The sequence below is a fragment of the Eptatretus burgeri genome, chromosome 1 (genome assembly GCF_056783735.1).
Source record: "Eptatretus burgeri isolate ZD-2024b chromosome 1, Ebu_testis_v1, whole genome shotgun sequence".
In the NCBI taxonomy this organism is placed as follows: Eukaryota; Metazoa; Chordata; class Myxini; order Myxiniformes; family Myxinidae; genus Eptatretus; species Eptatretus burgeri.
The window spans coordinates 153,751,708-153,806,960 of record NC_140961.1 but is presented as its reverse complement, the minus strand read 5'-3'; the positions used below and the strand labels follow the sequence as shown (position 1 = coordinate 153,806,960).

Genomic DNA, 55,253 nt, shown 5'->3' with positions numbered 1-55,253 from the left:
AGAAGAAATCATTTACGAGTGTAGATTTTGTGTTATTCCCAGCCTTAATGAATGTAAATTTACACAACAAGAAACTTTCGGATATACTCAAATAGGTTTGTTGATTATTTATTTCAAAACTTTTTGTACCATTTGCATTCCAGTCTGTTCCAGTTATTGCATTTGCCTTGAAGTAATCTTCTTTTTTAGAGGATTTTGAGATGATAATAGTATCATCCAAATCATAGATACTATCAAATGCTTCCTGACTTGTATTTATTTAGGAAAAAAGATGTTAAAACTTTTGAAACCCTGATCCAAGTATTCGAATTATTTTCTGTCGTTCTTGGGGAGACAACTGAGTTTTGCCTTTCTAAAATTATTTTATTACTTGTAATTTATTAGATTCCTTTTGGGCATCTTTTATACTCTTTATAGCACCTGTTACATTTCCAACAGCAGAAGCAGTTGAACCAATTAGGTCTTTATGTTTAAGAATAGTTGAACTGATACCCCTAAGAGTATCTATTATCCCATCTCCTCTAAATTGATGTCTGACACCCCTTTGTCTCGTAGGTTTATAGTATCCTCGACCAAGATACATACCTTCGCCCTTGCAGTATGGGGAAAGGAACATCCCATCCCCTGTAATTATTTTATATTTTCCCAACTCGTGTTTCCTCACAATAACCATCGTATTTATTTATTGGAAAACTTCACGTCGGTGAATTCTGATGGATATAACTTCTCCATTAAAATAAATCAAACGATTATCTTGGTCGGTTATCCTAAAATTTACTCTGTGTATGGTTTTTCCCGACACTGGGAGATAAACCAAATTTTTGAGTTACATATTGAATTTATAACCAATTGTGGTTGAGTATGCGCTGAATGAAAATATTGTATTTGTTTTTATTCCATCATTATAAGCACCATCAATCAAGTCACAGTGAATTAACACCGAATTTATTCCTGCGGATATTTGAATGACATTTTCACTGTAAAACGTCCCATTAGTTTCAAACTTTTTTTCAGGAGAAACTCAATCATTCTCGAAATGAATTATCAATTGTGAAATCATCCTTGAAGTTAGTTTTAAGTTTACCCATTCATTTTGAAGTATGTTTTTGAATGTCGAGAACAATATTTTTTTGTTCATCACCCTGGTCTTTCATAAGACGAGCAATTTCGGAAGATATTTGAGAAATCTCATATGCTCCGGATGAGACTGTTATCGTTTTGTATCCACTTCCCGGATTATAACTAAACTTGTCATTTTTCTCGGTTATATTAAATATGGTATTGTAAGTTTCCATGGACAATAAAGGTGCCTCATATTCTTTTGTTGTGTCAAGTTGTAGAGGGTATGGGAATAAAGATGTGTGGTCGCTTGTTGTGAAATTGAAACTAAGGATTGTGCTTCTCATCTTATTTAATGAGAGATAAAATGTCTTTATATTGATATTTATTAATTATTTTCATGTTCATCAACTGGTCGAAAATGACTGATGCTTCATTGAAACAATTGCTTTTCCAGCCTTCTTGCTGCCCAACAAGAATAACAGTCTAATAACTAATTGTGATGGGTCATTTTGAAGAAACCTAACACCTGAACCAAGGATACTTAAAGCCTGAATTATGTGATTCTCCTTCTCATTCTTCCTACTTTTACCAGAAAGAATAACCCTATAATCAACAGAGTTCAGCAGATCAATATATACTTTATCATCATTATTTTTCATATCCAATGGTTTGTCAATATACTTTGCCAATGCCAATGCCAATATCAATACTTTGCCAATATACAATGCCACCAATTGCCAATTCCTCTCATGACTTACTGCATTTCTCCACAGTCATGATCAACTCCTGGCTCTCAGTGGGATCCTCTCATCTCTTCTTGTTTTAGCTGGAGTGACACAAGGCAATTGATGAAGCCGAATCCTGTTCCTCCTCTTTGTCAACGATATTTCAAATTTTCTCGAAGGTCCTGATTACATCTTTGCTTGTGACTCCCCTCTCTGTCGGAGAATCTTTCATCATCCACATAATCCGGCAGCAGACTTTTCCCCCTCTCGTCAGAACTTGATAGAATCAGGAGGTGGTTGAACAAATTGAATGTATTTCCACTCTGTAAAGTTTCACTCTCACTTTGTCTCTATGAAAGAATAGTCGTTTGAACCATCCAATCTACTTAATTCAAAAACTTCTTAAAGAAGTTCAATCACTCAAACATTTGTGTCTCACCATGAGCTTTGATCTTTCGTGGGCAAGCCATATATCCAAGTTGGCCTCAAAAGCAAGGTGCCGATTGGGCAACTTCTGTCAGTCAAAGTCTTTCCTTGGTAAATATCAGCTTTTACACCCCTTACAGCTTTGTGCCATGGAAACCAAGGGGGTCAAGATCATTGGAATATCCTGGGATGAAGGTGATAAATCTCTTCAACTGCTACTCTCACATCGCTGACAGGTTGTTGCCTCTATCTTCTACCCAATCCTTTCTGATCTTGTGTCCTCTGACCTTTCCTTGCCCTGTTTCCTCCGAACCCCTCTACCACCTATATTTATACATGCTCTACCCAGTCTGTGATTAACTCATTTTAGTGACCCTCAAAACATTCAGACTCATTGCTCACCTCCACTCATTTGTATATCTTTCCCCTCATCCGTATAACCCAGTTATCAGTTTGTTCAATTCAATCCTTCTCTTCAGGGCTTTAATATGGCTGTTGCCACAACCTCAAATTATCCCACATCCCCACTCCTTCGATTTTTTAACCTCATTAACCCCCAAGCCCATCCCGAGTTTTCCAGTTTGTTGTATTTTCTCCACTCTCCCTCAAACTCATTATCATTTTTGTACCATTTCTGTTTCATTCCTGGTGTTTCCGTTCCTCTACTTGCTGTATTTGTTGGTCTATCAAGTTTGTTTACCCCATGTGTCCTCTTCCCCTTTGATCTCAATTTTCCCCAAATGTACCTCTGCTATTTCACTCTACATTTTAATGTTTGTGTGTTTTCCCTCTTTCCATTATATTCTTTTTATGTCATGTTCTCATCCATTCTCTGGTCCTGTTATGTTATGTTTGAATTGAGTTGTTGTACTTCAGCTTTTCCTCATGAATTTTTATTACCTCTGGTCGATCCCTGAGAGATGTTTCTATAATGCTCAACATGAACTATTCATAATTTGATTGCACAAAAGAGAAAATCCATTTTGTTGATCTATTTTGGTAATTATCATCAAATTAAGAAACATTCAATTTCAAAACACCTTTTAGTATTCCTAAAATAATCCCACATTTGGAGGTCCCATGAGGTTCATGGATTCATGAAAAAGCAAGAGTATTTATTCTCCTCTACAGAGAAATATTCTCTTATTTCATAAACACTCAGAGTGGTGCTTAATATTTATGTTTTTTTGTGACTTCTAATGGATTGGATTATGATATTTGAGAGATGTGAAAGTGTTCCTCTTCGGGCATTCCGTCATTTAAACATTGTTTCCTGGATTCCAACTTCGTTGTTGTTTCTGTGTTTCGTATTTCTGTTCCCTACACATTCCAGGACATATTTTTGCAGTGCATGTGAAATCAGCATTGATCACATGTCCAGAGGAATATTTCTACCTGGTCAGTTAATGCTCGGTGGTTTGTTTCCTTTACACAGGAGAGCAAACATTGCTCAATTGAATCCACAGGTTGGCCCAGAACGTGCCATCTGTGCCGAGTGAGTACTCTCTCTCTCTCTCTCTCTCTCTCTCTCTCTCTCTCTCTCTCTCTCTCTCTCTCTCTCTCTCTCTCTCTCTCTCTCTCTCTCTCTCTCTCTCTCTCTCTCCCTCTCCCTCTCCCTCTCCCTCTCCCTCTCCCTCTCCCTCTCCCTCTCCCTCTCCCTCTCCCTCTCCCTCTCCCTCTCCCTCTCCCTCTCCCTCTCTCTCTCCCTCTCTCTCCCATAAAAAGGAATAAATTCATGGTGGGACCTAGTTTGAAAAAATTCTGCTAGTTTTTTTCAACAATCAACATTGTCTGTTTTGCTCTGAAGCAAACTTGCTTGATTACTGTCGCTTTTGTTGTGAATTGGGAATCCTGATATTTGTTTTGCTTGAAAAAATAATTTAATAAGTAAAACACATATTATGATGACTCGAACTTGCAATGTATTAAAATATATTGTAAATAAGTCCTCATATTTTCTGAGTATATATTTCACTTGTGATATTTAATTAACTGCATTTCATGTCATGCATGTAATTTTAAATTTATCTCAAAGGTAGTAAATGGGTGAAATGCTGTGAGAAGATTAATATTATTAAATACTGAGAGTATTGTGAAGAACACATGGACAATAATGGTAAAATGAACTTTGTGAGAAGATAAGTACCTATAATTTAAAAACATAAAATTAATTTTTATCTCTTAGTTTCCTCAAAAATAGGGTTTCCAAACAATATAAGAACAATGAACAATTTTTGGTGGGAGAAAATGCCAAAACTTTTGCGAAACAAATCTAGGCTCTAAAAAGGCAAAAACAATGCATTAACAAATCAAACTACATTGAATTCACCAGAAAAAATTCAGAATGTATGGATAAAATTATTGACAAAAGATAAGCCAAAGGTAAAATAGAATTATTTGATTAACGTGGTGAATGGGTTTGACTTCTGTGCCATTTCCTTGGATCTCTTTATGGAATAAAGGCAGAAGAAAAGATGACAAAAAATATTTTTCTTAGGTGCTGCAAATAAACAGGAATAATTGCATTACATATTTATTCTGTTGTTTGAGATAAACATAAATACTGTTGTTTGTCTGTGCGCTGTGCCGTTATTTTATATCATTTATATGTTCATAAATTATAAGTTCATAAATGGCATCCAATGCCAACATCCAAGTTGGCCTTCAATGCCATCCTAACTTATAGCATCCGAAGCCAACTATACAATTACTTTTGTCATCTTTTCTTATGCCTTTATTCCAAAAAGCGATCCAAGGAAATGGCACATAAGTACAACCCATTCAAAAAGTACATCGAAATATTCTATTATATTTTTGTCTTTTCTTTTATCAATAATTTCAGCATTAATTTCAGAATTTTTCTGGTGATTTCAATGTAGTTTGATTTGTCAATGCACTGGTTTTGCTGTTATATAGTTTATATTTGTTTCCTCAAGAGTATTGCCATTTTCTGCCACTACAAATTGTTAATTGTGCTTTTTCTGTTTGGAAACCCTTTGCTTGAGGAAATGAAGGGATAAAAATGTACTTTATGTTTTGAAAGTATAAGTTCCTATCTTCTCACAAAGTTGACTTTATCATGACTGTGTCCATGTGATCCTCACAATACTCTCAATATTTAATAATATTAATCTTCTCACAGCACTTCACCCTTTTATTAACTTTGAGATAAATTTAAAATTACTTGCATGACATGAAATGCAGTTAGTTAAAGATCACAAATGAAATTTACACTCAAATAATATGAGTACATATTTTCCAATATGTTTTGACACATTACAAGTTCTAGTGATATGTGTATATATATATATATCACATACACACATACACAAACACATGGACCAACTTTTTACCACAGATCCCAAATCACTTCCTCTTATGTTGTGATTTATTTTGGCTGCATGCAAATTTCCTGGGTGTTGCTGCCTCTCTCTCTCCAATCATGACTCTTCAGCATAAGACTTCTGTGACTCCATGGGACTGACTCAATCTGTAAACTTTATGAACCACATTTCTCCCAAAGGCAAATGGCCCTCATGTCAGAAATGAGATCAAGTCAAGCTCTGGACATATATCATGTTTTTGATAATCTGGCATCCCACATTTCTCTCCAAACTCTCTGACTATGGCATCAAAGGCCAATTCCACACAAGGCAAACTGACTTCCTCTATTATCCTATCCAACCTGTGTCTCTCAATGGAATCCTTTGATCTCCTCTCCAAGTTGAGGCTTGAGTGCTCCAACACTGTTCTGAGTCCGATTATATTCCAAATCTCCATCAACGATCTCTCTGACTCTTAAAAAATCACCCTTATCAATTTGTTGATGACCCCAAGTTTTTCTGTTTGCTATGACATCCCTAATCCTTCAGATAGGTAGGCAGAATCCTCTTCCATCTCTTCAGATATTGATAAAATAAAAGGCTGGTCAAACACATGGAATATGTCTTTCAATTCTCAAAAATCTCACACTCTCAATATCTCTCTCTAAAAGGAATGTCTGAATTTCTCAACAATCCTCTTGAGGAAGTTCAATCATTCAAAGTCTGGGGTCTGACTATCAGCCATGATCTTTTTGGGGAAAACAGCATTTCAAAGTTGGTCTCCAGAGTCAGCTGCCGACTGGGTATCCTCCTTCATACAAAGTCCGTCCTTGGCATACCTGAACTCTGATCAACCCACAAAGCTTTCATCCAAAGCTTGATGGAGTACATCTCTCTCCTCTGGACTGGCACCTCTGCCTCACACCTTGTTCAGCTTGAGGAATTTGAAACCAAGGCCTTCAAGTTTAGCTTTCACACGAGCCTCAACAAAGTATACCAAAAAAAAAAAATGGATTCTCACACAACAAAGCTAAGCCTATGGACCTATCACCTCTTCCCATCACAGAGAGGTCAGTGGTATATTCATCTTCTACTGCCTTATCTTGGTCTTGCACCCTCTGCTCTTTCCTGCTTTGTCTCAGAAGTTTCTGCAGGATGCACGAGTTGCCCCTTCTGGTGAAACTCCCCCCCAAAAAAAAACTCCATTCACTGCTCGTCTCCTCTCATTTGTCACTCTTTTTCCAGCCTTTTTAATCAACTGACATTCTCTTCAATCGCATTCTTCTCTCCAGTTCTTCAAGACAGCTGATCACCACCATCTCAGATTATTTCCCATCCAAAACCATATTTCTACACAAATTAACACCCTACACCAAAACCCACCTCCTTCCAAATTTCCAGTTTTTCCTTTTTGTGTACAGTCAAGGCTCGTTGAAGATCTTGAACACTGGCTGGATAAGGATAAAATAAAACAAAAGTAACAGTGGAGAGAGTGGAAGACTTGGGCAAAAAATGGGTGTGGGGAGGAATGAGGAGTAGGAGGCTGATTCATTAGATCACAACACTCAAACACACTTCACTGACTTCCAGAACATTAATGGAAAGTTTTTTAAATACAATTCTGTCAATAACCCTGAAAGTTAGACATAAATTAGTTACTGCAGTTGTGTAGTACCTTGGCATTGAATTTGCAAATTGTACAGAATCTCTTCCCTATCAGGCATGCACAGAGAGAAGTAAGGTAATATTATTTTTTCTCTACCTGTCTGGCGGTCAAACAATTTTGAAAGTAATTCCAAATAAGAAACTTTCTGTTTTTAGCGACATCATAAAGGGCACAAATAAAAGGTATGATTAACTAATTTAATGTGTTTGACAAGGTGGTGTAAACGATGGTGCATCGATGGCAGTAAACTTACAAATGTTTTTTTTTTCTTCTACAGCCTTTATAATCTTTATTTCATTTCAATTGAATTATACACTTGAACACAAGAACCCAAGAACACATGAACACCAATCACCTTCGTGGCATATTCAAAAACATATCGTTTTGCAGTACTTGGTCAAAATAGTGTATTACACAATTTTGTGTCATATTGACAAATCAAATTTGCCACTCATGCTCTCATAATTGCGAAATATTGAGATTCAAACAAAATAATTGCTCCGAGGAAATACAGATCGTGATCAGAAACGCAAAGCAAGAGTTTAAAAGACTCTCTCATGTCCTTTTCTTACGGCTGCAGGGAGTAAGGTGTTCTATGAACTCTCGAGTTTGTGATATATTAAATTTTCTACTTACTTTGGTCCTTCTTCTTCTTTGTTCATCACTTTTACAGTTCATTGAAAATGTGAAACATGACATGTGAATTAAATTGATTAATTCATTGATTTGTTTTATTAAATCACCGTTAACTCTTCCTTGTGAAAGTGAAGAACATTATTTTTTTCTCACAGATTCAACACCTATGGTTTTCAAAGTGTTATGACAATGATTTATGCCGTTGATGAAATCAACAGGAACTCCTCTATTCTTCCGAATATATCACTTGGATACATGATTTATGATTCTTGCTTTAACATGCATAAGACTCTCACTGTTGCACTCAGCTACCTTGGTCAGAAGTTCAGTGGATATCTTAAAGAAGATTGTCCTATTCATGCTGTGGTTGGAGAGTCTGGATCACAACATTCATTGACAATGGCTCGTTTCTTTGCTCTCTTTTTAATTCCACAAGTAACACTATTTTTTGAAAGAACTTTTTTTTTTTTACATTATGTTGATAGTGATTTATACTTTATTTTCCAGTATTATAGAGTTTTAGGCATTCAAGATTCTTACCATACATTGTTTTGATTCAGATAAGCTACTTTGCCTCATGTCGGTGCTTGAGTGATAAAAAACAATTTCCTTCATTTTTGCGAACCATGCCAAGTGATACATTCCAGTCAATTGCCATAGCGAGGATGGTTCGACATTTTGGCTGGGTTTACATCGGTACAATGCAGAATAATGATGACTATGGGAGAGAAGGTATTGCACAATTTATTGCTGAATCTGAGGATTATGGATTATGTTTTGCCTTTCAAGAAGTTCTGCCCAAAAAAGAGGATGTAAATGAAATAAAACATCTTGGTAAATCCCTTTTCGATCCCAGAGATTTTGAAAGAGATATTGTATCAGGAAGATTCCTCTCATTTTAAAAAGACAAAAGTAAATTGACAGCAGCAATAAATATAATTGCATTTTCAAGGAAAATTTTCTCAGCATATTCGCAAATTGTTGCAAATCGTATGCTGCATGCTTTTTCATAAATTGATGGAGCAGAGGAGTATCAAACATGTAAATCAACAAAATAAAAATTCTATTTGTTGTTCCATTCATCATTGAATAATATTGATGAACAATACATAACGACTACTGGATTACTCTTATTGAATGTAATGCTATTGAATATAATTTTATATTGATCAATTTTTTTTTGATCAAACAGGAGAGGAGATTGCAAACACTAAAGCAAAAGTTATGTTGGCTTTTACTTCTGCATCCGATTTTACACCAATCATAGGAGAAATGTTACGGAGAAATATCACAAAGAAGCAATGGATTGCAAGTGAAAGTTGGATCGATTCCTCTGTCATTTCAGCCCAGAATACAATCAATATGTTTGAAGGCACAATTGGTTTTGCTTTAAGTCGGGGATACATTCCAGGTCTACATGACTTCCTCATTAATCTACGACCAAGGCTTCTGAATGTGAATAAAGTTGCAAGTATTGAAGTAAAATTACCTAAACTTTATTTTCTAAATTATGATATCAGAACTAAAAATTGTTTTGTTCATGTGGAAGTGAAGGATCATTCAATTATATGCAAGAAATCAACAACATTTAAAAGACATGTTTATGGAGTTTCCAAGGAAATGACAAACAATGCAACAATTAGGGTTGTTGGCTTGTTCAACGTGAGTTTGTTATTAATCTATTGCTTACTCTCTGTATCAATCAAGCAGATAAATCAAGAAAATTTAAATGAAAAACAAATAATCAAAACGCTCACTCTTAATGAAACTGTTTTCATCATAACAAATCGCAAATCAACTGCTTCAGACATGCCACATTCCAAAACAAAGCTTGTATATGGGAAAGAAAAGGCATCAGTGAACATATTCTTGTTGGAATTTTGGGAGCAGACGTTTGGTTGCATGTGGAGTCCAAATGATGAGACTTCACAACTGTGCACAGGAAGTGAAAATTTGGAATTGGCTGACACGTTGCTAACTGATGTATCTCGTCTCCGAGTCACTTACAACACATACATGGCTGTGTATGCAATTGCCAAGGCTTTGCATAACCTTCTGTTCTGTGTAAAAATGAAAGGCATTTTATTCAATATTACTTGTGCAGATATTCCGAACTTTGAGCTATGGCAGGTGAGCATGCAGTTAGCTCAAACTGTTTTGTTTTGCTGTATTAATATGAAATTCCAGTTTGGGGATTGTTGCATGTGCTGGTGAAATCTGAGCTGCCAGTTTTCCCCTCACAAAAACTGAGTTTTCCAAAACGGATTGTAAAGTTTAATGTTGTTGTGCCTTCGTCTAGTTGTTGCTGTTATTTCTCATGCAATGCTTCATGTAAATTTGTGCATTGTTTGTGCTATATCTTGAGTTTATTTCATATTGTTGAAGGCCTGGCATGGCCTCCCATTGGATAGAAAGATTATTTGTCTCCACTTTCCTCATTTTACTTCCTTATTCCTGGGTATCTTACTTCTACCTCTTCAACAATATCCTATTTCCTCCTCGCATAATTTTATTTTAAAACATACCTTATTTTTCACTCCTTAATAATTCTCATTTCTATTTGAATGTTCTTCCCCTGACATCTAGTTCTACATTCCCCCTCCCACCCCCTCTTTTCATAATACAGTACTCCTGGGGCAGGGACAGAGTTGTATGCATTTATATGTATAGGAGAAAACCCATTTTTTATGGTTGTATGGGTCCTAGGCTTAAAAAAAATAAATTGGGTTCTCGCTCGAAATCCCTGTAGATTTTGCCCAGCTTGCCACAAAAGTTTCCCGTTGGGCAAGAAACCATACCGGTCATATCTCGGCCATTTCTTGAGCGATTTTGACCAAAAAATGTTTGGATATAATTTTTTGGGGCTGGGGAACACGAAAAAAGCAATATTTAGTCGATTTGAGAACTGGTTTACATGAAAGCGGCTCTGAAGCTCTTCCCAAGAAACCAAATCAGGTCCGAAATTTGTAATCCTCAATATCTCTTAGGTCATTTTATTATTTTAGATGATACGTTTTTGCTAAAAAATGAATACAGGTTTTACTGTTACACAACTGCCATATCACACAAATTTATTAAGTTTAACAACCACATCACAATGAATTTGTGTAAACTTCCACCATATCAGATCTAAAATGTATGGATTGTTGCAGGCATCATCTTGCAACTTCATGCACTTGCAGAAAGGGGTGCAGCCCACCTCCTCCATGCGGCATGGACATGTGGCTCGAGCACACTTGCCACAGTTACAGGTAACTGTCCACCACTTATTCAGTCTTGCAACCTGTGACTGGAACAAGGCAGTTGTTCTCTAGCTGATACCCAAAATGTAGTGGATCTATGATGCTGGGTTGGAAGAGGTGGATAATCGAGTATGTACCGAACAAGGCCTGCATTATGTGTGGAAGCAAACCCTCTGAGGTTGGAGGGAAATTTTGATGTGATGAGGCCTTGGTCTGATGATATATTTGGGCACGAAGGTGTGAGAAGAGCGAAAATTGGCTCATCTCACTTAACACCAGCACGAGGAATTTTTCAGCATCAGCCTTGGTCTCGGGTGTATTGTCATTTCTCTACCGAAATTTATAAGCAATTGGGTGGGCTGGGCTTTGAGAGCAGCTTTCTTGGTGCCTACTTTGCTCGTTGCATCACATCCAGTCAAGCAGTTCAAGGCAGGAAGGACATTGCAAACGTCTTGACCTTGACGTTCATGCAGAACGTGCAGTGGAATATGTCGCACAGTTTTGCCACCTCCACCTCGCATCCAGAGCTCGCTTAGTCCTGCTTCTTTCAAGGTAGGATAGTGGTAGAGTAGGGCCACAGAAACGTCAGTGTCGTTGGACAAAACTACATAGGTTTTGTAGCTTGCCATAGCACAGTCGATGCCGTGAAGAACCAGCCGCAAGTCTGCCTCGTCTAGCTGTGAGTACAATTCAGGAAGTACTGTTCTATTGTCTTTATACAAGGAAGTACATGGACAGTCGTCGCCCTGCATTGATAGCTGACCCACAACAGTAGGGTGCAGTAAGTAAGTCCTTGGCAAGAACAGAAACATGTTTGTAAATAAGCTGTTCCAGCATCATCTTGCTCTGTTGTGATGGCCAGAAGTTAGCCATCTGTGAGAGTGGAGACTCAGGGGTGATGTCAGTTAACACAATCGAAGGTGCAGTACTCCTTCTCTCATGTTATTGGTCTTTTATGGATGGCTCTCCAGTATAGATGTCAAAGAGGTAGTCACAGCGGCCATGTTTGTGGTAGATCACTAAAGACTTTTGCATGAGTGTGAGCAGGTCACCGAATGTCTTCAGCCCCTGAAGTGGTATGCAGCGGACCAGGGCCATGACGTCGATAATAAATGCAGAATTATCACGATGCCTATAATGCATATCAGCATCAGTCAGGACAAGCTAAAGCTCACGTATGAGCAGACTTTTCTCTGGGTGGGTCAAGTAGCCGTCGGTGTCAAATATCATGGGACTAGGTACAACATCATACTTGAGGAGCTCACTCGTGGTAATGAGTCTGTGTCGAGAATTATCAATAGACTTGTCTGTGATGTTGACTTGTCTCAGAGTTTGCTTTACAGTCGGCTTCGGATTGCTGTTCCTTATGCTGATCATTGTCTGGATGTTGCGACGACGGATCAGACTGTCTGGTCATACATTTCTCGTGATGAAGCGCTCTTGGTGAAAATGCTCATAAGCCTCTTTCCCAATGTCTGACGCATTCAGCAAATGACTTCTTACATGTTCAGGCATGCCTTGTTTGGTGACAAAGTTGTGAATCTTCTTTGGGCAATCAGGTGAGAAAGGAGACCCTCTTTCCTCATTAAAGCAGACACAGTTCTGGATTTTTTCTTCACTCTTGTTCGTGTAGGATTGGGATGATTCCTTGATGTACATAGCTTCTGATGTGTGTTCATGAATACCTGTAATTTCACGAAGCAAGTTGTTCACACCCATCATCTCGTGAAAGATCAGGTCCCATTGAGCAACAAATTGTTTCCGCTTGCAATGCCCAATGATGCTGTCACTCCATTTTGAGGAAAGATTTATTGTCTGCTCGAGCTTTTGGTCACCCCCCCAATTCTGTAATGACACCAGGCTTGTCTTTCACAGAGAAGGAGTGAGGTTCTGCAAAGTTCTCATACACCTCCTGAGGCAAGTTTCTGCAGTCTTCAAGGTAGACTGTCCCCCGGCGAAGGTAGTTTGTGCAGTCGCAGGTGGAAAATTCGTACAGTGCTCACTGCATGGCATCAAATGGAGGTCCCAAGAACCCTCTCTGTCGGCACGAAGAAGATCTAGGACCACCTGGAACCGAGACAAGTACTGGCACCAGAATTTGAAATTCCCGTGTTCCTTGACTCTTGACTCTATGAACTCATCAAGGTCACTCATCGGCTGAGTAGAAGAGGCTTTGAACTGATCAAGCAACTTCTTTCTGCACTCTCGAGCTCCAGATTTAATTGCACTGTGAAGGCTGGACAAAAGCTTAAATTCCCTGACCTACTTGTCAACTCCAGTGCTCTTGAAGAATTCCTTCAACAGTTGGCGTTGCATCGCTTCGGCCAGGATCTTTTGAGCATCAAGCCACCGAGCGTAATGGCCCGCATTAAAAATTGAGGTCTGGATTACAGATGGCCCGTAGATACCTGTCTCAAGCCATACATGCTCTGCACCACTTCCTGCGATGCTCCTGCCACAGCACTTCAGCAAGTTTTTTCGCAGTGTGGAACATCCCTAAACACAAGACGATGCACTTGAACTCCTCTGGTCTCCGAAGCTGTATCATTTTTGCTATACTGTACACCTTCTCATCGGCATGGAGTGGAATACACGATTCTACCAGTTGAGAACACGGGGACTTGATGTTATTCATCTCCATGTATACAACTTCCCCGTTGTTGATGTCTTGTGGCACCATGGGCGTAAATGCAACTTGCTTGAGTGGGACATTATCATCCATCAAAACCCCATTGCTTGTGCTCCACGATCGCATAGTTTGAGTTGTCGGATATACCAAGTCCGCCATGTGGCTATCACTGACTTCCAAGTTAAGTCTGCTTCTGGCCCAAGCCATATCGGATAGTCGCTTGTCCCGCCTAGTGTCATCGTAGACTGCTGGTTGATCGTGGCCTCTGTAGGATGTGGGTCGGTCATACTTTTTCAGATTTTCTCCAAATTATTGTAGCTGCTGACATGGCAATACTTCCTTTAGGACTTTCGGACCATGAACTACAGATGTGTCAGAGTGCTTGGGTTTGGATAAGACGGCCTTTGGCTTATGCTGGTAGAGGACACACACCGTATCATGTTCAGATGAATTTGCTCCTTCGTGGTCCCAGTTGTCCATTGCTGCTGATGTGAAGTTCCCTGGGTCAAAATGGGCTGGCATCTTCATGTCCGCTTCATTTTGGTTGACAGTGAATGCGGCCATGTCATGCTGGTACCGGCTGAGTTCAGTGTAGCTCATGGCCAGCACCTGTCGATTCAGAGAGGTGACAACGATTTTGCTACCACGTCCTAGACTGTGGGCAAACTCGGCATTCAATACAGACATTGGTGTTCTTTTCTGCCAGAATTGTGAATGTAGAACATGTGCTGGAATATGGTCTGTATTTTCCGATATTGCTGGACTGAAAGAGAACCAACTTTGCGTGGCACCTCTTCCTCCTCCTGGTCAACATCATCGACATCTTCATGCATGTCACTTGTTATTACTTGGTCAGCTGTGGCCCTGTATGTGGCTGGATTGAAATTAAACAAATGGTCATAAAACTGCAGGATGGGCTCTGGGATATTCATCTTTGACCAGGCTTGCTTCAAATCTTTGGCATCACAGAAGTGATCATCTAAGTCGAAGTCGTAGTTGTGCAAGCATGCTCTGAAATGAGCTGCTACAAATTGCATGGGATTCACTGATTGGCTACGCTCAGCAAGTACATTTGCCTCATTACCCAGCACATAGAATACCATGAGACATTTTCTTGCAGAATTTAAGTAAGCAAAGTCTATCAGGTCGTTGAATTTCTTGTGGAGGAGGACCTCCACATCCCTATTCTGGACATTACCTTTACCTCCTAGGCGAGTGTTCATCTGGTCTCGAATAGTAGAAAGTTTATAACCCTTACCAGCACTCAGACCCGTCTCAATCTCGTCAACGATCTCATTCCACACCCGCTGCTTGGCATTGAGTTGTACAGGGGCACTAAGAGTTCTGGAGCATTCATACTGCTAAATATATTTGCACATGCACTGATTGTGATAATAAATATCAGCCCCATACAGAGCATGTTCGTCTTGAAGGTCACAAGTTTGACGGGAAACATCATCCTGGAAGTAGATGGTCGCATCTAGGAATATCTTTGCTCGGTTGCTCTCGCAGATTCGATATTTGGTGGTCACGGTTGACTCACTTGTTGCCACATATGACGCATGTATACAGATAGTACACAGTGGCACGACCAGGTGCTACGCAAGCCGGTGTTCGCATGCTGTTTGACTGTGAATGAGTTGTAGTAGGTGTTGGTGACTGGGTTGACGCATCATCACCAGAGGGCACAGATTGCTTAAATACTTCTTTCTGCTTCTCCTTAAGCTTGGCAATTTTGGTGCTATTTGTTCAGCCCTTGTAGCATGCATTTGTGACATGATAATTAAATAGAGCACCAGGCGTCAACTTCTTCAACCTTGTGAGCACCGCATCTTGTCGTGTCTCACGTGCGGATATAATCTGATTGCACCCATGTTGTGTACACACCAGCTTGTCTTGAGTGTACTCTTGGCAAATAATACAAAGCTCCTCATGAAACTCCAATACAACATCAGTCGCAGTGCTAACATTGACCGCTTCCATCATGATGTTAGTCAGTTCCAATCTGAAATGGAAAGAGAGATAAAAACGGGTTAAAAAATATCTTAAAAAACATTGACAAGTGACAATTACGAATATATCAAAGCTAGTGATGGTAGTAGGTACCTATAGTCCTATAAACATGGTTTGATTCCTTTGATTGACATTGGTATCACTTGATAGAGACTCCATATCGAATTTTTATTGCTGTAAACGTGTTCCTCAGCCCAAAAAACTTGTACTTTTTTTTTTGGTCAAAATCGCTCAAGAAATGGCCGAGATATGAACGGTATGGTTTCTCGCCCAAAGGGCAACTTTTGGGGCAAGCTGGGCAAAATCTATAGGGATTTCGAGCGAGAACCCAATTATATTTTTCAGCCGAGAACCGAAACTACCATATAAAAATGGGTTTTCCCCTATACATATAAATGCATGTAAATCAGGCCCAGCCCCTAGAGTAATATATAACAATGACACATTATCCTTATACATTGATTTAAAATTATTATAGTAATAGTCATACATTAACGACTTTGACAAGACCAGAATTGATGTTCCTATTTAAATAAGTTATCCATTTCAATACTCTCTTTTTTCAAATGAATAGCAGAAAAGTTCTCTGAAAACACCTCCGCTTGCTCAAAACTTGGTCTATTGATTAACTTTGAAGCCTGTTTCCAAGATGAAGCAAGTCTTATGTTTTGTCAATTCATAACATTTTCCAGTCTTTCCAAATACAGCATTATTCATTGATTTATAAAAGACCTTCTCCAAGTCTGTTTTTGCTTCTGGTATCCTTTTTGTAATAAAATAATTGTAATAATGATTTCATTTTTGTAATAATACTTTTTGTATTAAAACTTCTTTAACCAATGACTGATTAAATTTCAAAATCCTATGAATTTTCCTCATGCTCAACCCAGCAGATTAATATTGCTTCAAGTTCCTTTGATGCAAAACATAACTTTCTTTATCATTTAATGTAGTAAGGACTTTTTCTGTAGATTTACCTTTTATATTAAATGACTGTTGGTAATCACTGAACAATTCTTTTCTTGGACTTTATTTATCAGGGGCATAAGTTAGGTCTTCAGGTTTGTTAAGGCCTGGTCACACCTTGACGTTTTACCCAACGTATGCCGATTTTTGAATTGTTTTTTTTCTAAAACGCTGGCACACGTTGAATACGTTATGGGTAAGTTTTGATAACATTGAGAGCACGCTGAAAAACACTGCCATACGTCGTTGTACGTTGGCTTTAAACGTTGTACTTTTCGGTTGTCCTCAAATTTTTTCATGCTTGAAATTTCACGACGTATGCCGGCGTATGACTCACACGTTCCGCTACGCTGGCCACAGGTTGTATGCACGGTCTGCGATCGTTGACAGACGTCAACACATGCTACTTGTAAGTTAATCATAAGTTGAGACACGCCGAGGTAATGTTTAGCGCACCCGAAACTTATTTCTAACCTATGATTAACGTGTTGTTGGCACGTTACGCGATCGTTGCCACACATCGACAGACGTTACTTTTAAGTTACTCATAGGCTGAAAGACGTCGGTATAATGGATCGTCCTTGCGTCAGCGTCCACGGCCACGGCCAGGACACTTATTTGCAGCATTCTTCAAACTTTTCTTCGGCATGACGAGGATGTTCACACTTCGATGTCTAGCTTGGCTATGATTCCAATTGTCCATCGGCAGCGTCTATTTAAAATGTCGAGTTTGAGCGTTTTAACACGTTCAGACGAAACGCTTCAAATTTGCAAACCCCAGTGTCAAAAAACAAAGGCGAGTGACAGCAATTTAAATCGTTCATTGTAAACAATGAAAATAGCTGAGTGGTACCGTTTAAAAGTCGTTGAGTGTAAAAAAAATCCAATTGTTGAGCGCAAGCGTCTACTTTCAACAGTGGAGATGCAGCCATTTAAATCGTTGAGTTTATCATTTAAATCGTTAAATCGTTAAATGCAAGGACGATCCATCATAACGCACACCCTCCCCCTCACACTCACCTACTACTGCCAACATAAACAAACTACTACTAATACTAATACAGATACTGATACTGTTACTGCTGTCATGGACATCGACTCAAAAAGGACTCGAAAACACTGTTGGGTTCCCCTTTTATGAGCAGCATTTTTATATACCAATTCCCAAAACCGCTGGGAACACGTCTTTATATGGCAGTTGTAAGCTAGAAACACGTTAATTTATTTTTTTTGTCGACCGGAAGACGTCATTGGAATACGTCTACATACGTCGATGTGTGTTGGGACTACGTAAAGAATTGGTTCAAAGCACGTCAAACATAAGTTAGAAATAAGTTTCGCGTAAAAAGACATTACCGCGACGTGTTTCGACTTATGAGTAGCTTATAAGTAGCCTTTGTGGACGTGTGTAAGCGTCCACATATCGTGTGTACAACCTATCCCCATCGCATGCGGAATGTGTGTCATACGCCGAGTACGTCGTAAAATTTTGAACATGTTCAAAATTTATTGACGTACTCTACTTACTACGACGTATGATAGCGTACTTTAGCATTCTACTCACGTATACCAAACTTACTCATACCGTATTTGACGTGCCCCAACGTTTTCGACACATTTTTCTTAGGTCGGCATACGCTGGCAAGATCGCCAAGGTGTGACCGCGATGTTGACACTTCCATTTCTACGGCAGTTATGATTCGAATCGTTGTGCGTCAGCCTTTTAATAAGCTACGTCACGACTTCGTCGGCGATGCTGCAACATGCTATGCCTAAGTTACACTATCGTTGGGCATCAGTTGTGTAGGCCGACGACAGGTTCAGCATTCGTTGGTATAAGTTATCTATAACACAACGAAACGTTCTGTGTCCGTTACCAATGCGTTATACATAAGACCAAGTCACTATGAATACGTCCGAATCTTAAAAAAAAACCATCAAAAGTTCAATGTAAGCCAGCGTTTTAGATACATTTTAATACGTTGCCATCGCTGGCTAAAACGTCAAGGTGTGACCGGGCCTTTATGAAGTTCTTCTGGATATTTTAAATCAACCTCAAAATAATATCCAACTTCAGCTTCATCCAATTATTTTTGAGAGGAGACAACAATGTCTTGTAAAACTTTTTCATAATGTTTTTCTTTAACCCATTTAAGTTTTCCATAAGGTAAAGATTGAGACATAGCCCACCCATACAAATTTCTAGCATCATAATACATCAGGTAAGAGTTGTCCTCATTCTTATTATAATCAGGAAGATATTTGTTATTTGCTTTAGCATATCTCATGGAACATACTTGAGATATTCATCCTCATTTAGCCTTCTCTATCATTAAAAGCATATCTCTATCACAAATTAATTCCAAATTCTATTTTGTCATTTATTAACATCGCACTCCAAGCCAAACCCGGGGTTGTGCAATCGTGAGCGGGGTCCAATCCATTTTATTACGACAGACTGTTCTAAAAGTAAGAAACACATCAGCCAAAAACAATACCACAGTTTTAAGAAACAAATCATGATATTCTCCGAGATTCTTTTGATTAAACTTCTCCCAAACCTTTTTAGCTTGTGCATAATCTCTATCAGAAATATGAGATTTATTCAATTTGCAAAATAAACTTTCCCTTGAAGGAAGTTGTGTTTCTTTAAACCTCTCAAATGAATCCATATTGTCATTTGGATATATTCCCTTTTGTGATAAGAGATCAATCTCTTCTTGATATGAGAAATGTGATTTTACATTCGGTAAGTTTTTAATATTTGATGTTAAGTTAGATAATGGACTTGCCATAATCTTGTATGTGTAAAGAAATCTGATATGGGTTATGGGGATGTATGAATTGTTTTTGTGAATGAGATGTATTTTTGATCTGTGTGAGGAATGGCAGAAATATCTCCAGATGTCTTTGAAAGTTCATTTATAAATAGATATGTGTCATAGTGAGCGTTGTGAAGAAAGACAGGAATAAAGTTTGGGGGCTTGTATTTAAGATTACAATGGGAATGAGCTGGACCTCTATATTTTCCAGTAAGATGACAATGATCCCAAACTTTGACCTCTCCCTCAATTTTCTCCAAACAAATATGACAGATACTGTTCTTTCTAAATTCATTTTTCTCTCCCTTTGTAAATGACATAATTTATAGGTTTTAACCATTTTTTCTCTTCATCTTATACAGTCTTTTTCCAATCGTCTTACAAACTCTTCTGAGACATCTTCTTCTCTATGAAGTTCTCACTTGTTGAATTCATCACCAACAGATGATTTGATATTATAACAGAAACCACAAGGAGTTTGTTTTTGATATTTATTTGTGTATGATATATTTGGATTTGGATAAACAGAATCTATCTTTTCCAGGATACTTTCAAAATCAGCATATATATCACAATCGGATGTTTTATAGATTTGAGAAAATCTTTGAATGATATGTTTGAACCTGCTTTTGGTAAATTGATTACGGTTGAACTAAGATTACTGCAATATTTCGAATGTTGATTTAATCGTTCTTTTGTAGGAAAGGAGTTAAGACATCTCTTCCAAGGATACGTGTTACATTTTCTCTTGTATAGTTGTGATTTGGTTAATCTTGATAAATTTTTGATGAAAGCATAATGTGATTTTTTCTTTTGAAGTAAAGTAGAGAAGCTCAATGTGTTTTCATCATTTTTATAGTTGTTTTTAATTTTTAATATCTGAACTTTATTTGTATCTGCCAATCCGTATGCATGAACAGATAGATTATTCATTTTCCCAAATTTAGGAATATCTCTTAATGACATTGGAAACTTTAAATCTTTAACATTTAATGTATTTTCGTATTTCTTATAATGTCAACCCTTTCAAGTTTCCATTGTGGAGGATGTAAGTGAGCAAGAACAGACAATAGAGAACATTTATTATCTTTGTTTTGAATATTAACAACCGCTTTCATAAGTTTTATCTCTTTTGTTAAATCAATATAAGAAGAAGCTTGAAGAGCATCTGATTTTAAAATTTGTATATCTAAAAAGAATATTTTTGGAACAGCAAATCCACTACCAACTTCAGTGTTATCAACATCTTGTTATTGTCTCTGTAGTTCATCGTAAACATCACATCTTACAAAACCTTGAAATGATGAGATAAATTGAGGGTTTGTCCTCATATAGGGAGTTTTTTCATCACCTTCTCTTTCCATATTAAATTTTACTCCATTATAAAACTTAAAAGTTTTCATTTCACTTAATCTGTTTTTAATTATAGTTTCAATACTTTGTTTAACCATATCAACAGCTTCAATGATTGAAGATGGTCCAGGTTCCAGAAGGAGAAACAATCATATTTTTATATGTCCTTTAAATGCCCCATCAATGTTTTCAATGGAGAATTTTGTGGCACCTTCCCTTTCTTCATTGTTATTGTGTTTGCTTGATTGAAGGTGTTTTTCATTAAAAAAAATTAAGAATATCATTATCACATCTATCACAATGTTTTGTTTCTTGGTCAAGTGGAGATATTTGCCTGAAAAGATTGAATGTGTTTGTTAGTTTGAAGGAGTTTTTTTATAATATTTATATTCATGATTACAAATGTCACAGTCCGTTGTATTCACCATATTTATATAAAAAAATATTTGCTTAAAATAAATTTTTCTTGATGAAATTTCCATTTATTTTATCGTATCGGTGAATCTGTGCTTAAAACCATTTTATCCTCCAACTTTTTTCACTTCATAAATACAATGTATGTAGACACAAAACACAGGTTTCAATCAATCTCTTCAGTTGTAAAAGATACTGAGAAATATGTCTTGGATGTAAAATGGAATAATGATAAATGTAACAACGATTGGATAAAAACAATTATGGTGAATAATATGAGTTCTTAAATTTCCTTCAGTAGAAGGGATTTAATACATCTGGAAGAATATCAATCAATGTATCTCGGACAAAAGTTTCTCCTCTCCTTCTCGCAATATATTCAAAACTATAAAAAGCAATGAAACAAGAAAAAGTATCAAAAAAGAAAAACATTATGGATGAAGCATTGGAAAGAAAATATAAGACTATATGCACAGAAAAGATAAGACTATCTGCACAGCAAAACTTATTTTTTTCAACAACCCGAAAGATGTAAATCCTGATAAAATAAAGGATGTTAGTATATCAGGTGAAATGACATTTCGTTCAATAGTCGTCAAGAACCATTTTAAAATTATCATCAATATAAAAATGCCGAGGTTGAATCTCTTAATGAAAAAAAGTATTTAGATATGGATGGTAATGTTTTTTTCCACTAATTAAATATGAGTCATTATTCAAGTGAAGATTTTGAAGATTATGAGAGTGATGATGGTATCTCTGTTGGAACAGAATACAGTTATGATACCAAGAGTTTCTGTTCAAATGATAGTTATGAAAGTAGTTTTATAGATGATTGTGAAAGCACCATTGAAAGTACCAAAGATGAATTGTATTTGAAGTAAAGTTTTCCTTTATAAATATGAAAAGATTGCTTTTGCTGCTCAGAATAAATTTCTAATAGATGAAATTAGTTGGTATATTAGTGAATATATTCTTAATATTAAAACAGAAGAGATTTTGAATAGAAGACTGAACTCAAAAAAACCATTCAATGTAACATACCTTAAAAGAAGGTGCCAACACGTTAAACTGAACAAAACCACTTACACTTACAATTACACGTGGAAATTGGGTGTGTTGGAAGGAAAGCCACGATACCTGTTGCTCATTTAAAAAAAACAGATGGTGATACTGCTACTGATAAGAATAATGCATTGAGTAATAATGCTAAGGTGAAACGACTTCACGTTTCTCTCGATGGAACATTTTATCCACGAGACAGATTGGAAATTAATTTGGATAAAAAGGATTATGCTGAAGCATACAAGTCTTTCGAAATGGTGTGTGAAAGCAATGGAAATAAAAAACACATTTTGGATATGACAGCATTTAAAAGTCTGAATACAATCTATGTGATTGACCTGAGTGCTCAAAACGAAATTATAAAGTCCAATCGAGTGGATACTTCCCCATACATTGAAAGAGGAGAGAGTGAAGAAGTTGATACATATTGTTTCCTTTTGGAAGAAACAGAATTACAGCTTAATACAGATAATGGTGTTATGATTTGTCTCACATAATTTTTAGATGAATAAATGAGTTGTAAAGTGCCAACTGGGGTATATTTTAATCAAATCAATCTTCATAAACTATCATCTTGTCTTCAAAATCAAAAGCCTTGTATGATTCATGTTAATACAATTCAGAGAAAAGGTGCAGTAAGAATTGATGTTTTGCTCACAAGAGAACAGGTGAAAATCTTGAACAATACTGGCTCACTTAAAATTAAAATATCAAAACCAATGTTGAAGAAATATTTAATAAGAGAGACGAGTGGAGGATTTGTCCCACTTCTAATTCCTTTATTTGCTCTTTTAAGTGTGGCTGGAGCATTGGCGGGTTTCAGCAGCAGTTGAAAACTGCCAACAAAGGGAAGGCTTAACTCCGGGCTCAAAAAGTGTTGGAAAGACATATCAAAAGAGTTGGAGAAACTAATTAGTGGAAGTGGTGTCAATGTAGATTTCCTGAAAAACTTGAGTCTTCCCGATAAAGCGAGATTGTTTGTTGGAGATATGCTTTCTTCCATCGCACAAGCGAGTGTAAAATTAACAAAAAGTGGGAATTGATTATATCTTCTAATAAATAAATGAGCATTGATGAGTGGTTCAAATAATTTGGAAGGAATACAACATCAAATTTAGAACTTATCAAATATTGCAAGAAATTCAAAATTCATCATGTGCTTATTTGTATGAGAGATTATTTACCCAGCTTGTCTAAACATACAAAGAATACTATTATGAACTTACAATATAATCATTGGAACGGTTAATATTGGGTTTGTCATTTTAATGGAAAAGACAAATATTATTTTGATAGTTATGGTCTTCCAATATCTTTTGAAGTAAAACAATTCTTACAGAATGGTGTTTATCAAACATTTCAAGTCAAATAATTAAATTCCAAGTGTTGTGGTCAATTATGTCTGTATGTGTTATTTCAACTCAACAAAAATAATAAGATGATTAAAAATAAGAATCAGGATATTTTTATGACATTATTTTTTAATCTAACATAAATGACTTATGTTGGAAAAGATGGTTCTATATTTGGTGTATCCCAAGAACTGGATATTGATTTATCAAATTATTACACAAAGGCACCGGCGAAACGACAGAAATATAGTATCGCAAAAAATATTAATAGAAAAATGCTTATAAATTAATAAATTATCCAAGCCCGATTGACGCAAATGACTTTGTGAGATTAAGTGATTTATCACAATATTTATCCTTAAATAAAATGACAGATTTTGTTAAACAAGTAGAATTTACAACCACAACAATTGGTTCAACAAACCATACACCTTTTCTTATTAAATTCAATTATCAGCTTGGTATTTAATTTTATAAAGAAGGAAGTATAGTTAATATTAGAATAGAGAAATGGAGGTATAATGTGTGTGATTTAGGATATAATTGGTCTTTCTCATAAAACATAGAAGACCTACATGATTTTTATCAGTCTCCTAAAGAAGAATATTATCATCTTGGTAAGAATCAGGAGATATGTTGAAGCACAATTAGCAAACAACAAATACACGATTTCAGGAATAGGAAATTATATGATGGTGAAGCAAAAGTTTATATGACAAAAAAGGAAGGAAATTGGATAATGATACAAAGTCGAGGAATGCAAACTGATTTAATAACAGGAAGATGGTGTGGTATTACATGTCATCATATTAGTCTGTCATATATTTCTGACACCTAAATGACAGCAAAACGGCTTCACGAAAATCATAATTTTTGCATTCAAAGATACCTACAAGAAAAGGGTTTTATATTTTACTTTCTTTATGAATTGCAACATAGACCCGGGCATTTTTCAATTAAGAACTGGCCTTACACTGATATAAAAAACCCACAATAGAGATTTGATTAAAATATTCAATAAAAATGAACTTCTAAAGGTGATGAAATATATAACTCTTTTAGAAATCATCAACAAATCTTATTGGTTTCCTGTTATGACAAAAGATAATTGTGGATTCAAGAGTATCACAGAATCAAGATGAATATGTATATATATATATATATATATATATATATATATATATATATATATATATATATATATATATATATATATATATATATATATATATATATATATATATATAATATGGAAACCAGTGAGATTATAAAAAGATCAAAGGTATGACAGAAAATAATCAATCTCAATGCACTAAGGAGGAAAACAAAGAATTGGCAAGTCTATTGGAAATATGTGCATCAAAAATATTCACATCGATTTCAGGGAGAAGATTTAAATGAGAAAGTGTAGATAAAGAAGAGACAGAAGGAAAAGATTATATTATTGAAGACGTTGGTGGAATTAACTTTGAATAAAGTTTTACATTTTTTTTCTTAAATAAATGGAGGAGAGAGAGAAGTCAGAAGTCACTGCTCTTTCTGTCTTCTACCTTCTCCTCTCCAGCCTCGCCCTCCCTGCTCTCTCTGTGATTTGTCCCCACCACATTTCCGCAGGGCGCTAAACGTCAGCCAAAAACACCCTTCTGGTAAAACAACCAAAATCACGAATCACTGCTCACCTTCGCTCTTTCATGCCTCTTTTTCCCTGCCTTTGGAATAAACTCCCTCACTCTATTCAATCATATTCTTCCCTCCAGGCCTTCAAAACCGCTGTTCAACAACATCTCTTGTCATCTCCCATCCAAATCCTCAATCTTTTCTACTCCCGATAATCCACCCAAGACCATGACCTTCAATTCCCTGCTTTATTTCCTGAAAGTCCCTTTAATGTCCCCATGTTCCCCACCCCATCGCTCTCCCTTCCACAGAACTCCTAATGTCTCTGTTCCCCACTTATTTGTCCTTCCCACTCATACCCCTCTTGTCTCCTGCCCCCCCCCCCGCCCCTTGCTGTGCATTGTGTGTTCACTCTCATATGAGCCGCGACAAGGTATACCATAAAAAAAACCCTTATTCATTTGATGAGTAGATATGCATGGGTTGTTCCTTTGAAAAACAGAACAGGTAATACTCTTATGTTGGCTTTCCAACAGATATTCAATAAAAGCAAGAGAAAACCTAAAAAATTGTGGACTTCTGAGGGTACAGAGTTAGACAACAAAAAATTTATCAATTTTCTTAAAAATAACAACATTAGAGAGACTAGATAAAAAAAAATTAACTCAACTCGGTTCTCAACAATGGTTATCTTTAATTCAGGACATTGTAGATAAGTACAATGATATGATTCATATCTCAATGAAAATTAAACCATCAGATTTATTTACAAAATTTAAATATGGAAATAGATTAACGTCAGTTAACCTTAGTTCAAAGTTATTGATATAGTAAGAATATCCAGGTGGAAATCTCATTTTGAAAAAGGTTATACCAAGCGATGGACAAATGAACTTTTTAAAATTGATGATGTCATCATTTCAGTTCCTTGGACTTATAAATTTTGTGATTTAATGGGGGAAGAGATTTTAGGTTCATTTTATTCACAGGAATTACAAGAGACAAAGATGAATTGAAAAAAACCCTTGGACTTACAAATTATGTGATTTAAAGAGGGAAGAGATTTTAGGTTAATTTCATTCACAGGAATTACAAAACAGAAAGATAAAATGAAAAAATATTTTTCGACTCCACCCCTTTTTAACTCCGCTCCTTTTTGACTCCACCCATGCAAGCCGCACCCACCACGCAAACCTCACCCTCAAAAGCCACATACATGCAAACCCCACCCACCCACACAAGCCTGACCCACACAAGCTCCACCCATGCAAACCCCACTCATAAAAGCCACATCCCCACAAGCCACACCCACGCAAACCCCACCCACCCACACAAGCCCCATCCGCACAAGCTCCACTCATGCAAACCCCACTAACAAAAGTCACATCCACACAAGCCCCATCCACACAAACCCCACCCTCACACAAGCCCCACCCACATAAACCCCTCCCACCCACACAAGCCCCACCCACACAACCTCCACCAACACAAGCCCCACCCAAATAACCTCCACCCACACAAGCCCCACCCCTGTGTGCCCCCAACTTTGACCCACACCCAACTCATCCCATCCCCCACCCTTCCCCACACACACACTGGGTGGGGAGGAGAGAGGGATGAGGGGGTGGTGGATCATTGGGGGAGCACACCTTCCCCCCAACCCTCACCCTAACCCTCCCCCAAACCCTCTACCCCCCCCCCTTTTCACATCTTCTTTCTTCTTTTTTTGTAATTAAGAATTAAATAATTGTAATCAAAGCATATATAATGAAACAAGATTAAAAACATTGAACAAAATCTTCTTTCACAGCAGTTTGATGGTTTTTGATTTTGAAACTCGGTCAACATATTCTGTTCAAAACAAAGAGGGAAGAACAATTAGGGTATATAAAGATGATTATATCATGATATTAATAAAATAATAAATATAACATTTACCTCCAGAAGATTGAGTTTTGTGCCAGGTTCATCCAGACAGGTGTTTAAAGTGAAAAATAAAATATAAAAATAATAATGAGTCAACTCAAGAGAGATAGAGACAGGGACATAGAGACAGAGGGAGAGAGAGACAGAGGGATAGACAAAGACATAGACAAAGACAAAGTCAAAAAGAGAGAGAGAGGGGGGGAGAGAGAGAGAGAGAGACAAAAAGAGACAGACACATACAGACACAGAGAGACACACAGAAACACACAGATGCACAGAGACACAAAGAAAGAGACAGAGGGATAATTTCTCACCTTTGACTCGACTCATTCATGGTCAGAGGACGTGAGAGGACTTCTTTCCAACCAACAATAATGTCATTGAATTCTCTTCTAAACGATTGAATATCTTTAAGGAAGTCATTCATTTTTTGCCATTCCTCATGCCAAATAATAAATAATTCAAAGTTGTTTTTGTTTGCTTTGAGCGAAACTTTGTTCTATTAGTGTTCTGATTATTTCAAATATAACCATGAGAGACATCGGCACAAAATACTTCCTCATTTCCATGGCACGACTGTACTCTTAAAGGCACTTCCCAATTTTACAGAACCGAAGGAGGGATAGTGAACTTTCCTTTGTTTCGGGCTTGAAGAGATAAAGTGATTATTAAAAGAAAATTAAGTTATTCCCTAAAGTTGAACATGGACAAATATGCGTTCGTTCTCTCTTTGAGTGGAATTAAAATATGAAAGGGAAGAAGTACTTTAATCAGTAAGTCTCAATCTTACATTGTCTCAATTTTACATTTGCTTGTATGGGAGGGAATAGCAGGGGAGGAAATGAGTCTGCCATGTTGAGCTTTTGGGGCTTGGGTCAGAACGTTTTTCCCTTTTCCCCCATTCTTTTGAATGAGCGTCCCAGAAACCCCATTTATCATCTACGATGGAGACACATGTTTATTACTGCAGCAGGTGTATGACTGGGACAGGTAGTTAAAAATTGGAGTGTCCAGTGTGGCAAACGCTGCTCGCTCAGGCTGTCCTCACACAGCCGACACACCAAAAAGGGTTGCAGGAGTTGAGCGTGTGCTAACGAAAAACTGTCACATTATGCTGGTTGATGTGGTCTCCAATTGAACATTAGCGATGGTTCAGCACACCATATCATTCACAACGTGCTGGGATTCCGTAAAATATCTGCAAGGTGGGTGCCTCGACAACTCACAACCGAAATGAAAGAACTCCACTTTTAAACTTCCTGTCCCAGTCGCACACCTGCTGCAGCGATGAAGATGTGTCACCATATTGCATTTTCATTCTGCAATGAATTTCACTCGGATTTACACCCTAACTTCCCAAGAAACAGATGACAGAACGTTTCTTCTCCTTGGTGCATGCTTCTCGGGGGAGCCACCATCTAGGAACTGCCCAACTGACATCACACGCTCAATGTTGCCAGATCAAAACAGGCCAAAAATGACTCTTACCCATTGATATAACATATGTTGTCTACAACTACACACATTACATTCTCAAATTTATATTTCCATTTAAGGTTACTTATTGACTGCCCCTCGTAAATAGTATTGCTTTCATCGTATTTCATAATGCATAAGTAGTACATAAATAATACTTAATGATGGGATTCTCTGGGAAACCCCATAATTGTATGACTCACTTTTAATGAGTCGACATAGTGTATTGAAATTTTAATATGATTGGTTGTTGAAAAGATAGAACGTGGTACGTACTGTATATGTCACATTTCATCCACTGAAATTACTGAGGAAGTTATTCATCTCTATTTAGTCATTAATTGTCCAATGCCCTTTTCATATTTGGAAGCAATTTTTGGAAGTATGGAGGAAAGTGAAAATAATTGACCATGATCAGATTTTTTCATACATTTTGAATGTAAATGTTAAAAGGAAACAGCACCAATCATGTGTTGAGAAGATTTTTGAGAATATTCTGGATGCTTGTGCATTTTTGATGCTATAGAGATCAGGATGTTGTATTTCACAAGATTGAGATGTTATACCAGCAAATATTCAGCAGTTATCTTGAGTGAAAAATCCTCCTGCACCAATCCCATAAAACAATTTGCTTGAAATTTTAAACAATGTTCTCAAAAATCTGCAATGTGTTATATTTTGATATTTAAAGGAAAGATTTGGAGAAACTGTCACATCAATTATTATGTGTATGTTCTTGCTTTATTGTAAGCAACCAAAGAATTTCTTGTCAAAATTGTCATATTGTTCAATACTTTTCAATAAACATCAGAGAATAGTAATCTCATTGTTTTAATAAGAATATTATTAATCCATGTTAATGTACTCATATTTGGATATATCAATTCTGGCTTTGAATAAACTATTTGGTACTATTCAATTGGTGATTTCCAGGCAGGAGATTGCAACAAAACAAACACATGATCACTGTCAGATTAAAGGTTTAGCCAGAGTGTGCTCTCTACTACTTTGGATCGTTGATAAATGTGAAAAATCCTGCAGTGTTTTCAAAGAAAAGTAGATGACTTATCGCCAACACACGATCAAAATGTTTGCCCTTTCATGCATAACATTCAGGTGTGAGAGAGAGAGAGATAGATAGAGATAGAGATAGAGATAGAGATAGAGATAGAGATAGAGATAGAGATAGAGATAGAGATAGAGATAGAGATAGAGAGAGAGAGAAAGAAAAAAGAAAGAATAGGTGGATTGGAGGGGAACACTTAAACCACCAAATGAGAGAGTTGGGTTTGGCATTGTTAATGTAGGAAATAAAGATCATGGTTCAGGATTCAGGATTGAGGATGACATGAGGGGACATTGCACTGCCTGCATGAAGCTCTGGAGGGAAGAGAGGGAACAACGGCTTCTGAAAGGCGATTCCTTTCAAAGGAAAAGAGTTTGCTTTATATTTCCGTTCATATGAAATTAACAAACAAAACATGGAATTGATTTTCACACTTATTGTTTATACATCTTTGTATCTTCACAAAGATGGAGGTACAAAGGTTTTTTTCCTTTTTTCTTGGTTTATATTGTTTTTTTTTTCTCCCGAAAAGATGTCAATGGTACTGTTTTTGTGATTCCTGAACATTTTAGTAATATAACCGTTAATCGTATTATATTTATACTTATGTTGATTGAAACTTTATCTCAGAAGATGTCACATATGCCTTATGTTTTATGCATGTTGATGTGTGCATCTTCACCAATGATTTCATTCACACAAGTTTTAGCTTTTGTTTTATCTCAGGAATGTTGAATTTATCAACAACCTCGGTGATTTGGTGAAGTTTGATGAAAATGGAGATCCATCTGGAAACTCGTATGAATTGATTAACTGGCAATTAGATGAGAATGGTCAAGTGCAGTTGAAAGTTGTTGGTGATTTTAAGTCATCGGGTCCTCCAGAGAAGCAACTCCACATTACCAACAACATGATATTGTGGAATGATGGAACACACAAGGAAAGTACTTCTTTAGCAGTCTGTGATATGCATTTATATTGTTACAGGGAAGGGCAACGGTGGTGTGTGTGCCATCCAAAACTAGAATGTGTTGAGAATAGTATGGACAATGTGCTCGAGTAAGTTAAATTTACAACTGTAATAGGGAAACATCAGAGTTAAATTGTAGCCTATGTAATGTATTGATCCAGTTGCCATTTACATGACCAACCATGCACTTCGGTCTGAATAACGTTTTTCAACGGTTTCTGTCTCTTTTCAGCCCACATTTTCAAAATCCAGTTGATGCCACCCTGGTACCATTGGGCAATTTGAGATAGTCAAGATGGCCACAAAAATGACTTCTATTTGGTGGAAATATATAGAAATTGTGATGGTTTTGCTGTTACGCCAATCTGAAATCTGTTTTAAATTTTGTGAATTAGTATATAATGTTGCGTTTATGTTTACACGTGATTTTGGTAGCAGATAGATATGGCCAGCTGCATTATCAAGTGTCGGAAGATGGACGAAGTGCTCTGAATCTCTGGGCCAAAAAAGAATCCAAATGATCATTGCTGCCAGCAAGCAACAGGATGACCGTTTGCACTCGGAGTTAGAAGAACAACTGTGAGAGAATCCAGAGTTGACAGTCAACTGTCACAGGTCTTGTGTTTCATCATACACATTGGCTCAACATATTGCTCAATATCGGAAGAAGCAAGGACTAAGTGAATTTTCTGAAACTCTTCAAACTTGAGGATTTTGAATTCAAGCAATACTGCATCTTCTCTGGCCAATTAAGTTTTCCTCAATTGCCAAAATATCCTCAACGATGGTGGGTGGTTTACCATTGTAGCACTGCTAATCGACCGGGTCAGCTCTCCATCTAGGACCGTATTCTCCAGCAATGTGATGCATGGAGCGACAAGTGGGCTAAAGATGTTCTTATCAGGGTATCAGCTGCTCCCTCAGATCTACATGTGGTGGATGCACAATATCATAAAGAGTGCCACAAAGCTTTCTTCATTGAGTGCAGTGACAAAGCAGCTCATTCAGCTGCTGCCTCACAATCTGTACCAAATGAAAATCCATCTCTCACCAAAGTTATTGAGCCAAGATATAAACAGCACACCAGTGTATGGAACTCCATTGAACTTAACCAAATTTTCCTTGGAGGATCAGAGGACATGAACGTCATGCCGACCCTTTCACCTCGACAGTTGGAAATGAAATTGAGCTTGCAATTTGGCATTGATCTGCTTGCCATGCAAATCAATGGTTGTGCAAGTTAGCTTTGCTTTTGGCACTCTGATCCTTTCCACATAAATACCGATGTCCTGGACGAGGATGAAGACAATGATGCTGAACATTTGGGTGAGCAGATCAGGTCAGAAGTGAAGTCAATTCCAATTCAAATAATTATGACAGCAGCTTCACATAAGCATTTACCATTGAGAGGACCAGCAAGCCATTGTTGTCTTTCAGAGCTAAGATTGTGTCTGGTGGTGTAATTACAAAGCTATCACTTAGTTTGGATCAGTCAACCAGTACCATATTGTCAAATGGTTTAGTGAGACATCCCTTGGACTAGCAGTGAAATGACACCATCGCTTTTGATTGAAAGACGTCGTTGAAATGTTGCATGAGCATGGATATACTGTAACCTATAACGTGGTATTGTGCTTCAGAAAAATCTGTTTCCAAGCATCTGGGTACTCAGACTTTCACAACTGAGGACTGTTAGAGTAGGAGTAGGACTGCAAGGCTCCCGAAAGGATAGAAGTTGTTGCCTGGAGCTGCAGCTCTGATGCACCATGTTGACAAAAAAGAACTGTCACTGTTCTTCAGCTAAATTATCATGCACAACATCGTGCAAGTGTGAAGCAGAGAAAATGTGCCAAAATCTTGTGCCAAAATGACCATATGATCAAGCCTGAAAATGGAACAGAAGATGAAGATGAAGACGAAGACTGTAACGTGTGGAGGATGATACCTAACCTGTTTGGAGCATATATTTAGACTTTAAAAAGCACATTTCTGTGTGGGTTAATAGTGAAACAATTGCAATTTCTGTATAGTTCCATCAAATAGCAGCCATCTTGCTGGCCATCTTGAATATCTCAAATTGCCCAACGGTGCCAGAGTGGAATAAACTGGACTTCAAAAATATAGGGTGAAATGAGACAGAAATTGTTGAAAAACGCCAGTCGGACCGAAGTGCATGGTTGTCACCCAGGCAGTGGAATATATGGATTGAGGAGGCAATGAACATCCACAATAAAGCAGTCTAGGGTAAGGATGTCTTGTGTACAACCTCATGTCTTCAGGCATGACCAAGTAGAAGGCCTCAAGAGAGTCACAAGAGACACATAAAAGCACTACTTGTGTTTGCCCATATTGGGGAAAATTCCACTGTTGCTTCATGGTGGACCAGGCACCCGCTAGTGTCGTGAGCTGCAAAGGATCCTGGATGAGGTCTGACAAATTACAGGATCAGCCGTGTGCTGGAAGGCGAGCCCAAAGGAATAAAAGCTGCATCTGCATGGACACAGAAGATATATCTTTCTTCTCCCAGCTTGACTCAGGAGCCCTGGACACTCTTCTCAGCACTCTGCTATTCTGTGTGAAAGAGACCACCCACAATCATGCTGACCATTCGCCCAGTGGACCCAATTGAACCATCCCTGCAGGGTCAGAGTGGCATGGAGATGCCAGTTAATTGCGCATTAATTTGTCTCAGTCCATGCCTGATAGGCACCATCGCGGTTTTGGTTTCTTTGTAGATTAAGCTTGTGTCAATCCATTTGAATTATTCATTGTCTTGTGTGCCAGACCTGTTCTGAGTTTTGTTGTGTTGACTTCTCATATCTCTTTCAATAAACCATTTTAAATGCAAGAAGCATCTTCCCTCCTTTCGATTCCCCATGCAGGGAAGAACGTCGGTACGGCCATATTGACCAACCTTAAGGAGATATTTAATTTCAACAGGCTACTGCTATAATAGCGTGGATAGGAAGACAAGTGATGTCCACTCACAGTGATCTTGAAAACATTTCTCGGCCATTTTATGGAGGTCTTAGACCTTCTGCACAGAGTGTTTGTATTAATGGGACCATCTGATATGACATTGTGATTGTTGGAATGTCTGGACAGCCATTGTTTATGAGTTTGATGGCAAATTCAATTTGTAAACTAATGTTTGCAAATTATTTTGACCATGTTGAAAAGTTGAAATTAAGTTATCTTGTTAATGAAATCATAAAATTTTATTCAACAGGTTCCAAAATCTGTATGCAGTGATCCTTGCAGACCAAGTACACGAAAAGTCAGACGTAAAGGAGAAACTTTATGTTGCTTTGACTGCATTTCTTGTGGTGATGGAACATACTCTAATACAACTGGTATTTTTTCTTCTTTTTAATTAATTGTTGTGGTTTTAGCAGTGATGACAAAATAATGGAGAAGTGATAAACTATATGATAAACAATGTGAATCGCATGCTCTTTTTGTTTGATTGATTAATCCCAGCTTGTCTGTAGATCGAAGTGTGTTATTGAAGATGAATACACAAGAAGGTGGAAGGAGGAATGCCATTGTGGAAGCCACCAAGACAGACTTGTTAGGGACAAAATCAGCATGGCTCTCCACAGAGTTAAAGGAACAGGCTCAAGTAGAGACAAGGACCAAGCCAGGGGTGCCACGTCATGTAGCCTGCCTGCAAGCAGGCTGTGACAGTGAAGTTTGGAGCAACAGGTTGTGCTCCCTCTGGGTCTTTTGGAAGACCCAGAGATCGAAAAGAAGATGGCGCAGAGTGTGCGTGCATGCCCCCATAAGTCTCACAGAAAAGGAGCGGGCCACCAAGCAAATTGGGGTGACAGAGGTGCTCTATAGAATTGGAGTGAAAGTGGTGCCCCCAAGCACCTACAGAAAGGGAGGTGACAATTTGAGGTAAATTCCTATGGTGTCACCCACATCCATTGGAAAAAATTTGGTGAAAAAAAAAAAAAAACTTCCCATTTGGTGAGCGAGAGGTCCTGGATGGTCCCCGTGGAAGGCCCAAGTCAGCAGTGTGTGTGGTTTCTGAGGCTTCCAGGCACCATGGGGATCCCACGGGGGGGGGTGGGGGAAGGAGGGGGAAGGTGGTAAACAGCCATCACAATATGTAGACTGTGTCTAGAAAAGTTGGTTACATTTGCGGATTGACTTTGCAGGGGAGATTAGCAATGGTGTCAGTGTGGAGAATGCAGGTAGAGATGAGGGTGTAGTGAGTGCAGGCAGAGATGAGGCTGTCGCGATTGTGTATGCCTTGGTGTGAGTGCAAGGACTGCATATAATGGTGAGGATGCAAAGAATTTAGGCAGTGGTGAGGATGCAGTGGGTGAAGGTGGTCGTGAGAGTGTAGAGACTAGATATTGGTGAGGTGTAGAAAGTAGAGGAAGTGATGAGGGTGGAAGGAGTCTAGGCAGTGGTGAGGGTGTAGCAAGTGCTTGTAGTGGTGATGTAATGAATGTCAGCAGAGCTGATGGTGCAGTGATTGCAGGCAGTGCTGAGGCTGCATTGAGTGCAGGCAGGGTGAGAATGTAATGAGAGCAGGCAGTGGTGAGGGTGTGGTGAGTACAATCAGAAGTGAGGGTGTAGTGTGTGGAAGCAGTGGTGAGGATGTAGAGAATGCAAGCAGAGATGAGGGTGTAGTAATCGTGCAGGCATTGGTGGGCTTGCAAGGTGTGCAGGTAGTGCTCATGGTTTCATGATGGTGTATTTAGTGCAAGCAGTGATGAGGGTTTTACGAGCGCAGACAGTGTGGAGGGTGTAGTGAGTGCATTCAGGGGTAGGGTAGGCCTTCCTATTAATTCAAGGAGTGCAGGCAGTGGTGAGGGTGTAGTGAGTGCATGCAATGGTGAGGATGGAGAGAGTGTAGGCAGTGGTCAGGTTGTAGTAACCGCTGGCAATGCTGGGCCAACAAAAGAGGAGGAAAGGGAATAACGAAGTGGATAGTAGGTAGTGTGATGAAACTTATGGGGAGAGGTGCAGAGGTGACTGCATGTGGCTTTGAGGAAAAACAGCATGAGGTGGAGTTGGTGAGCTATGAAAATAGCCATTGGCATGGTTGATGCTCAGTGCATCCAAAGTGAACAAAGTAGATTTAAGGAAAGCAAGAAAAAGATAGCATGTTGGTGGCCAATGTGTCTGGGAATTATCATCCGACTGGGCCTGTTCTCTGTGTGGAACCTCAATTGTTTGCACTTTCCAACAGTTCTTCACTGAGCTCCGGTCACCAGCTGGCACTGCGCTAACGTCCGTTGTTTAGGTTTTGGACTTTGCCTTCCCATTGGTCTGCACTGTCTCTCGGCAACATTCATTTCTGAAGCACTGCCGGGCTTTGCAATGTGGTGTTTGGCTGTTGGTTTTGTAATGTTGTGTGGAACATGTTGGAAAGTGTGTATGGATGGCTGAAGAGGTGTGTGGAGGGAGCTTGAGAGATAGAGATAGAGATAGAGATAGAGATAGAGATAGAGATAGAGATAGAGATAGAGATAGAGATAGAGATAGAGATAGAGATAGAGATAGAGAAAGAGATAGAGAAAGAGATAGAGAAAGAGAGAGAGAGAGAGAGAGAGAGAGAGAGAGAGAGAGAGAGAGAGAGAGAGAGAGAGAGAGAGAAGCCGGTAGGCGATGAGGGATTCGCTAGGATCGAAGTGCTGGATACGATGCTGTTCATTCTGACCGATCCACCGACGAAGATTCATTGCCAAGACGTATTGGTTCACATACAATTGTTCCTCTGCCTGGCAAGATGTTTCTTATTTTGTATTTTGCCAACTGGCACTCATAAAAAATGACGGTAAATAGGCACCCTTTTTTTGAAGGACTACCATTAGAAAAATAATCCGTTTGCTGGTTTGTGCTGTGGAGCCTCGTTTTGCGCGCGCATGCACGCACACGCACACACACGCACGCACGCACACACACACACACACACACACACACACACACACACACACACACACACACACACACACACACACACACACACACACACACACACGCACGCACATGCACACACGCACACACTCGGAAAACACGATGAACTTCTCTCAATGCTCTTGTTTGACCACACCTCCTGAGCCACACAATATGTTTCATAAGCTACGCCCACTTTACTAAGCCACTCCTACTTTAAATAATAAATAATTGGAGGTGGTGTGTGGGTCGTGGAATCGTTTTCAGTAAATAAATAAATAATTGGAGTTGGTGTGTGGGTCGTGGAATCATTTTCGGTAAATAAATAAATAATTAAAAGTGGTGTGTGGGTCGTGGAATCGTTTTCTGTCAATAAATAAATAATTAAAGGTGGTGTGTGGATCTTGGAATTGCTTTCGGTAAATAAATAAATAATTGAAGGTGGTGTGTGGATCGTGGACTTCGTTTTCGGTAAATAAATAAACATATTATATTATTAGAAATCCACAAAGACAGAAATGGCGGTGATTCCATTTATTTTGGATCCTTTTCACTTTGGCCAACAACGTTTGTATCGAGGAGAGCTCGAAGATGGAACGATGGTTTAGTTTCTTACAAACACTGTATACACACCTTAAATGACGGTAAATAGACACCCGATTTTTGAAGGACTACCATTTGAAAAATAAAACCTCAATCAAAAATCGGCTCGAGTAAAATTTTCTAAATTTCTCGAAGTGTTTAATTCCGAAGTCTTGTTTCTCTACATTCAAAACTGAAGGACAAGTATTGAAAATACTGTATGCGGTTTTTCGGCCGCGACACATCAACGGTTGGTTGCTAGGCAACGAAATTCAAATGCGCACATTCCCAGTATATATTCCACATCTTGGCAAAGTTTCATCGATATCGGTTCGCTGGTTCGTGCTGTGGAGCCTCGCGTTGCAGACACACATACACACACAGAGACAGCTGGAAAACCCGATAATGAGGGATATCTCATATATAGCGAATCCAATAATTGGAGGTGCTGTGTGGGTCGTGGAATCGTTTTCAGTAAATAAATAAATAATTGAAGGTGGTGTGTGGGTGTTGAATTGTTTTCTGTAAATAAATAAATAATTAAATGTGGTGTGTGGATCGTGGAATCGTTTTCGGAAAATAAATAAACATATTATATTCTCATAAATCCACAAAGACAGAAATGCCGGTGATTCCATTTATTTTGGATCCTTTTCACTTTGGTTAATAACGTTTGTATCGAGGAGAGCTCGAAGGTGGAACGACGGTGTCGTTTCTTACAAACACTGTATACACACCTTAAATGACGGTAAATAGACACAGGATTTTTGAAGGACTACCATTTGAAAAATAAAACCTCAATCAAAAATAGGCTCGAGTAGAATTTTCTAAATATCTCGAAGTGTTTAATTCCGAAGTCTCGTTTCTCTACATTCAAAACTGAAGGACAAGTATTGAAAATACTGTACGCGGTTTTTCGGCCGCGACACAGCAACGGTTGGTTGCTTGGCAACGAAATTCAAACGGGCACATTCCCAGTATATATTCCACCTATTGGCAAAGTTTCATCGAAATCAGTTCGCTGGTTCGTGCTGTGGAGCCTCGCGTTGCAGACACACATACACACACACACACAGACAACCGGAAAACCCGACAATAAGGGATATCTCATATATAGCGAATGAGAGATATAGGGAGATATAGGGAGATATAGGGAGATATAGGGAGATATAGAGAGATATAAAGAGATAAAGATAGAGAGATAGAGAGATAGAGAGATAGAGAGATAGAGAGGTAGAGAGGTAGAGAGGTAGAGAGGTAGAGAGGTAGAGAGGTAGAGAGGTAGAGAGGTAGAGAGGTAGAGAGGTAGAGAGGTAGAGAGGTAGAGAGGTAGAGAGGTAGAGAGGTAGAGAGGTAGAGAGGTAGAGAGAGAGAGAGAGAGAGGGAGAGAGAGAGAGAGAGAGAGAGAGAGAGAGAGAGAGAGAGAGAGAGAGAGAGAGAGAGAGAGAGAGAGAGAGAGAGAGAGAGAGAATTGCACTGTATTTGGAGGTGGTACAGGAAGGACGGGATGAAGAGAGAGATAGAATGGGGTTTGATTATTCCACAATCAAAATGCATTCCTTTTCCACTGATATGGGGGAGCGGCAATTTAGCAACACAATATACCACAGAGATATTTTATTTGGTTTTATTTTCTTAAATTGTGTGCAGATTCTCCCAACTGCTATTTCTGTCCAGAGATGTTCTGGTCCACAAACGAAAGGAATGGTTGTGTACAAATGCCTATCGAGTTTTTGGACTTTTCAGATCCCCTCAGTGTTATACTGCTGGCATGTGCTGCAGTTGGACTTGTTTTCATAATGCTCATCGGTGTGATGATGTATCTACTTCATGAGATGCAAATGACAATTGCACTTTTACTTTTGGCACTGACAGGTTGCTTTGTTTGTACGATTAATTTTATAGGTGAGCCAACAGATGCAACCTGCCAAACTCGGCAAACACTTGCCTCCACTTCCCTTGTGTTTGTCATTTCTTGTGTTATAAGTAGGACATATGAAACACTTTTGCAAACAAGAGGTAAGTTTTCACTCTGCAACTTTAATTGAAGCATTTTATTGAACAAATCACTTTGATATCAACAAGGGATGAAATGATTCACAGTGGTAACTTCAATGTGAAACACATAATTTAATTTTTTTTATGACAGTGTTCAACCTGAAATACATTTAGTGCAAACAACACGTAGTCGTGGTATTTTATTGTCTTGTTTCAACCGGACATCTGGGTTAGCATGTCTGAGAAAACAAAGAAAAAAAAAGCCACGAAATATCAAGCTCCCATTGTTTTAGTAAATTTGCTGTATGGAGTTGAAAGAACGGCCCATATTATTTACAACTAACATGCCTGCAAGTCTACCAGTCGACCATCTTTAATCAGATCGCAAAATAAAGTGAGGTGTCCATGTATGCCATCATGTACTGTGTTCTACCAAGTTTGAACAAAATCGGAATAAGCATGTCTGAGAAATGGTGGACACATTTAATTAAGGAAATGGCTTTCAGTCGGCCATCTTGGATTTGATCTCAGGGGAAAAAAAAGATGTGCATATGTAAGTAATCACTCATTGTCTTTGTGCCAAATTTCAAGACATCGGTAAATGCATGTCCGAGAAATGGTTGAGGACATGTTCGATACGGTTAATTTTTTTACAACTGAAATGGTCGCCAGTCTACCAGTCGGCCATGTTTGATCAGATCGCAAAATAAAGTGAGGAGTTTTTTATTTGAAGCTCGTACATGAGCTAACACAGAACATATCACAAGGCAGGAAACAAGAGGGGTGGGAGAGGGAAGCACAAATAGTGGGGAACAGAGACAATGGGAGATCTGTAAAAGGGAGAGGGATGGGGGCAGTGAACATGGGATAAATAAGATGGACACAACAGGAACTTTCTGTTACGGAAACAGAGAATTTGAAGGTGGGTTTGGGTGGATTTACGGGGGTGGAAAAGATCAAGACTTTGGATGGAGGAAGATGTGAAATGGTGGTGAACAGCTGTTTTGAAGACCTGGAGGGAGAGTTGTTATTGAAGAGAGTGTGTGAGTTTGTTCCAGAGGAAAAAAGATGAATGAAAGAGTGAAGGTGAGCCTTAGTTCTTGATTTTGTCAGTTTCACCAGAAGATGGTTTTTGATGGACCTTGTGCACCCTGCAGGAATATAGGCAGAACAGATCACAGAAAGGAAGGGCAAGGGCAGAGAAGAGACAGCAGAAGGCAGAAAGACCAGCGACCTGCCTCCTGTGAGAGAGTGAAAGACCCAAAGACTCAGCTTCATCGCTGGAGATGCCAATGATCATATGAGCCTTGGTTTCCACAGTGTGAAGTCGAGCTCGGTATGAGGCAGGAACACCGCCCCAGAGGTTTTGAAGATTTGTAAGCATTTGAAGCTCGGGTGTGCAATGGAAGGACTGCACGACGAGTGATGCCCATCTAGAAACTGGCTTTGGAGGCCAACTTGGAGATGTGGCTTTCCCAGGAAAGAGTGTGGCAGATAGTGGTTCCCAAATGCTTGAATGAAAGGTCTTCTTCAAGGGGATTGTAGAGAAAGTAAATAGGGGTTTTTCTCGATGGTCCTTTCAGAAAGACAGAGAGGGTGTGAGATTTGTCAGCATTAAAAAGCATGTTTCAAGTGCTTGACCAGCTTGTGATTTCTATCTCGGTCTGCAGAGAGTGAAGAATCTGCTGCCTGCCAATCAGAGGGGTGAGAGATGGTACAGCAGAAGGTGGAGTCATCAGCAAAGAGAAAAATAGGTTTTTCCAGAGAGTGAGAGAAATCATTGATGAAAACCAGAAAAAGCACAGGACCAACTTGAGGGGGAGCACTTGGTAGAGTGCAAAACCTCCGCCGCCAATACTGCTGGGTCACTTAAGTGAACCTGATATCCTATTCATTGCCGGTCAAAACGGATATCAGACTCTACTGAACCACGATTGAATATACAAAACGAGATCGACGTGCATGTAGAAATGCCCAAAAAATAAAATCGAGATGTTTTTGAAAAAAAAGTTGCAAAATTTATGGGGTGTTTTTCTCTCACAAAATTTTTTTTTTGGGGGGGGGGTTGGAAATCACTTAAAACATGTAGAAATGCAAAACAAAAAAATTCAAATATTTTTTCAAAATGGCCACCATAGCGGCCATATTGGACTTTGAACCAAGTCCAAAATCTAATGGCATGATCCTTGGACCATACCGAATCCCTCCCACCAAGTTTCGTTGAAATCCGTCCAGGAGTTTTTTTTTCCATAATACTGTTCACAAACAAACAAACAAACAAACAGACAGGGGTGAAAACAGTAACCTCGGTCCATCTTCGATGGCGGAGATTAATGACACTGCATTGAGGAACTCCAGCCTGGACAGGAAGAGGAGATGAGAGAATTCCTTGAAGAACCACGTGTTGACTGTGACAGGAGAGGAAGTCCTCAAGCCATGAGTGGAGATTGCCTTGTATACCATAAGAAGAGAGTTTGCTGAACAGTGCGGGATGCCAGACCATATCCAAAAATCGCAATATGCCTTGGGAGATGGCTGTGATCTCATGTATGAAATTTAGGACCCCATCCTTTGATGGAAAAGCAGAAACAACATATCCAGTGTCGAGTGACCATGTCTAAATCCCAATTGATGGTTGGTAATCAAGCCATGGGGAAGAGGAAGGATTTGATTTTGGAAGCGATGATGGATTCCATTAATTTGCTGATTGTGAGCAGGCCGATTGGGCTGTAGTTGCATGGATCAGTTTTTGCACCTTTTTTAGGGAGAGAGGTAATGTTTGCTGATTTCCAAGCAGACGTCAGATGACCATGAGTAAATGAGAGGTTGAATAGAAAAGAGAGAGGGTGAGCAAGAGCAGCAAAGTAGGTTTTATAGCACAAGGGCTGATTCCCTCTGGACCGTTTGCAGAATCTGAGTTGAGGTGAGACAGCAAGCTCTCTACCTTGTCAGGAGAAAAGGTCAGAGAGTCGATTAACAGGTGTGTGCAACTCGGTAAAGTATGTATAGAAAGCTATGGCTTTGGGATACATGATTTAGAAGCAACCACCGAGTTCAGCCATTCAGCCTTTTCCATTGCAGTGCCAGCTATGCAGCCATTTGAGGTAATCGAAGGGATGAGGGGTAACTTTCACCTGAAGCAGACTTAACCAGACACCACCAAAATTTGAACGCGGGACATACATTTGAGAATGTCGACATGAGATAAGAAAGATGTTGTTTCATGGCTCTCCGGAGGGTGGAAACACACATGTTCAGAGCTTTGTTGAACAAACTGATATTACATTCATGGAGATTTGCCTTCCATGAGGCAAAGGTATTGTTTTGAAACATTACTGTTTCATAATGCACAACTCTTCTGCTATTTTAACAGGCGGCTCTCATTTCGAGCTCTCCTACATTCCTTTCATAAAAAATTCAACTGTTACAGCGTTTCTTCTCTCCATTCTCTGAATTCGCCTTTATTGCATCCAACAAGAATTGTGTTAAATCGCATCTCTGACCTAAAACTTTAAAAAACCCCAGTTTGCTATGAATGTTCGCTTTCCATCAACCATTCTTTTTTCCAACTACAGTGCCAACTCACCCACCTCACCCCTCACTCTCAATCTCAAAGCAACCATCCCACTCTTCTCCCTCCAAGCCTCCCTCTCACCTCTCAAAAATTCCCCCCTCAATTTTTTCCCACCTTTCATTCCCCTCACTCATCCTTCTCAAATTTGCACCCCCTCTCATCCACTAAGCTGCCTCCTTCCACTGACCTCTCACCTCCATCTCTTCACTCCACCACCTCAAATCCTCAACTGCCTTCTCCCCACTCTCTTGTCCTCCTTCTCCCCCAGCATCACAGAGCCTTTCTCCTCCTCATTCGGCCCCCTCCCGGAGCTATTCTGCAATCCCTCACACTCTTTCAACAACCCTCCTTACCTCCCCCCCTCGTCCCTTGTCCTATCCTCCCCCTCCCCCCACTCCTGCACCCAAAGCCTCCTCCCCTATATCTTCATTAAAAGTGTGGACCTCAAATATCCGGGGCCTTCGCTCAAACCTTTCAGATCTTTCCATACAGGCTGCCACTGACAAACCAGACATAATTTGCCAAACAGAAACTTTCCTCTCCCAAGACGTGTCTGACTCCCAAGTATCTCTCCCCGGTTACTCGCTCCTCCGGTATGACAGACCTGAGCCTCGTCCTGGTGGAGGTGTTGCTCTCTTCATCAAAGACTCTATTCCTCACTCTCCATGCACTGCTCTCACTCCCCCACATCCCCAGGAATACCTCTGGCTTCGGCTTCCCTCCACTCCCACCTCATGTTTATATGTGTACTGTACCGTCCACCTAACAGTGATGACTCCATCTGCACCTCACCATCCGAAAACATGGACCATCTTCTATCTTCTCATCCAAACTCTCTCTTCCTCTTATGTGGTGATTTCAGTTGTCACCATGCCAGTTGGCTAGGTGTGGCACCTGTCATGGCACCTCAGCAAAAGCTTTCTGCAACTCATTGGGACTGACTCAATCGGTCAACTTCCCGACCCGGATCTCAACCAATGGTACTCCATCTCTTCTGGATCTGATATTGACAAATTTCCCTGACAATATCTGCTGCTCTTCTTTCGCTCAAATCGGTTCTTCTGACCACGTCCTTGTCAAAGTGGACATCTTTCTGGCTGTTATCAGAGAACCATCTCACCGCCGTCGAGTGTGGCATTTCACTCAAGCCGAATGGCAGGGTCTCCACGCAGTCATCAAACTTATAGACTGGTCTCCTATCACTACTTTCTCAAACATCAACTCATCCTGGGAATTATTTCAAAAAACTTGCTCTCCCTCATGCACAGATTTATCCCCTCTCATGTTCAGTTGTCCTACCCTTCCTCCCGCCCTTGGATTACTGAAGCTTGTGGCGAGGCAGTTGTCCTGAAACAACTTGCCTTTGCCTCATGGAAAGGAAACCCAACTGAGGGCAATCTCAGTTCCTTCCACAAAGCTCGGAACAAGTGTGTATCTCCCCTCAGGAGAGACAGAAAACAACATCTTTCTCATCTCAAGTCTGAACTCTCAAACCTCTCTCCCTCCTCAAAATCCTGGTGGCGTTTAATCAAATCTGTTTCTGGTGTATGTTCCCCCTCCATCCCCTCCCTTACCTCAAATGGCTGCACTGCTGATACCGCATGTGAAAAAGATAAATGACTAAACTCGGTGGTTGCTTCTAAATCATGTATCCCAAACCCATCGCTTTCTACACTTACTTTACCAAGTTGGACACACCTGTTAATCGACTCTCTGACCTTTTCTCCTGACAAGGTAGAGAGCTTGCTGTCTCACCTCAACTCAGATTCTGCAAACGGTCCAGAGGGAATCCGCCCACGTGTCCTCAAAGCCTGCTCTTCTACTCTTGCTCACCCTCTCTCTGTTCTATTCACCCTCTCATTTGCTCAAGGTCACCTGCATCTGCTTGGAAATCTGCAAACATCACTGCCCTGCAAAAAAATGTGCAAAAACAGATCCCTGCAACTACAGATCAATCAGCCTTCTCCCAATCATCAGCAAGGTTATGGAATCCATCTTCGCTTCAGACATGAAATCCTTCCTCTTCTCCAATGGCTTGATTTCCGATCATCAATTTGGTTTCAGATCAGGTCACTCTACCCTAGATATGCTGCTTCTGCTCTCCCATCAAGTGATGGAGGTCCTGAATGCCAGACAGAAAATCCTAGCCATATCCCTGGACATATCACGTGCTTTTGACACAGTCGAGAACCCTGCCCTACTCACCAAACTATCTTCCCATGGTATCGACGGCCACCTCCACTCATGGCTCGCAGTCTTCCTCTCCTGTCGCAGTCAACATGTGGCCCTAAATGGAATTCTTTCATCCCCTCTTTCTGTCCAGGCTGAAGTTCCTCAAGGTAGCGTTCAGGGCCCTGTTCCTTTTCTGGTTTTCATCAATGATCTCTCCGACTCTCTGGAAAAACCTCTATATCTCTTTGCTGATGACTCCACCCTCTGCCGTACCATCTGTCATCCCTCAGACCGGCAAGCAGCAGCTTCTTTGCTCACTGCAGATCTGTATATAATCACAAACTGGTCCAACACGTGGAGCATGTCTTTCATTCCAGACAGATCTCACACTCTCACTATGTCTCTTCGAAAGGACCCTTTAGAACCCCCCCCCCCATCCACTTTCTCAACAATCCTCTGAAAGAAGTCTTTTCTTTCAAGCTTCTGGGTCTCACTATCTGCCATGACTTTTCCTGGGAAAGTCACATTTCCAACCTCGCCTCCAAAGCCAGTCGCCGACTTGGAATCCTCCATCGTGCAAAGTCCTTCCTCAGTCCTCTTGAGCTCCTGACCACTTACAAAGCTTTTGTCTGCAGCCTGATTGGGTTAATGCTCTCCCCTCTGGGCTGGTGCTCCTGCCTCCCACCTTTCTCGGATTCACGCTGTCAAAACCAGGGCATTTAGGATCATCGGCATATCCCGCAATGAAGCTGAGTCTTTTGGCCTCTCACGCATTCACTGCAGGTTGGTCGGTGGTCTTTCTGCCTTATACCGTCTCCTCTCCAGCCTTGCCCCCCTGCTCTCTCTGCGATTTGTCCCCACCACATTTCCACAGGGCGCTCAAGGTCCACCAACAACCCCCTTCTGTTAAACCTACCAAAATCACGAATCACTGCTCACCTTCACTCTTTCGTTCCTCTTTTTTCCCACCTTTGGAATAAACTCCCTCACTCTATTCTTTCCCATTCTTCCCTCCAGGCTTTCAAAACAGCTGTTCAACACCATCTCTTATCATCCCCCATCCAAATCCTCGATCTTTTCTACCCCCGATAATCCACCCAAGCCCGCTTCATTCAATTCCCCTGCTTTCCTTCCTGAAAGTCCCTGTAATGTCCATCTTCTCTTCCCCATGTTCCCCGTCCCATCCCTCTCCCTTGCACAGATCTCCTAATATGTCTGTTCCCCATTGTTTTGTCCCTCCCACTCCCACCCCTCTTGTCTCATGCCCCCTTACTGTGAGTTGTGTGTTCGCTCTCATACGAGCCTCGACAAGGTATACAAAAAAAAGTAAGTTTTTTCCAAGACAACAGCCTTGCCACAAGCTTCAATGTACCATGGGTGGGAGGAAGCAGAGGACAACTGAAGACAATATGGGATAAATCTGTGCATGAGAGAGAGAGAGTGGAAATTTATTTGAAAAAACCTTGCCAGTTGGCCTGAGTGAAATGCCAGACTCATCGTCGCTGATGAGGTCTCTAATAATTCCAGAGAGATCACTGCTTTTATAAGCATATTGTCAGATGAACCAATTGGAGCAAAAGAACAGTAGACATTTTCTTGGAAATTGTTCAAAATCATATTCAGAAGAGATGGAATACTTTTGTTTGCGATCTGGTTCGGGAAATTGACAGATTGTGTCAGTCCCAATGAGTCACAGAGGTCATTTGCTGAGGTGCCATTGCAGGTGATAGGGGTACACACACCCAGCCAACTGGCATGATATAATTTAAAGTCACCACATATGAGGAAGAGAGGAGTTTGGATGAGAGGATAAAAGTTGGTCTATGTTTTCGGTGAGCGAGATGTAAATAGAGTCATCACTGTTTGGGTGGACGCCACAACACAAATATGAACAAGAGGTGGGAGTGGATGGGAAGCCGTAGCCAGAGTTACTCCTACAGGTGTGGGGGAATGAGGGCAGTGCATGTTGAGTAAGGAATAGAGTTTTTGATAGAGAGCAACAACGCCACAAGGACGAGTCTCAGGTCTATTACACCAGAGAAGGGAATAACCATGGAGAGAAAGTAATGAATCAGAGATTTCTTGAAGGACGAAAGTTTCTGGTAAGCAGATTATGTCTGGTTTGTCAGTGGCAACCAGTATGGAGAGATCAGTTAGGTTAGAGCAATGGTCATGGATGTTAGAGGACGACACTTTTAAGGAAGAGGGTGTGGAGGAGGCTTTGGGTGCAGGGAAGGTGGAATGTCATTAGAGGGAGGAGAGATTGAGGTAGTGAGCGTTGTTGACAGATTGCAGAAGAGCTGGGGTGGAGGGTTTGATGGCGAGGAGGAAAAATGGTGAGTTGGTGAAGTTATTTGTAGCAGTGGGAGGTAATAAAAGAGGGGGAAAAGGGAAGTGGGAGATTGGAGGAGGTCGTGGAATGAGATTGAAGACAGAGTGTGGGGGAAGGAAGCAGCATTGTGGATGTGAATGGGGGCAGCTTTGAGAAGGGGGAGTGAGGGGTGGAGAGTTGAAAGGGAGGGGCGAGGGGTGAGGGGGGAGAGTTGAGGGAGAAGTGTGAGGGGATGCTCTTGAGACAGGTGAGGGCGAAGCTTGGAAGTGGAAGAGAGAAGTTTGTTTTAAAGAGGGAGGAGGTGGTTGATTTGTGAGAGAGGGGTGTGACAGAAGTTTCAGGGAAAGGGGAGACAATGAGAGCAGGCACAACCATGGGGGAGGGGGGGAGAAGGGAGGGCTGGAGAGAGGGGAAGGATGAGAGAGTGTAGAGATATTGTGAAGATAGGAGTGGGCAGTAGGAGGAAGAAAAATCGAGGGGGGGGGAGGAGATGGGGGGGTAATGAGAGTTGAGGAGGGAAGATTGATGGCAGTTTTTAGAAGGGGGAGTAAGGGGAGATTTGATGTGGATTGGTGAGAGGAGAGATTTGAAGGGGAGGGGCGAGGGGAGAGAATGGCGAGAGGGGGAGTTGAGGGAGAAGGGTGTGGGGAGAATTGAGGGAGTAACGTCTGGGGGAGCTTTTGAGAAAGGTGAGGGGAAATCTTGGTGGGGGGGGAATAGATGATGAGAGCAAGCACAGTCATGGGGAAGGAGGGAGAAGGGAGGGGTGTGGAGAGGGGAATTATGAGACTGGGTGGTGGTCTGGTAAAGATGAGTGGTCATGGGGTGGAACATGATTTGAGGGGGTGAGAAGAGGGGGCGGTGTGTTTAGAAGAAAGAGAGAGCATTTTCGAGATATTGAGGAGTGTGCTGAATGAAAGTGAGACATTTGTTAGGTTGGAACGGAGTCTACACATGTTTGATAACCATACAGATTAGGACACAAGAGGGGGAACATTCAGTAAGGCAGAGGACAGTGGAGAGATGGGGTAGCATGAGGGGGGGGCAAGATGGGAGGAGTAAGGAGGGTAAAACAGGGAAGGAGTTCAGAGAAGGTAGATTGAAGGAGGTTTGATGAATTTGCACTGAAGTTGGAAAAAAGAATGATTAATCATCAAAGACGGACAAGCATTGCAAAATGGGATAAAAAAAATTGTATTTCAGAGATTCGCTTAAATACGTTGGAAGATGGATGGAGTGTGGAAGAATTTTGAGAATGGAGGAAGGAAGCTTAATAACAGGTGGAATCTTTTGAGATGGGATGAAAGAAGGGTCAAATTGAAATCCAGTTTTTGAAGAAGAGTATGGCATAGAGAAAAAGAAGAAACATATTACGAGATGCTTTTTTAAATGTTTTTTTTTTACATTTTAAGGTTATGGAAGAGGGGGAAAGAGTAAGGGAAAAGTTTGAAGAAAACGTCATGAAGGTTACTGGTGAATACCTTCATAAGCACAGTGGGATTAGAAATGTGGAAAGGGAGGAAGAAGAAGGAGGAAGAGGAAGAGTCCATAAAAGAAGTCACATGGTTACGGGAGGGAAAGCAGAGAATGGAAAAGATTCAAAAATTTTTTATATAATTTAAGACATGAAATTTGGTATTGTTGGAAGGAAATTGAAAGAGTAGTGGAGGAATTAAAAACTGATGGAGACAAGGAGAAAATACCACAAGATCATGAACACAGAGGGGAAGTAGAAGGGTAGGCCTCAAGGAAGCCAACGATGAAAAGATTGACAACTACTTACTAATTAGCACAATTTTTAACACAAAAGCAAACTAGAAACACACACTAAACACAGAGATAACAAAATAACAGTAAAAACATGACAAAAACGATTGGAAAACTTATCTTTGAGAAAGTCGGCAGAGACCCTGAAAATAACCAGCCACCATCCATCAATAGCTCAATAACCCAAACCAGAAGTTGAAGTGCATGTGTATACCATCATGTTCTGTGCTTGTGCGAAGTTTGAACAAAATTAGACCATGTATGTCTGACAAAATGGTTGGGACACATTTAAGTAACAAAATGGCCACAAATCAGCCATTTTGGATCTGATCTCGAAAGAAAATGACACGCTTATGTAAGCCATCATTCATTTTGTAAATATATGTCCGAGAAATGGTTAGGTTGACTCAGCCTGTCATCCTTCCGAGGTCGGCAAAGTGAGTACCAGTGTACTGGGCCTGGTGTATGCCCCAGTTAAAATAGGTGTACCATATCCCTGTGTCGTAAGAGGCGACCAGGGTTGCGTCAGGAAGGGCATCCGGTGTAAAACCTGTGCCAAATCACGATGCGGATCATACGGTTGATCCGCTGTGGCGACCACCTAACGGGAGCAGGAAGAAGAAGAAGAAGAAGAAGAAGAAGAAGAAGAAGAAGAAGAAGAAGAAGAAGAAGAAGAAGAAGAAGAAGAAGAAGAAGAAGAAGAAGAAGAAGAAGAAGATGTCCGAGAAATGGTTGAGGACATGTTCAACATCGAGTTTTTTTACAACTAAAATGGCCACCAGTCATCCACTTTTTATCGCATCGTGAAACAAAATGATGTGCAAATGTACACCATCATGTGTTGTCTTTGCTCCAAGTGTGAATAAAATTGGTCCAAACATTTCCGAGATATGGTTGCGGCTGCATGCACAGACACAAAAATCGAAACCAAATCCATAAGCTCCCGTTTCTGATTAAGTCCAACAGGGGCTAAAATATGTATTCTATGATGGATCCTCAATCCCCATCTCCTCAAATAACACCAAATGGCACCTCAAAGACAGATTATTTGACAATGAGTGAAAACCCATACGAGACACCTTGTTTTCTTAGCTGACCTACCCCTTATACACCATCACTTGTTATTGTTTTAATAAATACAAATGATAATTTTCTTCCTTTCAGTAAACACATTTTATTGTCTCATCAGCATCGATTCAATAAAAATATTTTTTTCCAGCTCCACTTCCAGATATTTGCTTTTGGATAATGTTGAGAAGAGTAAATCCAAAAGTTTTCGTGTTGCTGGGTGTGAGCCCTCAATTGTTACTTTGTATTTCTTGGGTCTTATGGAACCCCACAAAGTTAATGAAAAATATATCGGCAAATCCTGGAACCGTCATATTGGAGTGTCGAGATTCATCACCTGTTTGGCCAATCAGTGCTTTTTCTTACCTGGGACTCTTGATTTTAATATGTTTATGCTTCTCTGTGAAAATATTTGAACTTTCCCCAACATTCAGTGAGATAAGATTTGTTACCTTCAGTATGCTTGTCTGTTCTCTCATCTGTTTGGCATTTGTTCCAGCCTATACAAGTACACAGGGAAAATATTCCACTGCCTCTGAAATATTTGCTCTCCTTGGTACTGCCTTTGGGATTCCAAGTTGTATTTTTGTTCCAAAATGTTATTATGCATTCAAACTATGGAAAAGCAATCAGTGGAAATATTTTAGGAATGACTGCAGCAGCAATAAGTAGAAATATTTTGCTTCTGCAAACAAGTGCATAATTAAATATTTTGATTTTAAGCCTTATTTGTAATATTAAGAATGCTGAAGTGGAATCGAAACTTAAGGCAAAAACTGATTTTCATTCCAAAATTTATTTTAGTGTATTTTCATTGTTTTCAAATTGCTAGTTACATCTAAATCTCTATCGTTTTGGAAAGGCTCAAAATAGATGAGAATTTTTCTGTAGGTGTTTTTATCATTCCACCACAACGCATCATAAGGCCTGATGCACAGCTCTCCACACTTCCAATCTTGTGCTCGATGTTTTGTTTCTTCGATAGTAATTAAAGCTTCGATTAGGTCGTCACTATTTGCTTCCCTCTGGATCTTGGACACCCCAATGGCCTCATACTGTTCATCCTGCTTTATTGTGTAACTTTCACTTGTCTTTCCTGTTCCATTCCTTCAAGATGAACAAACCATTTCAGTCTATAATTGTGCATTCTCATACTCACGAAAATTTGTTAGTCTTTTCTCTGATATCATCATTTCGCATAAAAACAAAAATCATCCATTGTTCATAAAGTTTATGATTAAATGCATTCCAGAGGAATGTACTATATCCTCATCTGATTTATTTTAAAGGGCCTATGTGGATGATAGATACATTTATATTGCTGTAACTATTTCATTAAACATCTTCATATTTACCTTCTCTGATGTGTGCCTCCATTTCCACAAAAAGTGATTTAATAGTGTTATTGTCTGTGACAGCTCCTGGCTTTCTTCTTATCACGTCTGTTGTTCTATTCTTCATCAGCGTGCATGGGACCAACACAGAGAGGTTGGTGGCCTCACTGTCTTCTACCACCTCCTTTCTGGTCTTGCACCCTCCACTATTTCCATGCCCCCCCCAACCCCCAGGTTTGTGCAAAGCTCACAGAGGTCAGGTCACGTATGGGAGCATGCACAGAGCAGCGCATCACTGTGCCCACTTTCCGCCAGTCCTCCAGCGGCCTCCGTCTGGCCATCCCCGAGGCAGATACCTGGCCCGACCCCATATCCTTGAGATGCCGATCATCCTGTTGTGACAATGAGGAACATGGTCATCCATTAATGGGTGACAACACAGATTGTCGGGTGTTACACCCAGGCTAAACCACCCTCGCTCCAAACTATATATGGCAACTTCTCAGAAACACCCCCAATAAATCCATCAAGCTGACGTGTTCTTTATTTCAAATGAACGGGACTATAAGTACGCTCTCTGTGTATTCGACATTGCCAGTCGTTGCAAGGCATCCAGACCACTAAAAATAAAACTGCAGCTGCTGTGGCCTGTTAATTACTGGACATCTATAAGGAAGGCTCACTTGCTTTGCCCGAGATGCACATGGTCGAAGTTGGGGTGAATTAAAGGGGGAGAGCACAGCCTTCCTTGAAAAGCATGGGGTTGTTGTCTACCGAGCAGAGCCTGGACACCACAGAAGCCAGCTATTTGTCGAGTCCTTCCAACATTGGTTTGCACAGAGATTATTCAGAGAGCAGTGTCAAAAGGAACTCACAACCAAGAAAGGTAACCAGGAATGGGGTTTGACACTGCAGACAGTCGTTGCAGACATTAACTCAACCAAGACATGCTTGAGGAGAGATATTGCCCCAGTTGAAGCCATTAAAATGAAACCAGTGCATGCAATGGCCCAAAAGTTTCATTTGTGGTTGGCAGTCTGGTTTTTGTTGCTGCCAATAATGAGGACCTCCAGTGGTAGGGCAGGCAATGGGCGAGAGAACCTTCATGGATGCACAAATCTTTCCCCACCCTCCAGTGAGTCAGTGAGCAAGGCTAATCGAGCTCACCAACACCTCCAAAGACACTGTCCTCACAGGCGAGGTAGGGTACGCGCATGTCAATGTGCTCCTGTTCCAATGGTAGTTGGATCAAGCTGTTCCATTCCATGGATTCCACCTCTGCCACCTTCCAAACATCACTATTTTTCAGGAGTGGGGAGAATCTTTTCCTTCTCTGGCCATTTGCAGAACCATTAGGCTGTGGCACCACCCATGGAGTAACGTGCTGAATTAAACTCCTCAGTCAGTCATCAAAAAAAAACTTTTTTATTTGGGCGGTGGGGAAGGGGGTGGTGTGGGTTGTCAACTGCCCACACCCCCTCCCCATATACCACCCTTTATGAACACATATTTTGATGCGGTAAATACACCTTCACTGAGCATCAGACATGAAGCTGGTGGCAAAGTTTCATCAAAATCATATTTGGTTCGAGCGACAATGACTGAAGTATTGACTCACTGACTGACTCGCTGACTCAACGACGGACACTGGTCGATCGCCTGAGCTCACAAGACTTAAGTTCAACTGAGTTAAAAATGAAGAACAGTGAAAATTGTACTTACTGACGATGAAGATGATGATGACAATGACGATTGAGGATGTTGGAGTTTATTGAGATGACATTGATGTCCCTGGCGTTTGGTCACCAAAATTATCAGACTTTGAGAAGAAGGTGATCTTTGTCTGCTTTGCCTTGATCTGCACATCTTTATATAATATATTGAGATCTCTGAATAAGATGACACAATAGCGTCCATCTCACGCTTGAATTTCAAACACCTCTTAATGAGGACTTAGTCTTCGTCTTTTTCTTCTTTTGCTTTGAGTGGCGATTTCAGGGCAGTGAGGCTATATATGGGCTACACGCCTAAACACTTCGGCTGGAGCAGACAAGTACGAGGAACTTTATGTTGTTAGACCTGTTTCTTTTATAAATTTACAAAAACGATTTGCAGAGTCGAGGGTGATTCTGCCTCAATCGGCACAGTTTGCCCAGTACACCCGACCAGGTGATCTCCATCTCTCCGGCAGAGTGGATGAGGCACGATCTGGGTCCACTGTACCGAGGGGCATTGTGTGAAGATGAGCTCCAGATCATCGGGAACATTACACCGCCCGCAGAACACCGTTCGGTAACGCCCTCTCGGGCCTATGCTATGTAAATGGGAGTTAAGAACACAATGTTGGAGTCTGAGCCTGTAGAGGATTGCCTTGTCTCTTCTGGAGAGTCGAGGAACTTGATGAAGTTGAGCGAAAACCTCTCAAGATATGTTCCCCATTCTGCTTTATCCCAAGTGTTCTCTTTCACGCTCCTCATATTTACTTTATTATTTCTCCCTCCTCACTTCAAAACAAATTAACAAATATTTTCATTTAAAAAAAAACATAATCACCAACTTATCCTGCCTCCTATCCTTCCTTGGTTCATTATTTATTTATTGCTTTCTCATTACCTCCCCAATTCAAACAACATTCCTCATAATTGAATTAATTTGCTTCTAACTTTAAAAAATTTAAATGACATTTTCTGTTTTATTTGCCTTGTTTCCCACACAAGTTCTTACTCTTCATTAAACCCTGCAAGTTCTTGTTCTTCATGACTATTTGCTGTCACGAATACTCCACAATGTAATTAACAGATTCGCAAAAAACTAAATCATACGATATCACACGATAACAAACTAAATCACATGATATCACATGATAAACCGAATCACGTGATATAACACAATAACAAACTAAATCACATGATATCACACGATAACAAACTAAATCACATGATATCAAACTAAATCACGTGATATAACACGATAGACTGAATCACGTGATATAACACAACAAACTAAATGACAGGATATCACATGATAACAAAGTAAATCACATGATATCACACGATAAACTGAATCACATGATATAACACAATAACAAACTAAATCACACGATATCATGCGATAACAAACTGAATCACGTGATATAACACAAAAAACAAACGAAATCACAGGATAAACTAAATCACATGATATCACACGATAAACTGAATCACATGATATCACATGATAACAAACTAAATCACATGATATCACACGATAAACTGAATCAAATGATGTTACACGATAAAAAACTAAATCACGTGATATCACACAACAACAACAACCTGAATCACGTGATATAACATGATAACAAATTGAATCACATGATATCACACGATAAACTGAATCACGTGATATAACACAATAACAAACCAAATCACATGATATCACACGATAACAAAGTGAATCATGTGATATAACACAATAACAAACTAAATCACACCGTATACACGATAACAAAACTGAATCACGTGATAGAACACGACAACAAACTAAATCACATGGTATTACACAATAACAAACTGAATCACGTGATATAACACAATAACAAACCAAATCACACGATATCACACGATAACAAACTGAATCACGTGATATAACACAATAACAAACTAAATCACACCATATCACACGATAACAATCTGAATCACGTGATATCCCATGATAAACTAAATCAAATGATATCACACGATAAACTGAATCACGTGATATAACAAAATAACAAGCTAAATCAC

General features: G+C 39.7%; 1 pseudogene; it reads right to left on the bottom strand.

The window, feature by feature from the left end:
* Positions 1–7,495: 7,495 nt before the first annotated feature.
* Positions 7,496–33,125, bottom strand: LOC147035786 (uncharacterized; annotated as a pseudogene).
* Between the last annotated feature and the right edge of the window lie 22,128 nt (positions 33,126–55,253).